Source organism: Carya illinoinensis, chromosome 11 (genome assembly GCF_018687715.1).
Source record: "Carya illinoinensis cultivar Pawnee chromosome 11, C.illinoinensisPawnee_v1, whole genome shotgun sequence".
NCBI lineage: Eukaryota > Viridiplantae > Streptophyta > Magnoliopsida > Fagales > Juglandaceae > Carya > Carya illinoinensis.
The window spans coordinates 16,228,669-16,300,757 of record NC_056762.1 but is presented as its reverse complement, the minus strand read 5'-3'; the positions used below and the strand labels follow the sequence as shown (position 1 = coordinate 16,300,757).

General features: G+C 36.8%; 1 protein-coding gene and 1 long non-coding RNA gene across 17 annotated transcripts; both read left to right on the top strand.

The window, feature by feature from the left end:
- The first annotated feature begins 20,388 nt into the window (after positions 1-20,388).
- On the top strand, positions 20,389-55,439 carry LOC122280897 (protein RRNAD1). 16 transcript variants are annotated; one of them, XR_006230084.1, is made up of 14 exons: positions 20,389-20,570; positions 20,661-20,756; positions 20,998-21,081; positions 21,685-21,759; positions 21,903-21,983; positions 25,076-25,215; positions 25,843-26,088; positions 27,673-27,847; positions 38,383-38,466; positions 50,809-50,998; positions 51,286-51,491; positions 53,756-53,992; positions 54,522-54,668; positions 55,249-55,439. XR_006230084.1 is itself a non-coding variant. In XM_043092007.1 (13 exons), exons 1-12 carry the CDS (start codon positions 20,445-20,447, stop codon positions 53,948-53,950), a joined length of 1,698 nt encoding a protein of 565 aa, XP_042947941.1. In that variant the 5' UTR covers positions 20,389-20,444; the 3' UTR covers positions 53,951-53,992; positions 55,249-55,439. The 16 variants fall into 16 exon arrangements, 11 of the variants coding, with proteins under 11 accessions (XP_042947941.1, XP_042947942.1, XP_042947940.1 ...); XR_006230083.1 differs by having other exon boundaries at positions 55,217-55,439; XR_006230080.1 differs by having other exon boundaries at positions 54,772-55,439.
- Positions 55,440-64,784: 9,345 nt separating this feature from the next.
- Positions 64,785-66,448, top strand: LOC122280376. The gene is made up of 3 exons (XR_006229891.1): positions 64,785-64,811; positions 65,275-65,310; positions 66,163-66,448. It is a non-coding gene; the product is annotated as an uncharacterized LOC122280376 (long non-coding RNA).
- The last annotated feature ends 5,641 nt before the right edge of the window (positions 66,449-72,089 follow it).

Genomic DNA, 72,089 nt, shown 5'->3' with positions numbered 1-72,089 from the left:
ATAAAACTTTAAAAGACTTTTTTTTTTTCCCCTTTTTGAAAGGTTTCATAAAACTCAATGCAAGTGACATGGATTATGAAACCTTTAGCTTTCATGAGACACATATAAATGTCGAAACTTAATCATAATCACATAGCAAATAATCATGTACATCCATGTACATTTCGTGTTATGGCTTGAAAATATAAGAACATGTGAACATGTTCTCTATCATAAATTCTAAGGCATTTGATTACAAGCAAGAAGCAAACATACACAATTCCATATACAACTTGCAATGGCTGAATCACATCAACACTAGCACGCAAGAGAATTCATTTCATGTCTTCAAAACTTTAATCAAAACATACTAACCCTTCATCTATGGTCAAGGCTGAAACCTCATAGTCTCAAAACATGTTACATCCATTCTCATGAACTTAAAATCTTCTAATGTGATTAAACAAACTTTATCCATAAATTTTCCATGTATAGCCGAAACTCACAAATGAGCATACTTAGGAAAAACAAGCATTTTTATGCATTTAATCCTTTAAAAGATTAGGTAATGAACATTCTAAAAATAAATCTTGCAAAAAGCCAAAGGAAAATAGTACTTACAAATAAATCATGAAAATCATTAGTTTCGGTTTGTATAAAACCTTAACCCATGTGTGCACGTGTAAGCTTATGGCATCTAGCCCAATGAAAACTTTCAAATATTTCAGACCTCCACTCCTTCAAACCCGAAACTTTCATCCACTCAAACCCTAGTTTTAAAAACCCTAAAACTGTGTGTAGAAGTGAGTTCATATGGAAGCTTCTCAAAACATGAACTAACTTCTTCTAGCTCAAATGTGGGTGTGTGAGCATAAGTTCATGATGAATTTGCTAAGAACTGAAACTTCCCTTCTTAAGGCCATGTGATATAAAATAGAAAGGTGGGTTTTTGGTCTTCATACCTTCTATGATTCTCTCCTTGAAAGTATCACCTAGCTTTGCTTGCCCTCAAAATGGTGTTTGGAAGAAAAGAGAGTAATGTGAATAGTGTTTGAATGGTGAGAAAGTGATGGAAAGTTGAGAGAAAGGTGGTGGTTGAAACTTCACAAGAGAATTCTCCAAATGACTAAAGAGATGAGATTTTCGGCACTCCCTCCTTTTTATAGGTACAAAAAGCTTCTTGCACAAACCAAACTCTTGTGCATGGATGCCAAGTGGCACCACACCATAAGGCCTCTTCCTCTTCCCCATCATTTGAGTGTGTTGGAAATACAATAGCACTTTTGGACAAGTGACACCTCTTTGTTTAAAACCGAAACCCCATTCCACTTTTGCCCTTCATCTCATGTCTTGGTTCAATGAACCTGATGGCCATTTGGTCTTTTCTCTAGTTAGAATTTCCTTCAATCTCCTACATGTGTGCCAAGTGGCATGTGAAAGTGTGGGTGTGTGCATGGTGGCCAAAATCTCCATCTCTTCCCAAGGAGATCTTCTTTCACCAATGTTTTGGACATTGTGTAATTGGTCACAAAATGCACCAAAATCCTATCCCTAGCCATCCATCTTAAGGAAAACTTTCCAAGATTCCTAGAAACCCTAGTAGGCGTGTAGTCCATTCTTCCCAACAAGATCTTGCCTTTTTCCAAGACAAACTCTTCACCTACTCTTTTGCATGTATGACACATGGCAAAACCAAATCATTCCACTTAGGGTAGGCGTGCATGCCCTAATTTCCATGGGCTCAAAACCCTAATTTTACTACTAGGCCGAAATCCTTATGGGCTTGGGACTTCCTCAAGGCCTCATATACCTTCTAATCCAACTAAATTCCTCAATGGACTATTTCTCCTTTCTTGGTCCAATTTAACAATACATAATAAAATGAATAAACGCTTAGCAAAATTCTTGGTCATCACAATGGGATAACCATCCACCTTCATAAAATAGTCTCATACAATCGATGAATCATTCCTTTTCCGTTCTTAGGTAATGGATAAGTACTACTAGTTGGGGCATTAGAGGGTTTTGATATTTGGGTCTCCCTCAAATCATCTCCCCAGTTAATTCGTTCATTTGAATCAACATTAATTGGAGTTGACAAAGAATCCATCTAATTAAAAGAGTCTCCTCTCGTTTTCTCTCTAAGCTTGCTATGAGAGAATTGAGGTGGTGGTGAGTTTTTTTCTTAGTTTCTTTTCATCTTTCTTGATATTATCTTTTCAAAGAGGTGGTGTGTTATAGTCTTCCCAATGGATAGTCTACATTCTATGTGGGGCAATCTCCATTTGAATGAAGAAGAAGAGGATGCTATTGTTATTGATGAGAATGTATGTTCTGAGGTGCAACGTAAAGGAGAACGCAGCTTGATTGTGAAAATATGGAGTGATAGACAGGTGGGTAAGAATGTGGTGGAGTCTACACTTGCAAAAATCTGGCGTCTTAGTAAACCTGTTGTGCTGAGGGAGGTTGCTCCTAATACTTTTATCTTGATTTTTGCCACTCATGCTGATAAAGACAGGGTTGAAGGTGGCAGGCCATGGTTTTTTGATGGCCATCTGTTTGTTATTAACCCTTTCGATGGATCCATTCCAATTTCTGAGTTGAAGTTTGATCATGCCTCGTTCTGGGTGCAGTTTCATAATCTACCTTTGTTGGGAGTGAATAAAGAATGTGGGGCTAAGTTGGGTAGTACAATCGGAGAAGTGGAGGAGGTTGAGGTTGATGAAGATGATGTGGCTTGGGGTAGGAGTCTGAGAGTAAAGATTAGGTTAGATTTTAGGAAACCTCTTGCTAGAGGAAGAACCATTGTCTTGCATGGAGTCAAAGTATGGAGTCCTGTCAAATATGAGAAAATCCCTCAGTTTTGTTTCAGGTGTGGTAGAATTATATATGGGAGTGTAGGATGCCAAGTACAAAAAGATGTATCAATACAGTTTGGATCCTGGCTACGTGCAGAGTCACCTCTGAAGAAGCGATGGGAGATAAAGAAGGAACACTCCACTGACAAAGGCAGCAGTTCAGAAGCTGGTATGGAGCAAAACACGGTTGCTGATGGTGGAGCAGCTGATCACGGTGGTCTAATTAAGTTTTCTGGTAACGCTTTATCATCATCAATGCTTAGTGATGATGGTATTAATGGTGATGGTCTGGGTGTTGATAATGACAGTATAAATGATAAAGCTGTTACTGACTGTTATAAGGAGCAAGGCTTAAATTAGGTTGTAACGGAAAATTTTGATCTCTTATCTGATGGCAATCTTGGAGGGAAGGAAATACATGCTCCTGAGGCATCTTTTGGGCCTGCTGGTGGGCCTGGTGGGCTTGGTGGGCCTACTGATTCACAAGCTGGCCTTAATGAGACTGTTTTGATTCCTGAGGGCCCTGAGGTACAACCTGCAGTCCATCAACTTCTTTTAACACAACAAGGAAGGCATACTCGAAGCTCTTGGAAGAAGAAGGCCAGAGGGAGTTTTTTACCTGCTGAACCTTTGGAGAAGTCTACAGCTAGAAAGAGATCAGGGGATGTTTTGTCAATGGATCAATCTCTTATCCCAGCATCTAAGAAAGGTAAGCTTATTACTCTTTCTACTGATCATGATTGCTATTTTAAGAATGATTCTACTAAAAAAGGTAACTCTATATTGGGATCGGCAGTGGCTGTGCAACAGCCCTGCCAGGAACAATGAGTCTTATAAGTTGGAACTCCCGTGGGCTTGGGAACCCAGTGGGAGTTCAGGCCTTTCTAACTTGGTCAGAAGTAAAGTTCCTGATATTTTGTTTCTTCAAGAAACAAAACTTAATGCAAGAGTTATGGAAAGGATGAAGTATAAGTTGGGGTTTCAAAATTGTCTTGCTGTGAGTTGTGAAGGCAAAAGTGGAGGAATTGCTCTTTTCTGGAATAACAGATTTAAGGTGGAAATTCAGACTTTTTCTAAGTTCCACATACATGCAAAAGTTACTGAGGAGGAGGAGAATGTTGAGTCATGGTGGTTAACTGGTTTTTATGGCAATCCAGATGTGAGTAAGAGGCATGAGTCCTGAAATTTGTTGAGAACATTACTGGTTCCTAGTGATAAAGGCTGGTTGATTTTGGGAGACTTTAATGAGATTCTAAGTAATGCTGAAAAGAGTGGAGGTAGAGACAAACCTGAGAGACAAATGAAGGCTTTTAGGGATGTTATTGATGAATGTCATTTACATGATTTGGGTTTTAATGGTAATCCTTTCACCTGGTGTAACAGAAGGGAAAGGGCTCATTGTATTAGTGAAAGATTGGACAGGTTCTTATCAAACTTGAAGTGGCATTCTTTTTATCCAATGGCTTCTGTTATTCATGGGGTTATAGCTTATTCTGACCATGTGCCAATAATGTTGAAGCTCACAGCTGGGAGTGTACAAGGTCCAAGAAAGAAATTGTTTAGATTTGAAGCAATGTGGGTTGATGCTACTGACTGAAAACAGGTTATTCAAGATGCTTGGAGGGGTGTTGAAGGAAGGAAAGATTTGAGCATTGTAATGAGGAAAATTCAACACTGTGGTGAGAAACTTACAGTGTGGAATAAAACTATTTTTGGTCATGTGCAAAGGAATTTAAAAAAGGCAAAAGATCAGCTATGTTTGGTACATCAGGCAGACCCTTTCTCTGATAACAGACAGAAGCTACAAGAAGCTAGAAATGAAGTCCAAAAATGGTTAACCAGAAATGAGATCATGTGGAAACAGAGGTCCAAAGCTTTGTGGTTAGCTGAGGGTGATAAAAACTCAAGGTATTTCCATCATAAGGCTACACAGAGAAAGAAGAAGAATTGGATAAAAGAAGTGAAGGATTCGAATGGAGTTTGGCAGAATAATGAAAGAAGAGATGAAATTATTCTTGATTATTTTAACTCTCTCTTTAAAGCTGTTGATGAAGTGGGAAGTATGGGCTTTTTACAAGGTCTGGCAGGTAGAATACCACCTGATATGGTTGAACAATTGGATTCTCCTTTTTCAGAAGATGAAGTAAAGAGGGCTTTAAATGAGATGCATCCAACAAAGGCACCTGGTCCAGATGGTATGAGTCCCCTTTTTTATCAAAAATACTGGTCAGTGGTGGGCAAGGATGTTACTGAATCAGTTCTTCATGCATTGAATAATGGTTGCTTTCCATCTGCCATCAACCACACTTATGTCACTCTGATTCCAAAGAGAAAAACTCCTGAGTTAGTGTCAGATTATAGACCAATAAGTCTATGTAATGTGTTATACAAATTGATTTCAAAGATTCTAGCTAATAGATTGAAGCTGTGTTTGCCTACTATCATTTCACCATCTCAAATAGCATTTGTTCCTGGAAGACTTATTACTGACAATGTGCTAGTTGCTTATGAGATGGTTCATTTTCTGAGAAGGAAGAGGAAAGGGAAGGATGGTTTTATGTCACTCAAACTAGATATGAGTAAAGCTTATGATAGGATTGAGTGGTGCTTCCTTCAGAAAGTGATGGAACAGATGGGGTTTAGTGAGAAATGGGTGAAGCTGATTATGTTTTGCGTTCAGACAGTATCTTTCTCTATTCTTGTAAATGGAGAACCAAAGGGGCCTATATATCCAACTCGTGGATTAAGACAAGGAGATCCTATCTCTCCCTATCTTTTTCTACTATGTATTGAAGGTTTAATTCTATTGTTGGATCAGGCTAACTCCCATAATCAAGTTGAAGGAATTCGAGTTTGCAGAGGGGCCCCCAAGCTAAATCATCTGTTATTTGCAGATGATGTGGTTCTGTTTAGTAGAGTTAATATGCAAACATGCTTAAACCTCCAACATCAGCTGGACATCTATGAGAAAGCCTCTGGTCAAAAGGTTAATCGTGACAAAACCTCCATGGTCTTCAGTCAGAATGTAAATCAGGCACAGATGGATGAGATTATGCAGTTTTGGGGAGTGCACCAGTTTCAACAATATGATAAATACCTTGGTTTGCCAACTATGGTTGGTAGAGGTAAGTATCAAGCTTTCTCATCTTTAAAACATAGAGTTTGGGCCAAAATGCAAGGGTGGAAAGAGAAGCTATTGTCACAAGGGGGAAAGGAGATCTTACTCAAAGCTGTGGCCTTATCTATACCAACATACACTATGAGCTGTTTTAAATTACCAAGGTCTTTATGTTCTGATTTAGAAGGGATGATGGCAAGGTTTTGGTGGGGACAGAAATCAGATGAAAGAAAAATATGTTGGTTAAGCTGGAAGAAGATGTGTGATTCAAAGCTTAGTGGTGGGTTGGGATTCAAGAATTTACAGTTGTTTAATATGGCCCTTTTAGCTAAGCAAGGATGGAGGATTATGAATCAGGAATCATCTCTTCTTCATAGAATTTTTAAAGCTAGATATTTTCCTACTTCTAGTTTTAAAGATTCAATGTTAGGTGGCACACCTTCTTTTGCTTGGAGAGGTATTTGGGAAGCTAAAACATATCTCCTTAAAGGATGTAGGTGGCGTGTTGGAAATGGTCTATCCATTAATATTTGGGAAGATTACTGGCTTCCAAATCACAAGTTAGTACCTACTCCTCCTATACCAGCAACTGATTCAGCTTCTGAGAGGGACAATTCTGTGGCTTTCTTGATGATGCAGAATCCAAGAAGATGGGACATAGAGAATGTCAGAAGCTTGATACCAGCAAGGGAGACAAATGAGGTGCTTTCTATCAGACTGTCTTCTGAGGATGTTACTGATTCATTGGTATGGGAACATGAGAAAAGTGGGTTGTATTCTGTCAAAAGTGCTTACCAGTTTTTTCAATCTATGGATACAGATAGAAACAAAGCTGAAAATTCATCTACTATAGACAACAGTCTACTATGGAAGAAGTTATGGAAGCTTAATATACCTCATCGAGTGAGAGTATTTGCATGGAGGACATGTAAACATATTCTACCTACACTGCAGAATCTTAAAGCTCGGAAAGTGATTGATAATGCTGTTTGTCAATGGTGTCACACAGAAGAGGAGGATTTAAATCATGCTCTACTTTACTGTCCTCTAATTAGAGACAGTTGGAATCAATTCTTTCCTATCATAACAGACTCATCTCCTAGAGTGGACTGTCTGCACTTAGCTCTATTAATTCTGAGAAGTAAAAAGGCAGGGAAGTTAGAGAAGTTCTTCTTAATAGCTTGGGGTTTATGGTATAGGTGAAACCAGAAGATGTTTGAAAACAACCTGCTGACAGCAGACCAAGTCATTCAGCATGCTCTCACCTTATATCAGGAACATACTGCAGTATATGAAGCACAACAGAGAAAACAGAAGTATAGTTGTAGATGGCAGCCACCTCCTGCAGGTTCATTAAAGCTTAATGTGGATGGAGCAATCTTTAGTGATCAATGTCGATCTGGTATTGGTGTGGTGTTAAGAGATGACAAGGGACAGGTGACTTTTGCTGCTAGTAAACCAGAAGTTGCTCTTGCTGACCCAATGGAGATAGAGCTCGTTGCTATCTTGAGAGGAATTCAGTTGTGTATTCCTCTAGGTATTGTTGAGCTTCAAATTGAAAGTGATGCACTTCTTGTTATTGAAGAACTAAAAAAGGATGGAAGATCTTCAACCCTATGGAGTTCTCTTATTCATGAAATCAAGACCCTTCTATCCTCCTTTCCAGCTTGGTCTATTCAATATAGAAGCCGTGAGTCTAATGGTGTAGCACATAATCTAGCTAAGTTTGTATGGCATCTTGATGATATTTCTCTATGGTGGGATGTTATTCCTAAATCTATATCCCATGCTATTTGGGTTGATTCATCATTGTAATGCTTGTTTATGAATGAAGTTTGCAGATTTCCTATCAAAAAAAAAAAAAAAGAATCCATCTAATTTATAAAACAAAACAAAATGCATAACACAAATTCTAATTACAACTTAGAATATTATAATTTAAAAATAATATATATATTTTTTTATGCAAAACATATGAAGAACTATAAGTAAGAACACATAAAGTGACAATAGAATAGATCTCGGATATTGTTCACAGCCCCAAGAATGTGCTCCAAAAATTTTATAACGTCTATACAAACACACATAATTCACAAATAATTTAGTAAATCAGGCAACTAATTCAGCAAAAATCCCATATGGCAGATTTAGACTAGATTTACATATAGAGTGACACTCACAGTGAGACTTTAATGTACACATAGATTTAATATTTACCATTTACGCTATGTTGGAAAATCTGATCAAAATAGATTAGTGATCACTGATCAGTCTTAGCAATCAAGGCATGAAAATAATCATGGATTTGGTGAACGTAAATCACTAATCACAAAGTAGAAAAATCACAACTACCAATATGGATGGACAACTAATAATTCACAACTCACAAATAATTCAACACACAAATTAGTGAATCACAATCACACATATATAATCTAGATTGGTTCAACGAGATAGACAACTACCTCCATCAAGAAAGGAGAGAGGCATGGGTCGTTGGCAGTTGGGAGATAGGAGGAGGAGAGAGGAGAGAGGCATAGGGAGTCTGAGAGAGGAGAGAGGCGTTGACCATGGGAAGTGGGGGTTTGTCAGTGGTTGAGATTGAATGAGAGTCTAACATAGGAGAGACAGAGTTTGAGAGATGGAGTTCGGCAGAAAAAGGGTGGAAGGATGAGATTCTTAACCCTAACTCAGAAACAACGAGCATCGTTTTGTATATAAATATGTTAAATATATATATTATATCGACCGGTTCAGCGGTTTGAACTAGGACTGAATCAGCCGACATTAGTTTAAGCTATTTTCTACTATCGACCGATCAGTTCTCCATAGTTCATGACTCCAGCAGTCGGTCTCCATCGATGATAGTTGGTTCTTGCTCACCTCTAATATTTTGTGTAAGAATTTAGAAAAGTTGTAAAGATGAGATAATATGACATGAAATATTTTTTGTATCCAAACTAGGCCAAAGTTGAATAGAAATTGTATATAAGTTGTCAACGCTAGTATATTGGTGGTTATTATATAAGATAAATACAGTGCTAACATGGTATAATTTGAAAAATAAAATATTAAATAGATAGATACAGCATATTAAATAAATATTTACATAACTAGTCTTCTCTCTGAGTTTTCCCAGTTGCTAGGTGAACCCAGAGGTGGAGTTGGAGTACTCGTTTGTGAGGTTGCTAAGTGAGTGTTATCATGGATGAGTTGGATCATCGTTGGAATAATCTACGGTTGTCAGAGGAGGAAGAAGTGGTCCTGGATTTCCCCTCCAAGGAGGCTGAGGATGTGCAAAGAAAGGGTCAATAGACTCTCATTGGGAGGATTTGTCTGGAACGTATGGTAGGGAAGGAGATAGTCAGTAATGACATGGGTAAAATTTGGAAGATAAGCAAGAGAGCAGAATTTCAAGAAGTAGCAAAGAATACATTTGTATTAACCTTTGCTACTCATGCAGATAAAGACAGAATCTTGAAGGGAAGACCATGGCTATTTGATAATGGCCTTTTTGCTCTTCGACCCTATGATAGTACCATACAACCCTTGATAAGTTGTGATTTACCTTTGATAAGTTCAAAGGTTCAATTAAGAACAAGAGGAGATAAACTCAACTCACAATTCATAAAATTCATAAAATTCAATAATGTCTTTTTTTTCTCAAATGAGGCTACAAATGGTTTCAATAACAATCCCCAAAACCCTAAGTGAACAGTGCCCATGCCACAGTACTTCTAAAACCCTAGTTCACTTTAATTTATAACTTTCCAAATATGCCCTTGGCCAAAATACAAGGCCTTCCCAAAAACCTAGTTCATTAGAAATAATACATATGTGTGGGCTGACATCTTCAAGCCAATTTATTCTAAACTAATAGGATAAGCTCTTTTAATGAAATAAATAAGTTCATGGCCTTCATTAACAATAGGTCCAAGTCGTGTCTTCCATAACTTGGATCAAGTGGATCAAAACTGGTTATGGCTCTTGCTAATTTTATCCCAATTGGATTGCACCAATCCTTGCTTTGCTTCTTTGATCTTCGTGGCTCTTAATCTTGTAATTTATCCTTAAGACTTGGTCCACATTGGGGCCCATCACAGTTTATTAACTCTTATGGCAGGAAGTTATGGGTGCAATTTCAGTATGAAAAACTCCCTCGATTTTGATCAATCTCACTTTTCAACTTCAGTTGGTCCTCATGGACCTGTGCTAGAGTTAAAGGAGCAAGTTTCATTCTTTTTCAATCCTTTTCAAAACTGTACATGTTTCTAAGCCCATCATAGATCATTCTCCTATCACACTGCCACGGGCTCCCCAACAAAATATGACCAGCATGCATAGGCACAACATCACAAAGTACCTCATCCTTGTACCTCCCAATTGAAAAGGAAACTAGCACTTGTTTATTTATCCTAACCTCCCCCACAATCATTCAACCACTGCAATTTATATGGTCTAGGGTGTTTCAAAGTAAGTAAATTCAATTTCTCAACTAAAGTAGTGCTAGCAACATTAGTACAACTCCCTCCATCAATAATCATACTACATACTTTGTTGTTGATGTGACATCTAGTACGAAAAATGTTCTCTCTTTGCTGCTCTATACTATCCATCTTAAATTCTGTATTGGGAGCACGCCTAACAACAAGAGACTCGTCATATTCTTCATTCTTATTGTACCTATTCTTAATACTAGGCTCACGTCTCCTCCTATCTCTCCTACTTTGCAAATTTCTAATTAATGCACCTTGTTGTTCCATCTTATCCCTCACTTTCCCCAACTTCAAATTTAACCTTTCAAACTTTTTTTGCATGGACTGCAACAAAAATAATGAATTGTCTGACATTCCCTTTGATTATGAGTCACTTTAATGAGACATCGTATGTGCTGCACAAAAAAGAATGTTAGTAGAAAAAGACCTCACAAGCTCTCCCTCACATGTTTACACTCAAATAATGGCACTTCACTCGTGTTTCACTTTTAATTGACTTTTTTCCGATAATGATCTCACACTCTCTTGCCTTTTACCTCAAGAGTTTTTCCACTCAAGTTCTTTCAAAACTAATTGAGCTAAATCAAGACAATACAACTTTGTTTTATTCCAACTAATAATTAGGTCCTAAAAATAAGAACAAGAGAAACACGGAATGAATAAAACGACAAGGAAATTAAGGAAATTATTGGAATGGAAGAGTAACTATAAGACAAGATACCAACTAGATAGATGTATTCAGCTCCTTTAAAGATAACGCTCAATCAATGCCAAACCACTCAATTTCATATGGCAAAGTATTTCAAACAACTATACCTAAAATCATTTTCTTTCTCTACTTTTTTTTCTTTTGGATTTTTTTCCTTTTTTTTTCTTTTCTTTTCCTTTTCTTTCCTTTCCTTTTTTTCTTTTCTTTTCTCAACAATTTTACCACAAACAGAAATATTCAATTGTGATAATCAAATAATTGAATTCATTCACATAAAAAATAGACAAGAAAAATAGAAGGAAATCAATGAAACCCTAGAAATTTCAAACCCTAGATGGTGCAAATTTAGGCAGCCTTCAAACAAGGAATTTAACCACCCTATGATGATGAATATGAAACCTAAATGATAGAATAAGTTGGTAGCCCTAGGAAAAACGACTTTATGCTCTTTTTTTTTTTTTTTTGGTAACCCTAGAACAATAAAGACCCAGAATTAAAGATGCGATAAACAAAAGATAGAATTAGACCTGATTAGAAACTTTGCTCTGAATACCAAATGATTTGAACCCCAATTGACTCACTTTGAGACCCAACAACAATATTGGAAAACCAACCCAAAAAAGCCAAAATCAATTCTATAGATGGAGAATCGAGACCCAATGAGAACTCGTTTCAAGAACCTAAATTATATTAAAATCTAGATCCGTTGAAAAACTCGTCTCAAGAACCCGAATTATAAGGAGGAACGCCACAAAGGTTGTGATTTACCTTTGATAAGTCCAAACGTTCAATTAAGAACAGGAGGAGATAAACTCAACTCACAAAGAATAAAATTCATAAAATTCAATAATGTCTTTTTTTCTCAAATAAGGCTACAAGTGGTTTAAATAACAATCCCTAAAATCCTAAGTGAGCCGCGGGTACTATAGAGTGAACAGTGCCCGGGCTACAGTACTTCTAAAACCCTAATTCACTTTAATTTATAACTTTCTAAATATGCCCTTGGCCAAAATACAAGGTCTTCCCAAAAACCTAGTTCATTAGAAATAAGACATATGTGTGGGCTGACATCCTCAAGCTCACTTATTCTAAACTAATAAGATAAGCTCTTTTAATGAAATAAATAAGTTCATGGCCTTCATTAACAATAGGCCCAAGTCATGTCTTCTATAGCTTGGATCAAGTTGATCAAAACTGGTTATGGCTCTTGCTAGTTTTATCTCAATTGGATTGCACCAATCCTTGCTTTGCTTCTTTGATCTTCGTGGCTCTTAATCTTGTACTTGATCCTTAAGACTTGATTCACATTGGGACCCATCACAGTTTGTTAACTCTTATGGCAGGAAGTTATGGGTGCAATTTCAATATGAAAAACTCCCTCGATTTTGATCAATCTCACTTTTCAACTTCAGTTGGTCCTCATGGACCTGTGCTGGAGTTAAAGGAGCAAGTTTCATTCTTTTTCCATCCTTTTCAAAACTGTACATGTTTCTAAACCCATCATAGATCACTCTCCTATCACACTGCCACGGGCTTCCCAACAAAATATGGCCAGCATGCATAGGCACAACATCACAAAGTACCTCATCCTTGTACCTCCCAATTGAAAAGGAAACTAGCACTTGTTTATTTATCCTAACCTCCCCACAATCATTCAACCACTGTAACTTGTATGGTCTAGGGTGTTTCAAAGTAGGTAAATTCAATTTCTCAACTAAAGTAGTGCTAGCAACATTAGTACAACTCCCTCCATCAATAAACATACTACATACCTTGTTGTTGATGTGGCATCTAGTACGAAAAATGTTCTCTCTTTGCTGCTCTATACCATCCATCTTAAATTCTGTATTGGGAGCACGCCTAACAACAAGAGACTCGTCATACTCTTCATTCTTATTGTACCTATTCTCAATACTAGGCTCACGTCTCCTCCTATCTCTCTCACTTTGCAAATTTCTAATCAATGCACCTTGTTGTTCCATCTTATCCCTCACTTTCCTCAACTTCAAACTTAACCTTTCAAACTTTTGTTGCATGGACTGCAACAAAAAGAATGAATTGTCTGACGTCCCCTTTGATTATGAGTCACTTTAATGAGACATCGTATGTGCTGCATAAAAAAGAATGTTAGTGGAAAAAGACCTCACACGCTCTCCCTCACATGTTTACACTCAAATAATGGCACTCCACCCGTGTTGCACTCTTAATTGGCTTTTTCCTTATAATACACACTCTCTTGCCTTTTACCTCAAGAGTTTTTCCACTTAAGTTTTTTCAAAACTAATTGAGCCAAGTCAAGACAATACAACTTTATTTTATCCCAACTAATAATTAGGTCTTAGAAACAAGAACAAGAGAAACACGGAAGGGATAAAACGACAAGGGAATTAAGGAAATTATTGGAATGGAAGGGTAACTATAAGACAAGATACCAACTAGATAAATGTATTCAGACCCTTTAAAGATAACGCTCAATCAATGCCAAACCACTCAATTTCATATGGCAAAGTATTTCAAACAACTATACCCAAAATCATTTTCTTTCTCTTCTTTTTTTTTTTTTGGATTTTTTTTCCTTTTTTTTCTTTTCTTTTCTTTTCTTTTCTTTTCTTTTCCTTTCGCTTTTTTTTTTTCTTTTTTTCTTTTCTTTTCTCAACAATTCAACCACAAACAAAAATATTCAATTGTGATAATCAAATAATTGAATTCAATCACATAAAAAATTGACAAGGAAAATAGAAGGAAATCAATGAAATCCTAGAAATTTCAAACCTTAGATTGTGCAAATTTAGGCAGCCCTCAAATAAGGAATTTAACCACCCTATGATAATGAACATGAAACCCAAATGATAGAATAAGTTGGTAGCCCTAGGAAAAACGAATTTCTGGTCTTTTTTTTTTTTGGTAACCCTAGAATAATAAAGCCCTAGAATTAAAGATGCGATAAATAAAAGATAGAATTAGACCTGATTGGAAACCTTGCTCTGAATACCAAATGATGTGAACCCCAATCGACTCACTTTGAGACCCAACAACAATATTGGAAAACCAACCCAAGAAAATCAAAATCAAGTCTATGGATGGAGAATCGAGATCCAATGAGAACTCGTTTCAAGAACCTAGATTATATTAAAATCTAGACCCGTTGAAAAACTCGTCTCAAGAACCCGGATTACAGGGAGGAACGCCACAAAGGTTGTGATTTACCTTTGATAAGTTCAAATGTTTAATTAAGAACAAGAAGAGATAAACTCAACTCACAATGAATAAAATTCAATAATATCTTTTTTCTCAAATAAGGCTACAAGTAGTTTAAATAACAATCCCCAAAACCCTAAGTGAGCCGCGAGTATTGTAGCGTGAACAGTGCCCGGGCTACAATACTTTTAAAACCCTAGTTCATTTTAATTTATAACTTTCCAAATATACCAATGGCCAAAATATAAGGCCTTCCCAAAAACCTAGTTCATTAGAAATAAGACATATGTGTGGGCTGACATCTTCAAGCCCACTTATTCTAAAATAATAAGACAGGCTCTTTTAATGAAATAAATAAGTTCATGGTCTTCATTAACTGTAGGCCCAAGTCGTATCTTCCATAGCTTGGATCAAGTGGATCAAAACTGGTTCTAGCTCTTGCTAGTTTTATCCCAATTGGATTGCACCAATCCTTACTTTGCTTCTTTGATCTTCATGGCTTTTGATCTTGTAATTGATCCTTAAGACTTGGTCTACCTTGGTACCCATCACGGTTTGTTAACTCTTATGGTAGGAAGTTATGGGTGCAATTTCAGTATGAAAAACTCCCTCGAATTTGCTTTAAATGTGGATGTTTGAGTCATGTAGATGTAGCCTATCAAAAAGAAGGTTTAGAGGTGGAGCTTGAAGGGGAGAAAGCCATGCACCAAAGTGCATGGCTTCGTGCTAACTCTGGGTTCAGACGGAGATTATCTTTGCCTTTAGCAATGACAGTGTAGGGGAAAAGGTGGTACGCAGGGCAGCAGTTCATCGTGAGGAGGGTTCTATGGGCAGTACTGAAGCTGGAGAACGGCTGCCGGTGCCGAAGGAAAAAGTGGCACAAAACATGGAGGAAGGTGGCAGTTGCGATAACAGTGAGATTGGAGGTTTGAATTCAAATTTTCCTGATAAGATAGAAACTGTTAAGAGTTTAAATGTGGGATTTCAAGATAATGAAAGGGAGAGAGAATCGGGGAAATTAGTTGCGAACTCTATGGAGTTTCAAAATCCATCGGTGCTGGTTGTAGATATTATTGCTGTAACAGAAAATGGTGATAGAGCTGAGGTGGTGGGCTTGAATGGGCTTGTGGGGAAATGTGGGCTATCGGTTGGGCCTACTTATGTGAATGAGGCTTTTGAGCAGGGACTTGAGCAGAGTGTGACATCGATGGCCACATGCACTTGCTCTATCTCAAGGAAGAATAAGGTGACTCCTAAGGTAGTTTATGTGCATCCTACTGCTGCTAAAGGAATTCACAAGTGGAAGAGAAGAGCACAGTCTCAGGGGAAATCTACCTCATGTTTAGATAACTTGTCTGGAAAGAAAAGGCTGGTTGATGAGGATGATGAGGTTTTAGCTGAGTTGGTGGTTTCAAAGAAATGGAAGGGTGATGCTTACCTTCTTAAAGAATTGGCAGAGGCTGGGTCCTAGCCCCACCAATCATTATGAAAATTTTAAACTGGAACTATTGGGGGCTTGGGAACCCCCGAATAGTTCAAAGTCTTGGCCTTCTAACAAAGGCAAAAGGTCCCGAGGTGTGTTCTTAATGGAAACAAAGTTGTGGTTAAAACATGCTCAAATGGTGGCGAAGAAACTTAACTACGAAGGGTGTTTTGTAGTTGAGGCTATTGGTAGAAATGGTGGCCTTCTACTGTTATGAAAGCAGGATGTTAAAGTAGAACTACTGAATCACTCCCAAAGACATATTAATGTCTTCATTACTGATGAACCAGATGGATCTCGGTGGCTTCTCACCTGTTTTTATGGGAATCCTGAGGTTAGTAAGAGAAAGGGTGGTTTTGAATTATTGAATTCTTTCAAACCTACTGAATTGGGGTGGTGTGTCATTGGGGACTATAATGAAATTCTTACTAATGATGAAAAGGTTGGAGGAAAAGTAAGGAGTGAGGGGCAGATGGACTTGTTTGGACAGGTTCTAATCAAAGGTTCTCTATTTGATTTGAGATGGAGAGGTGACAAATACACATGGTCAAATTGTCATGAAGATGCCTCTTTTACTAAAGAGAGGCTTGATAGAGTATTAGCTAATCAACAATGGATGGAGGGTTTTGCTAATTATCAGGTGGATATTCTAACTGCTAGATGTTCAGACCATAAACCTGTCTTACTTTCTTGCTTGTATGCACACAGTGAGCAGAACTTTGCACCTCGCAGTTTAAGTATGAAGCCAATTGGAGTCGAGAAGAAGGATGCAACAATATAGTGGCTATTGAATGGTTGAAGCAGATGGGGGGTGTGAACAAGTTAGCAAGTGTACAGACCAAGTTAGAAGCATGCAGTAAGAAACTAAGGCAATGGAGTAGGCATATGGACCAGGACAGATCAAAGGCAATTAAGGAGAAAACAAGGCTCATCAATCAATTGCAAAGAGACAAGGGACCCAGCAACATACAGAGTCAGAAACAATTGCACAAGGAGTTAGAATTTCTGTTGGAACAAAAAGACCTCAAATGGAAACAAAGAACTAAAAGGCACTGACTTGAGAAAGGGGATAGGAATACAAAATTCTATCAGCGTGTGTTAATCAAAAAAGGAAGAAAAACACCATAAAATAGATCAGAGGCGAAGATGAGGTGATACTAACAAAGAGTAGTGACATTGCACATGGTTTTTGGCTGCATTTCTCGAAAGTGTTTCTTTCGACTTCTCCCACAAGAGAGAAGATTGATCAAGTTATTAGTGGGTTAGAACAAAGAATATCAGATGATATGCTACTAAGCTTGAACAGGGAATTTCTAAGGGAGGAAGTTGGTGTGGCTTTGAAGCAAATGTCACCTTTTAAGGCACCTGGTCCTGATGATTTTAGTGCTGGTTTCTACCAAGATCATTGGGAGATTGTTGGAGCTGAAGTGTCTCAAGCTGTTCTTGACTTTCTAAGCAATGGCATTTTGCCTTCTGGTCTTAATCACACACACATTGCTTTAGTTCCTAAGGTAACTTCTCCTATTTCTTTGCATGATTTTAGACCTATAAGCTTGTGTAACTTTATCTACAAGTTGATTTCTAAAGTCTTAGCAAACAGATTGAAAGGGGTGATCTCTAAGATTATTTCCTAGAACCAAAGTGCTTTTCTACCAGGAAGACTTATTACTGATAACATTATGGTTGCATATGAGATGTTGCATACTATGCAATCAAGGCAAAAGAGTAAGGTGGGCAGTATGGCTATCAAATTAGATATGTCTAAGACTTACGATAGGGTAGAGTGGGACTATTTGGAGGCTATGTTACTCAAGCTGGGGTTTGGTGAAAGATGGACTGGCTTACTTATGGCTTGTGTCAAATCAGTGAGTTACTTAGTCAAAGTTAATGGAGCTGCAGGGGACATCTTTTATCCTTCAAGAGGGCTACGACAAGGTGATCCATTATCACCATATTTGTTTCTTATCCGTGCTGAGTGATTGAGTTCCTTACTACAGCAAGCAGATAGAAATGGTGTCCTAAGAGGGGTAGCTACTTCTAGAGGAGGTTTGAGGATTAACCACCTTCTATTTGCTGATGATTGTATCATTTTTTGCAAAGCAAAACAAGAAGAATGGTTCAATGTGGAACAGATATTGTGGAAGTATGAATGTGCAACTGGTCAGTTTCTTAATAAACAGAAAACTTCATTATTATTCAGCAGTAACACAAATCCTCTAGCTAAAGCTTTAATTACCTAGTCTACTAATGGAGTGGTTTGTGGGAATTACAACAAGTACTTGGGCTTACCAACTGTGATTGGTAGGTCTAAATACAATACTTTTTGTGGAATTAAGGAGAAGATATGGAGAAGAATATGCGGTTGGAAATATGTCCTTTTGTCTACAGCAGGGAAAGAGATTTTAATCAAAAGTGTGCTACAAGCAATTCCTGCCTATATTATGAGTGTGTTTAAATTTTCCTTGTATGTTGTGGAAGGAGATAGAGGCAATGTTTTCTTGGTTCTGGTGGGACCATAATAAAGCTGGGAAGGGTATCCATTGGAGGAGTTGGGAAAAGTTAGGCCTAGTGAAAGGCAACGGAGGCTTGGGGTTCAGAAATTTAGTAAGTTTTAATAAAGCTTTGTTAGCAAAGCAAGTTTGGAAGTTTATGCAGGTTCCCACCTCTTTAGTCTCTCAAGTTTTCAAGCATAAATATTTTCCTCATTGTCATCTATTAGAGTCTAAGATTGGATCCTCTCATTCTTACATTTGGAGGAGTTTATGGTCTGCTCTAGTTCTAGTAAAGGCAGATTCTATTTGGAGAGTTGGGAATGGGGAAAACATCAGAATTTGGCATGATAGGTGGTTGCCTAAACCTACAACTTATATGGTACAAACTCCTATCAATATGTTAGATTCTGAAGCTAGAGTGATAGAATTAATTAATGTGGAGAACTGAGTATGGAAGAAAGATTTGATAGAGGCTGTGTTTAATAAAGAAGATGCTGAGTTGATTTCTAGTTTGCCTGTCAGTATGAGAGGAGTAACTGATAAGCTTATGTGGGTGAATTCTTGTAATGAGAGGTTTTCTATTAAGAGTGCTTATTTCTTGGATTCTGATATGAGAATACACTCTCATGGGCAGCCTTCCAATGATGGGGTTTGGGATGGTCAATGTAAGACAGTTTGGCATTTGCATGTTCTTGGGAAGGTGAAGCAGTTTATATGGAGGGCTCTCAATGATATCCTACCTACGAAGGGGACACTAGCCAGAAAAAAGATTGTGAATGAGGGGTTTTACCCTGTCTGTACCAAGGAGGTGGAGACTATTTTGCATGCTCTTTGGTCTTGTCCTGCTTCAACATATGTTTGGGGTGAAGTAACTAGCCCTGTGAGGAACAGATTGCTGCAGTGCTATATTAGTTATGGAAAAGAAGGAATAGGTGGGTCTTTGATCAAAAATTCCAAAGTCCATCTATGCTATACAAAACTGCTACAGATGATCTTGAAGTGTTCAAGCAGGTGGATCAGATGCAAAAGTAGCAAATTAATGAGACAGAAGTTCAGTTGCAAGCACGAGTCAGGGTGTTATGGGAACCAGCTGTGGAAACTTTTTACAAGTTCAACTTTGATGCAGCTTATATACAAAATGATAGAACTATGGGAATTGGTGGAGTGTTGAGAGACCATAGGGGTGATGCAGAGATGGTGTTATATGCTCCTAAGGCACATGTTCCTTCTACTTTTTATGCAGAATGTTATGCACTTATTCGGGCCATGTAATTGTGTCATGAGTTGAGGATCTCTAATGTAATCTTTGAGGGTGATTCAAAGCAGGTGATTGATAGTATCAATAGTAATTGTGTAGATTGTTCGTGGAAAGGACAACTGATTGAAGATATTCAGTTCCTACTAGCAAGCAGGCTAACTGGAGGGTACTGTTTGTAAAGAGAGAGGGAAATCAAGCAGCTCATGCTGCTGCACAATATGCCAAGTTTTTAAATTCAGAAGTAGTTTGGATGGAAGAAGGACAATGGGAGATTATGTCTATTATTTTGAGAGATAAAGATTGTATTGTTTCTTGATGATTAATGAATTTTCAGTTTCAAAAAATAAAATAAAATAAATATTTACATGATATAATTTAATTTAAATATAAATATTAAAATTTAAATTATACAATTAAATCTTAGCATTTACACTATATTAATGCCAAAAAATAGAATAACTGGTTATATAATACAGTAGTGCTACTATACTGTCCATATATATATATATATATTTTTTTTTAATATTGAAGAATTTGAGGAGGGGGATTGAACCCAAAATCTCACTTGTGGAAGCCGAATTTCATGACATGTGAGCCATTTGTTCTTGGCGATACCGTCCATATTGGATCATTGGGTGTTCATCTAATGCAAATTATACTTTTTTTTTTTAATATTTTTAAAAAATAAAAAAATAATTACATTTTTTAAAGTACTGTAACTAAACCATACCAACAGTGAGATTGAGAGATAAAGCGAGGCGACGTACTCTCATTTTTACCTATATAATAATCCAACTCACAATAATTAGGACGCAGTATCTTCGGCTCCTCATCTCAATCGTCGGTAACGACAATGAGCGGGACTTGCAAGTACTCGTGTGACACTGCCACACACACCCTGCAATGGATCAACGCCATCATCGACTTCCTCAGACCCTATGCCTTCTTGATACACACTCACGTGGTCAATTTCTTCAAGGTCCGAAAGTTTCCTTTTCATTTTCTGGGCGGCCGAACGGGGAGTCGGAGTCATTACCTATAATTGTGACAAAATTGATGATGTTGCCAGGATAGACAGTGGGAAGCTGTTGATAAAGAATGGATGGATTGCCTGAGGAAGGACCCTGTTGAAAATCTTCTGCTTATTCCTTCTGGAGTGGTCCAGGTCTGCTCTTCTTAATCGCAAATTTTCTTTTAATCAAATCTTGACTGGGTGGCTTCCATAGGAACTATACCCATAGCCTATGCCATTGGTTCTTCTGTGTAGGTCTGATATATTTGCATGCATTCTTAGTTGTCTTCAATGATACGGATTAATTTATTGCCGTTGGTATACGCTGTTGGTTACAGCTAGTATCTCTGTTAATATGATAGTGTCATTTGATCATAACCCACATTGATGGTAGGATCACTGGCCTGTTTCGCTGAAGGATTTTGTACTAAACTTGAGGTCTCTTGTGTTTCCAAGAGAGCCGGCGGACTTGCACATGGTATGGTGTTTTCAACCTGCTGTTGACATCTTACTTTGTGTAAACTTGTATGTATCTCTTTTCTGTATTTGCATTTATTGGAGTTCGTGCTGTTTGATAGTCAGAGTCTAGTTGTGCTTCCCGTGACAAAGGGTCAAGAACTACATTCAAAGATAAAAATCAACAACAATCATGAACAATCAGTTGAAAATGGAAAATGATTTGTAGATGGTGAGAGTTTGACCATTTTGCTAACATTGTTAAGTTTTTTTTTTTTCCAATGGTCACTAGTTTGAGTCCCCTCAGGGCCACTGGAGGTTTACCTGACCGTTAACTTCAGGGTCCCGTGAGATTAGTCGAGGTGCGCATAAGCTGGCCCAGACACCCAAGGATATCAAAAAAAAAAAAAAAAAAAAACATTGTTAAGCTTTTGATATGCTTCTGTTTGTCATTACCTTTTTTTTTTTTTTTTTGTCGGTAATAAATTTATCCTGGAAAGTGCAGTTACACACGAAATTTGAGGGTTATGCTTAATTCTTCAATTTATTGTTGTTCTTTTGCATATTTGTTGTTCCCTTTCATTGTCTTGACACATAACCTAGATAAGCTCTTGATTTCTGGCAGTCATTACCTGACCTGCACATGGTTTCAGTGAATAGCGTTCTTGCTCAGGGCATGAATATGAAGAAAAAACATGAAGTAGGCCGCTGATTTACTCAGTTTCTTAATTTCATGTTTCATATTTTATAATTATTCTCAATTTATCTCTGAATGTGGGTCCTTATATTATTCATGAAATCAACTTTGTTTTTTGATAAGTATGAAATCAACTTTGTTAACAGGTGGAAGTTCTTTCTGCTATTGTTAGTTCAATTGCTGACAGTGTAAGAGCTCATACCATTGTCGATGTTGGTGCTGGCCAGGTGTGCCCTCAATTTCTTCTCTGCCTTTTCCTCTAGAAATTATATATGAGACTATCGTTATCTCCATGTCATCGTCACTTGTCTACTAGCTGTTTACTTGCATCTTAGTCTATAAAAGAGAAGAAAATGGGTTTCTTTGCAATCGTATGGTCATCTATTCTTTTACCCGTTAAATGTTGATCCTGCATGTTCAACTCATATATACTTCTGACGAAACTTTGTATGTGTATGCGTATATGCATGCTTTGTGCCTCTGTGGATAAATCATAAAAATATACTTTTATAAAATTCTGTGGAAGCATTTAGAAAAATTCTCAACTCTTTTTTTTATCAAAAGTATAAAATAAAATACAATGTGATGGTATATTGGTATTTCTAGGGCACACAGCCTCATGTAAAAGACTCCTGGGAGCTTAATGCTTCCTTTGGGCAACCCTTATTCTCTCTTACTTTGTGCACTTATTTTCCCCCACACGATGTGGTTTTACTGATTTCTTAAAACCAATGAACAAATCACTAGGAATCTATTGACATCCACATCAGAAAATTACGTTCTAAAATACTGGACCCTAGTTTGCCAAAATAAAAGCCCTAGGGTTTCCCAGTGTGATGACAATACAAGTTAATTTTCGTGAAACTAGCATGGTTTATCTGCTTACCTTGTGATGTGGGTTACCAACTATGGCATCCAACTCCTACACCGTTGCTGTTTATCTTTTAAATATGAATTATCCTTTAGGTTAATAACAAATGCATATCATGCAAACCCTAATGGCTAATTTCAAGAATTTTAGATTAGAGTTACGAACTTCATCAATGTTTGGGTACAATCAAATAACAAAACGCGGGAACTGAAGTAATCAAAACACCATACAGATGGTATACTATCAGAAGCTAAGAAAAAATCAAGGGTTAGCTAAGCCCAAAACATTTAAATATATTAGAAACTGGTCAACATAACAATCTGTGTATTGGAGACAATTTTCTAGTTTAACAGAAGACTTGCTTGACTGTTACTGGACACTCACAGTCCACTTGATGAAATTCAGACAGAGGTTGCTTGGCCTTCATTTGAATGAACACAGTATTTTCAGAAATTTTCATAAACGTCGCAACATTGATTTTAACCCTAAAAAACTTCTAACACAATCCTGCTTAAAAATTCTCACGCTAGAGGTTATTAACATATCACTTTAGTATTTTTCAAACCATGAGCATTGAAAGTAAAAATTGGGCAATTTCATCAACCAACTTGCATGCTATAGTTATACTCAACATCAGTGAACTTGAATACGTTACAATACTATGAATATCTGTCCATGATCATAGAATGCCATAAATAAGCATGTACTTGGATCAAATAATTACAACTCAATGGAAACTGTCTAATCCAATTATACCACCACATCTCATATCCTAATAAAATATTTGAACACGGATTTTCAAATTCATGCTACAATTCCCTTTTTCCATTTGACATGTAAATTTCAAGCATAGACTCAAGCATAGACTCAAGGTTGTTCCACATAAGGATTAACACATGCTGTCCAATGTCAACTTCAAATTTCATCAAGCTATAGGTCACCGTTATACATACTTCTCAATCTCAGATTTGCTCAATTGACTTGTGATGCTTAGCATACATTATAATCTCTACTTGCTATAAACTTATCATTCACCAGGCATGCATGTAGCTCACTTATTTCAAGATAGAGGTTTATAATACCTCATTATTGACATATCTAAAATTTCATAACTTTTAAGTCCACAATTCAAAGTTACAATGTTTTACAAGTATCCAATGATTTGTGGCTTCCTATAATAATTATATCCATACGTAAGAGGTAGGATTGATTGGGATCAAGATTTGAAATTCTTGGGTCTTACTTGGCATTTGCTTGACTCTTACTTGTGTGATCATGTGACATGTCCAATGGAAACTTCAGGTTGATTAGTTGTGTGACAAGCATTCATAATGCTATCACAGAAACTTCACATGGCACTCATGCGACATTAGCTTGAGCAAATTGGTTGAATGCTTTCAAGTTAAAAACCTCTCACAACTTTTCCTTTGACTCTTTCTCAAGTAAACCAGTTAATCACTTTTGAGGTCCATCGAATGCCTAATTATCAAGACCACACTTCATAGTTTGAAAAGTATTAACTTTTGGCTAGCACATCTTTAATATTGTTCAAATTCAACCCCCTAGGGGTGGCTTAAGTGGTAAAAGCCTTAGTCTTGGTGGTATGCTCCCTCAAGATCTAAGGTCCAAACCATTTAGTGCAAACAATTTCTAGGGGCTATTGGACTGGGGGAATTCCTCCTTGCATTACTGGAGGTGCATTTGGGAGAAACTCCTTGCGAAGCACCTATGCACCCCCAGGGTTAGTCAAGACTTCGTTCCGGACACCCAATGCCAATAAAAAAATATTGTTCAAACTCTCGCACTTTGAAAACCTTGTCCATTGTACGATTCATGCTTTTCCTGTTTAGAATATGTTTTTAATTTATTATTTTCATGTGGATTTTCATCTTCACCATAGCTTCAGTTCTTATACATGAGTGATGCTTGGTCTCATCCTTCATATATGAATGTGCAAGGAGAAGAGAGCTTTTGTGAAGAGGTAATACATAAGAATATGAATCTGTGGGGTAGAAAGAGCCAGTTGCATGCAAGTGGCCACAGCGCTAGATACACATGATGGTATTTGGGAGGGATGTGCAAAGAATTGTGGTGTGGGATTCCAGTATATAATGTCTGACTTTGCTCAACTGTAGCTAACTTATTTTTGCTGTATTACTTGCTCATGAAGCCTATATAGATTGGCTGATGTAAGAAGTTGATATATAGACCATATTCTTTTCTGATGATTTGTTTGTATGAGAGTTCTGCTGAGGTTTTAAAGCTGTTGTAGAATTTTTTTATGAACCTTAACATCTTCCCAACAAGGCTCAAGAGAGTTTAGATATCTCATAAATATAAGAAAAGTCAAGTCAATCATATGCCGGGTTCAATCATAATCTCATCAATCATATGGTTCTTTTTCATTAATCCTGTATTTCAGCATCCGTGATTATAATCTTCTTGTAGGGTTATCTTGCACAAGTATTATCCTTTCAGTATCAACACTCTGTGATTGCGATTGATGCATGTTCTCACCATGGAAGGGTCACAGATGCACGTGCAGAACGAATAAAGAAGCATTATGCAGCTCAAATGCGTAAATCTAAGTATGGGATAGACAAATCTTTTCCTTTGAATTCCCTTGTCTTTATTTATGCTATTGCTTTATCTATTTTGTTTTCTTATTTGCTTTTATTTGTATTTTATTTGATTTTTTGCTTCTTGCAATCGGTAAGTCTATGGTACCTTCCAGGTAGTACAGAGGCCTCAACGCATGTCTCATGTTAAGAAATTGAAACTTCAGTTGATGTCTCCTACTGTGGATTTTGTGCTCTGATGAACTAGTAATTCAGTCTATGGACTTGCATATTTAGCAGTTAGCAGTATTTCTTCTACCATAAATGAGAAAGAATTGCTACTGCTTTGTTATATAATGCCATCTGTCAATCATTGAGTGTTGTTAAAAAGCTAGCAGGTGTAAAAAAAATTCTTTGGCTTATTAATTTACCCCCACTTATTGTCTCTTTGACCATGAAAGTAGGTTGTAATTTAGGAAATGCTATCATTTGTTAATGGAAGTTGGCAATCTCTCTCTCTTTTTCTTTTAACTTATTGCACAAAGTCTCTAAGATGTCTAGCTTGGTGATGCTAATTTGCTATCGTAATTGGGATGTTAGTTTGCTTGCCTTTCACTTCCTGACAAGCCCCCCTATCTTATAAAACTTGTTTGTTAGATCAGGAAACTGGAGCTTCAATGTGCCCAAGACAATCACCTGTCGTGTAATTTCCATTGATATGTTGAAAACATTGATAGGCATGTCTCTTCATAAAGGTGATGCTGAGCACCTTGGATTGTTCAAAGAAGATAACGCAAAACTTATAGACGAAGAACCAAAATCTCAATGTGTTGCAAACAGTGGTACTTCATTGGTACTTGCAGGACTTCATGCTTGCGGTGATCTTTCAGTAACAATGCTTAAGTGAGTGTCAAAATATGTTTTATACTCTATCCTTTTACATTTTGAGTTAATTGCACATTGTGTTTGCTCCATGTTTCTATAGGCGGGCTCCAGTAAACTTGGGGGATTATGAACTTCTTCTTCTTCTTTAGAAAAATATGCTAGGAAATCTTGACAACTTAGCCAGCTGAAAGGGCAGGTAATAGCTGACTTTATATCTGAATTCACTGGAAGTGAGTGTGAACAACTAGTACCTGTAGAGGAAGTAGATAATTGGGTGATCTATGTAGATGGGTCATCAAATCTGGCAATCCCCAGCGCAGTAGGTCACAATGGATGAAACTAGAGTTTTCGGTGAGGTCAGCTATATGGGAGGTGGCCTTTAGGCTCTTTACCAGCACATCATCTACGTACAATTTCATATTATTGCCAATCTGCTCCATGAACATCAAATTCACCAGCCTTTGATAAGTGGCTCTGTCGTTCTTAAGTCAAAATGGAATAGGCCATTTCAAGTTCTAACGTGCAGAGGACCCATAGCTTGAGATGACAAGTTACAAAAATGAGTCTTTATATAAAAGCAAATTTAATCGGAGCTTGAAAAAATGGTTCGATTCAAGCCAATTCAAATTGAATTGGTCAAAAACTGAATCGATTTTTGTGAAATTTTTTAATCGTTCACCAAAACACTTCAATTGGCCTATTTAGGCCAATTTGGACTAATTCTATCTGATTTCAAACCGATTTGAGCATATTCCATCTGATTGAAACTGTATTTATTTTTTAAGTTGTGTCTGATCATTGTGGTTTTTTTCTTGTACAAAAAAATGATAGAACTTAACTTATATTATTATTATTATTATTATTATTATTATTATTATTATTATTATTATTTATCATTGTGCTCATTAAGAATGGTTGAAAAATTGAAATATAAAACATGTAGTTCTTTATTTTCTTTAGTTGAACAGAAAAAGTTAGGAAATGAATGAGCATTTTGTATTAAATTTGTGATTGTGCATAAAATACTACATTTTCCATGTGCTTATAACTTAATAGTCTTTATCTTTTTCGTATATGAGGCAAAAAAAAGTGTACAATTGAGATTAAATACATGAATTACATGTTTATTGTAACTATTTGGGTTCATATCATATTTTTTATTGAAACTAGTCAATAAATTTATATTTTATATTCTTTTATACATTAAATGCTTGAATTGCATTATATATGATTTTTAATGTTTTTATCAAGAATGAAATAGCCAATTCAACATTCTCATGAATAGTGCGATTCGGTTTGTGGAATCACCCAATAAATTGAATTGGTTTGTACCTTATTTCAAACCTGATTCCGATTATTCAAGTCTTGATATTAATGGCGTAGATATGTGTCAGGATTGAAGTACTACATCATCCATACTCCTAAAGTGCCATATTCCGATTAGTTTTCCTCTAGCAAGTGTAAAATAAAATTGGATAAACCATGAAAATGTAAATTAGTCAAGGAACTGCAATACATAATGTCAAAACACTAAAACTTCAACTAAAATAAATTACTTTTCAGGGTCTGATAAGAAGGAATGTTTTGTCTTTTTTGTATCAGGGCGTTTTTGGAGTGCAAAGATGTTAAAGCTGTTGTTAGCATTGGGTGTTGTTACAACTTATTGTCCGAAGAAGGTGCTGACAATATTGAAACCCACTGTGGGTTTCCTATGAGTAGTGGTGTTAAGTCAGCTGGCTTTCCACTTGGAAAGAGTTCTCGTGATCTTGCTTGCCAGGTATAAGCATATCTTGCTTTTCTTGTTTTTGCTCAATACTAGAGCAACATCATACGAATTTTATACACATGAATCCATTTTTCTTTTGTAAAACTAACTTGAATCACTTTTGTGTTACATTTGTGGATGGTCATTCCTATCTAACATGATTATCAAACCCAATGTATAAGTGATAAATTGGGGTTTATCAGGACCAATGTTGCAGTTTCCAGAATATAATGGGATCTTCATAAAGTTGGTCATTATGAGTGTTATGACAATTGGGAAGTCCAAAGGCAAAAAGAAGGGGAATCATTTGCTCATTATGAGTTAAAACCCAATTGGGCAACGAAATTTCAAGTTATGATAATGCCAAAGAGTATGGGTCTCTTTATTCAACCTATATGTATGAGAAAGACTCTTCATCAAACATCTCATGTTCACACACCACAACAAAATGGTTTTGCTGAACTGAAGTATTGCGATTGAACTTTGATATTTCAAATGCATGTCCCAAACATTTGTTAAGTGTGGTATGAAGTTGTTACTGCATTTTTTTTAATTAATCAGATGCCTTCCTCTGTACTTGATGGAGAATTTTTTCACTCTTACTTCCTACCACTTCAATCTTCTCTATACACTAATCTTTTTAGATGTATCTGCTTTGTGCATGATCTTGGTCCCGGATTGACAAGCTCAATCCTCATTCTATTAAATGCTTCTACCTTGGTTACTCTTGCACTCGAAATGGTGTTGCTACTACAGTTTTTCTTTGGATGATATTTCTTTAGTGCGGATGCCACATTTTTTATTCCACACCATATTTTTCCGCCATTTGCTGGAATGATTGCAATATTGACTCCATTCAATTTCCTCTTTTGAATTCATTTCGATCTCAAAGCATTGGTGCTCTAAAACTGTAAACGTCCGTCCTACAGTAGGGGTGAACAAAAAACCCGCTAACCCAACCCGACCTGTTTTCCCGATCTTTTCCGACCTGAAAACCCGACCCGTTTATGTTTGAAATCGGAAATGCAATTGTTGCACCCATTGAGCTTTTTATCGGATATTACCCGTTACCCGAGAAAATCTAGAATGAGTCAAGCCTTTCTTTCTTAGACACCAAGCTAGAAGAAGTAGTTGCGATCAAAGAGCTATTGTGTATCGCCACCACATCAGTGTCCTTGGAAATGTCTTCCATGCTGTAAAGAAACACATTCTTGATCATGTCGTGCTCTATGCTCCCTTCTCCAACAGCCGCCAACCCATCCAGTGCAAACAAACTTTGAGATGTCGGATGAGGAGATGTAGGAGTCGATTCTTGGGTTACGGACGCTGCATCGGATATTTCATCATCATCTATACTCCTAGAGATTTAGCTTTCTATGTCAATTATTTCCTCCATTGATTCTCTCTTCTTTATCTTAATAAAGCAAAAGTTTTTGTGTGGAAAATGGTTCCAATCTGTGTTATGTGGTGCATATGGCGAGAGCGCAATGAGCGGATATTCGAGGACAAGGAGCGGACACTAGTGGAGCTTTGCTCTCTTTTTTTCTCTTATTTAGTCCTCTGGGCCATCGCTGTAAACTTTAATGGCCAAAATATGCACGATTTTCTTTTGTCTTCTTTAGCATCTTAGATAGGTTTTATCTCTTGTATAACTTCTTGTTTTACTTGGGCTATGCCTATTCATATTAATACTATCGTTTACCTATCAAAAAAAATAAAGCAAAAGTTTCTCTCTCTTCTAATTTGGGAAGCAATTGCTGAAATTAAGAAAGAATCACGGAGAAGAGAAAGGAAATTTGAATTAAACAACATAGAATATTCAGGAATTACAACTGAGCACCCATGAGCTAGAATTGGGATGGGAGAGAAGATAGATGGATCGAGGTTGAATTAAAACCAATAAGACAACATGAAAAAGAAAAAAAAAAGTGAAATGGGGTTAAAAAAAAATGGAAAACCCGAAAATAATTGGATTGGATAATCGGGTAATAGAAAAGGTTACGAAACTGTTGTTTCAGTAGTGGACTCATTCGGGGTCGAGCCAGGATATAGGAAATTCGGGTCTGGCCGGACGGATGGATAGCCCTAACTGGTAGTGATACAGTCAATTATTTTAGAAATGTGAGGGACTGGATGATACTAACTTGTTAAAACATTTCTTACTTTTTCTCGTGCACCAGGTATAGAAGATTCCATAAATAAAACTAATACATACTTTAAAATTAAAAGAGAGTGTGCGCAAGCATTTGTTAAAAACTTAATTAACAAAATAATTATTTTACAAATTTATGAAAGTGTGCCTAAGCCTCTGTCCCTTCTCCCTTGGCCAAGTCCTGTACTGCAACTTTGTCTACAATTCTAACTTGGGACATTCACACATTAAAAAAAAAATGAGTTGAATACTTAGTAAGTATTACTTCATATCGTAAACATATAAACATAGCTTTTCTAGTTTTACAATTTCATTCATAGTCTCCTTCTGTCACGTTTTTCACTTCAGTCTTCTTAGTGCATATAAATCCTTTTTCACTTCAAATAATTCATTTCTTTATAAAAGGAAATTCAATTCTTCAACATTCATTTACATATACATTAATTATAAAAAAAAATTCATTTACATATTCATTAAAAGTTTTGCTTTTTATTGGCAGTACACACTGCTACGTCCTGTGTGTTAGGTTAGCAATCCTTGAGTCCACAATTCCACCTAGGACTGACTGATGCAATTCAACCCATTGAGATGGTCATCATTAGGTGCAACTAATAAGCCAACTGGCAATTTGCCCATTTAGTTGGTACCATAGCATCATAACGTTCATGTGGCCCCTCATTTAAGCTTTAATGCTTTTAATCCTTCATTTCTTGCATGTTTGGGATTGTGGTGGGTAATATAGCTTTTAGCTTTAGGTCTTTTAGTTTTAGAGCTTAAGTAATATGCTCTAGCATTAAAAAACTATATACTGTTTGGTAACCATATGTCTAAAGTACTTTCAAATATGTTACATTTGTTTAGAAACAATATAAAAAAGTGTTTTTTGATGTAACAATGGTAGAGAAAGTCATTTGATTTTTTAAAGATTATGACCATATCCTTAATAGAAATCTAATTGTATAATCAAATAACAATGAAAATAGTCTAATATAATTTTCAGTAAGTATAATGAAAAAGAATTCTTTCAATGCTTCATAAGTGAAATAGTAATACAATTACGCTCAATATTCATAAGGCAAAGAGCAAAGTTGTAATTATCTGAAAGTTGTATGGGTATTTTCGTCCATTGACAGTCTTTTTTTAAAATAGGAACAACGTTCTGAATTATCCCCAAAAAAACACGTTTGATGAAAATCATCAAATTGATGTTTTCTTGAAATGTACTTTTTAGTTTTTTTAGATTAGAAAGTACTTTAACATGTAACAACCAAATAACCTAATTTTATCATTAAAGAGCTTTTGAATCTATTTAAACACTTTTTACGACGTCTAACGCAACCCCAAACAAGCCCTTCATTTCATTCCTTTCCGCATCTTTGATTGCATTTTCTTCATCTTTCATTTCATTAATTTTATAGCAATTCTATATAACCTTGTGATAACAGCCAAGAAACATTCAGTCCATTGTACTCATGCATCACACTTATTATTGGGATTTGACGGGTAATAGTGACGTCGATATATGCAACATTGGTTACACATCCCATGCATTTGACAATAAAGATGCATCTGCCTAGCATGAAACTAACTTTATGAAATAATTCGCAATGGAAAGGTAGATGTATTAACAATTTTGTACCAGATAAAATGCATCCCAAATTTAAACTTTATATTACATAATGAACATATGTCATGAGGCATGCAAGTCTGTCACGTTTTTTAGTCAAACATGAAATGTTGAGTTTGATCATGACCCCAAATGTTAGGACGGAGGATTTAGTGGAACTCCCTTGTTTACTTTGGAGTGAATAAAATTGAGTGAAATCCCCTGGGTTGACAAAAAACAGTCAATGGATTTCGAATGGGACCAAAAGGTTTCGGAAGTGAAGTAAAAAAGGCACCTAACGCTAGTGGGTGCCACCCATGACTCATGGTAAGTAATTACCATGAGGTAAGACTCTAATTACGTACTCATAGATAGTGGACGGACTTGTGATATGATACGGTAACTAGCATGTAACACCCTGTTTCCCTAGGGTTAATAATAAAGTCATTTTTAGAAATCTCGGGAAAACGGTGTGCCACTAAACTTGACTTAAAAATTTTCTTCTTAACGAAGCACCAAATTCAAAAGATTCCAAAAAATAAATAAAGTTAATGTTTATTAAAATACTTAAAATCCAAAAGAGTCTGCAAAAGCACTTATTTAAAATCAATCAAGTCCCTTGTGCTTAATAAAATTGCTTATTAAAATTAAAAATCATAACACTAAGCATGTCATAAACTGTCTAGGCCTTTGCCTCGCCTCCTTGGGCCAAGTCTTGTCCTGCAGCTCCATCATTATAAAGATCCTCACCTTGGGTGGTTAAAACATAAAAATATACAAAAATGAATCGAATACTCAATAAGCAACACATCATATAAGAAACATAACAAAACATAAGGTTTCTTGAGAAACATGCATACTCATAGTGACATACATAATAACATGAACATGAACCTTATATGTGCATGAAATGCATTAACTTGTCTTTCACTTGTCATAGGCCAATACCGACTGTTGACCCACATGAGTTAGGGTTAGCAAATCTAAGTAGATTTTGATTCTAGCCTTGGCCACAGATTGTGGAATCCATACATAAAGAAGACACACTGGGTGCACTACCAGCACGTACAACCTGGCAATGCAATATGTCCATAACATATGTTACCGTTTTCATATCATAACATAAGCTACTACATATCTTAACATTCATACTTCATCATAATCATACATGCATATCTTCTTGTCATATCTTGTCTTATCATATCATAGATTTCAAGTGAGATCGTGCCTTATCATATCATAGATTTCAAATGAAATGGTAATCTTTCATAAAATGTCATAATACATATTTCCTCACCTAAAATCATGACTTTTCATAAATATCTTCATGCATAAACCATCACCTAAAGTCATGGATTTTGATAAATATTTTAATGCATAACTCTCACATAAAATCATGACTTTTTATAAATATCTTGATGCATAAACCATCACATAAAGTCATTGATTTTCATAAATATTTTGATGCATAACTCTCACAAAAAATTATGATTTTTCATAAATATCTTGATGCATAAACCTTCACATAAAATCATGGATTTTCATAAATATTTTGATGCATGAGTCTTCACATAAAATTATGGATTTTCATAATATATCTTGATGCATATGTCATGTAACTAACATGAAACCAAAAAATTGTAAAAGACAAATCGTTTACCATGCATACGTGTATGGGCATGCTCATGCTACTTACCTTGTAGTGTTAATCCAATATTTCCAGGGCATGACTGATTTCCTATAAAATAGGCAAGTAACTTACATAAATTTCTAATTAAATATGTACTTCATAATTAAAACATAAAATACTAAAATAACCAATATTTCCATAAATCTAAAATCCTCGTAACCATAAAATTAACCTTTCATGGGTTCGAACTCTCATAAATCGATATTCCTCATTAAACCCATAAAAATATTTCATGTCCAAACGTATATTTTCCCTTGATTTTTATCGTAAAAATATCATAAAATATAAATCCTAGTATCAACAATTATTGGGCAAGGGTATTTTTGTAATTTAGAACCCAAGTGCTTGGAGGGTTGCAGCTTGCTAGTTTGTAGTGCTTGGAGGAAAGTGTCGTGCTCTATTTTTCTTGCTTAAAACAAGGGTTATGTCGATCTCACAAGGAGGTGGTTTCGGTTTTCATACAGAGGGTGGTGCAAGGTGGCAATCTGGAGGTTGGATCTCAGACATGTGCTGCAAATGGTTTGGCTGTGGGCTGTGAGGAATAACCAGGCAGACTGAGTGTGTGGTGGTGGTGTAGAGCTTACTGGTGGCTTCCTATGGCTCGGGGTTGCTGGACGTAGAAGAGCATCATGCGGTGGAGGTACCAAGATGGTCAAGGGTGTTGCCCTGGGAAAGGGAGGCTCTACCATGGGCCATGGTGATTGCCTTTGGTTTCAACACGGTGGGGAGAAAACTGTTGAGAGCTTGAGGTTGGTTGTGGCTGGTGGAAGCGTGAGGCAGGCATGCGCTTGTGGCTGTTTACATGGTGGAGAGGAGGGCTACGGCGAAAGGGATGTGAGGTTGCTGTTTCCATGCGTGAAGGGAGAAGCTCTTGATGTTTGCTGCAACCCTAGGTCTTGGTTGAAGATGATCAATACGTGCTTGAGAATGTTATGAAGTATGAAAACTCTGATGGCGATACATGCCATGTTTATTATCATGCATGCTTTATAAACTAATGGTAGCTTAGAGGTTAACTTGCTGAGATTGAAAAATCTCACAATGGTAGTCTTAACTACTGTTCCCACCTGGAATGATAGAAGTCATGACAGGTCCGCATGGAGCACAGCATCCCCATTTGGATGAGGTTGAATAGGACGGGAATGAGTGCGGAGGAGAGCTCCAGGAGATCATACTCAAGTTTCTGAATGTCATTCTGACATTGATAGCCGAGCTGCACAAGTGGCTTGGCGTGTAGTTAAGAATTCTAGGATATCTGTAGTTAAGGAGTTCTTACTCTAGTACAATGTCTCTTTTGTGTTAATGACATGTTGAATTAATGATGAACTTGTTAAAGTATAAATATTATGAAAGTTATTTTGGGATTTAGTTATTTTGGTGCAACTTATGTTTGAACAAAAAAAAATTCCGCTGCGATTATTGCATATTGCTAGAAGCATGTTTGGTGCATTGCATACTATCTGTCATGAGCGGAGATATGTAACCTTGTGTTGTATGTCTCAATGCTTTGATCTCATTCAAATCCAAAGCGGGGGTTGGGGGATTCACAGATCTGTTAAGGGAGAAGAGGCTTACTGTTTTTTCATGGTTCTACAGCAGAGGAGCAGCAGGAGTCGGGCTTCACTTTGTTGCTGTTTCTCATGGATCATGCGATGGCAGTGCTGTGGCTGATTTCAGTTCGCAGTGGTTGGTTTCTTGTTGCTATAGCTTGAAGAACTAGAGTGATCAAAGTAGAAGCTGAAGAAACAAAGGAAGAAATAGAAACAGCAGGCAAAACTGAGAGGTGTAGGGTCTGAAGTTGCTGCATTTTACAGGTCTGGACAGTTGCTACTGCCATGAGCTGAGCCTCTTGCTGCTTGTTCTTCACAGTGGGCCCTCTGTTTGTGGCTCTCCGTGCACTAGACCAAGCTTAAGGGGCAGAGAATTAAAGAGAGAACGAGGGACTTGAGAAGAGGAAAAGAGAGGAGAATGGAGCAAACCAATTCAGGCTGTGTGCTTCGGCTGTTTCACTGCTGCAAGGCTTGGCCACAATGAAGAGAGAGAAACAGTGGGAGGAGAGGCTGAGTTTCGTGCTGCCATGGTGGTGGAAGGTGGCATTGCTGTGGCTTGAGGAAGGAGAAACCAGAGGAGCTGCTGTCGTGTGGGAAAGGAGCTCACTTAAGCTGTCTGTGAACTTTCCTCGAGCTGCTGCTGCCGATCAATGGAAGGGAGAAAAGAAAGAGAGCTGGCTGAAGCATTTGTCTGCAGTGAGAGAAGTGAAAAGAAGAGAAGATGGAGGAGAAAAGAGAAACCGAGAGAGAGCTGTTGTGTGTGTTGGCAGAGAGAAGATGGAGAGAAGAAGAAAGGGATAAGGGAGAAGGTGATTCAAGGGAGGCACTGGTTGACTTTGTGTGGTTGAGAATAGAAGTGGGGAAATAAGGAAAAACAAAGAAAAGAAAGAGAAAGGGAAGAAGGAAATAGAGTAATATGCAAAAACTCTAATTTTTTAAAAAGTATCTAAAATAAATAAAATCAATTTTCTTAAGAATGTTTTAGTGAAAATTATTTTATTTTCAGGGCTTTAAAATTGAATAGGCTCGATTTAGGGCATGCTTGGGTAATGAGATGAGATGAGAATTCTATGAGTAGTAGTGAAATGGTTTGAGTTAATATGCTTTATTGGGTTTGGGAAAAGAGAGAATTTTGAATAAAATATTACAAAGTTCAAATAATGTTTGAATATAATTTTTTAATTATTTTTGTTTGAAATTTGAAAAAGTTGTATCGTTTTTTGTGTTTTGCTTAGAAGTTTGGGAAAATTGTAATGATTAGGTAATGATCAGATGAAAAAGTTGAAGATTTGAAATTGAAAAATATTTTGTGTTTGAGTGATGTTTGGGAAGGAAATTATGAAAACTTTTGAGATTGAGATGAGGTGCCCAAACATAACCTTAATGTAGTTTTGGTTTAATAAAAATTAGAAGGCCCCACTAAATATAAATTTTGGGCTTTAAAATTTTTATGAAAAAATTATATTGCTTGGGCCATGGAAATATCTACTAAAATCAAAATGGGGCTTAGGATATGTGGCTTGAAATAGAATACTTGACCAACCCTAAAGAAGTCGGGTCAGTTGGTCACAAAAACGCTTCACAAAGACATGAAATCATATTTAGCACAAAGGTGCTCTAATGCTTATGGGAGTTACTTGGTGATGGTAGAATATGGTGAGGTGGACAACTGGGTCTTATGGTAATACAAAAGGATGGGAGGGAAGTGGGTGGAAAAGCTTTGCAGCAAAGCTAAGGCAAGCCTTGTCTTTGCATACTACCTTGACTGGTATGGCTTTATACAAGGGCAAGCATGAATCTCAAGCCTTGTCTCTACTTAAACATGGGCCAGAAGGGGTAGCCTCTGCAGCAATAGGGAAGCTGGGGGTGCGATGGAAGGAGTAGGTCATGCATCCATGATACAGCAAAAGAGTAGGGGTAGAAAGGGAAGATGGGCAGGGGAGTGTTACCATTGAAGAGAGGTATAGGCTAAGGAGCTCTGACATGCATGAAGTCTTCAATCCTTGAGTTTACACAACAGGGTATGGTGGTGGTGCATCCAAGGTCGGCTCAGCAGAAAGTGAGGAGCAGAGTGCCTTAAAATGTTTGAAAGAGGAGCTGAAATCACTGAAGAAGGCTGTAGAGAGTCTAATAGACAAAGTCAATACGGGTATGGGCTAGGGAAGGGAAGGGAGAAAAGTTAAAGGGTTGAAGCCCAACAAGCTTGATAGAGGAAAGGAACAAAAATTGGAATAGCCCAATCACTCTCAATCCTATCTTTCAGAAAGAAATTGGTCTTGAAATGGGTTTGGTTCTCAACGAACAAAACGGGCTCTACAATTGTGAATGCAAAAGTGATTTGGAAGTGTGGAACTGCCGGGGGTCCGGGGTGGCACAGAAACCTTTGCTGGAGGCGTATGGGCCAATGGCTGGCATCATTGCCGCTGTGTCGATGGTACCGATGCTGGCAACAGATGGTTTAGCCCAGAAAAAGTAGTCTGATGCTGAGAAGTGTATTAGAGGCCTAAACAAGATAGAGGAAGTGCAGATGGGGGTGCCACAGATAGACGAAGATCAAATTAATCAAGAAGATCTAGAGGCAGGAAGCTAAATCACAGTGAACGAAGGTGCTCTGCTGGACAGAGGCCAGATAGAGCCAACAAAAGTTGAGGTGGACGGGGCTACGCTTTTATATGATCAAAACTGTGATGAATAGAAGGAAACCTTGGGGGAAGCTTAGAGTAGTGCAATGAATGCTGAAATTCAAGGAGCATTGGTGTTGTTTGATTCAAATAGAGATGGGGATAGGCAAGATGCATCTGCAGTGGAGGGGGAAGGGAGGAAGCATGATGGGTCAGTAAATTCAATAGGCAGGGTAGTAGACAAAGGGGGAGAGCCACTCCCACTGAACTTGTTTCACCCGAATGTGTCTGATTGGGTAATATAGAAAGCAATGGAGACTAAGCATTGTGTAGTGGTCTCATGTGAGGGTTTGGAAGACGAATTTATGGCTTTACTCACCGCCATTGAGGTAGGATGTTCCTATCCAATATCATACCCTATTTTTAATTTGGCCTAAAAAAGAGAGAGAACTGAAGAGGCTTACTTGGGCAATGAATTATGTTCCCATGGCATTTGGTATTAGCTTTGTTTTATATTCAATATATTTTATATTCAGTTTATTTTATATCAATGTAAATATACTTTTTTGCTGTCTATTATTGTTTCCAATTTAATATTAGATGTGTATTTTTATGTTGGTACTTGTTACTTGTTAAAGCATTATGATAATTGCACCAAAAACCCGTATTAATTAACTATTTAATGACATAGATTCTACCCTGTTTTTTTCAAGAATTGCCATATCACTGTTTCCACATCAAAATTTACCATATCTGGTTGTATTGGTCGTTAAACGATATGGAGCTCTTGCCTCGATGTGTGCCCTTCAGCCAGTTGAAAAGCAGAATTGACTTGAGGATTTTTTGAATTATGTCTATGGGTGCTGCTCATAGCAATATTATTTTTTCCATGTAAAGATAAACTCATGACCCTGCTTTATCTTTTTAGAGTGCTGAGCGATGGAAAAGCCTGGAAAAAGATGACGGCCTTCATAATTTTGAGTTGCATTCTTTTCGTGCTGCTTTCCAGTTGGTACGCAATTTTTTCCATTTTCTTTTATTGTTGGATTATTGTTATTATTATTATTATTATTATATGATTTTACAATACTTAATATTGAATCTGTGGGATGCTACATTTAATGCTTTTTTTTTTTTTTTTGTGCTGCCTGGGATCCCTGTATGTGTGCACTTGCATGTGTGAAAATCTGTCTTTTTGACATTTCCCGTGGTTCTATTTTGTAGGCAGTTTTGTAATCGAAGTGTTGCTCTAGGTCTGTTGCTGTGAACATGTGTGATGTAGTCACATTTCTGCTTGGCCATGCATCATTTTGCACGTGTTTGTAATTTATTATGTTTGTTATCAAAATACTGTGGAGTGCCGAATGTTTTTATTGTTTCATTCTAGTTTACAAGAAAAATTGCTTGAGATTTTAGCATTTTAAATCGCTGTCTATTTGGGATGGAGTGTTGGAAAAAATGGAGCGTAAACTGGCGAGTTGGAAGAGGATTTATTTGTCTAAAGGTGGTAGAGTTACATTGATAAAAAGTACTCTATCCACCTGCCAACTTACTTATCTTTATTTCCAATACTATGCAAAGTGGCTCACCAGATACAAAAATTGCAAAGAGAATTCCAATTTTGTTTTTTTTTGCCCCGCGGGCCCCGGGGGGGGGGGGGGGGCTCTAATAGATAGAGAATTCAAGTTTCATTTTTTTGAATTGGGCTATGGTTTGTACCGCCCTATACAAGAAGGCTGGCTGGGAATTCGGAACTTGTTGGTTTTTAGTAAGGCTTTATTGGGTAAATGATTGTGGAGATACCATGATGAGAGGGGAGCTTTATAGAGGGTGATTATAGAGTTAAAATATGGTGGACTGTGGGGAGGATTGTGCTCGAATGACGTGCAGATCACATGGGGAGCTTTGGAAACAAATACGAAGAGGCTGGACCAATCTTCATCGATACACGCATTTCGTAGCTGGGGATGGTTCCAGATTTAAATTCTAGAATGACCTATAGTGTGGAGATCGAATCCTCAAAGAAGCCTACCCAACACTATACAGCATTGCCCGTAGAAAGGAGGCTTCCGTAGCATAGCTCATGGATCTCTCTAGTGGCTCTCATTAGTGGAATATCACTTTCCTTAGAGCTGCCCTAGATTGGAAAATTGACACATTTACAGATTTCTTCAACTTTGTGTATACTTGTAGAGTGACAGGAGGAGTGGATAAGATTATGTGGTCACAATCCAAGAAGGGAAATTTTACTGTTACAGTCATACTACAAGTCCCTCATGACACACTCTACAAGAACATTCCCATGGAAGAACATATGGGACTAAGGCCCCTGTAAAACCTTCTTTTGTTGTATGGACAGCTTCACTAGGGAAGATTCTTACCTTAGATAAAATCTAAGAAAACTCTGATTGATTGTATTGGATTAGTGCTATATGTGTAACAAAATTGGGGAGTCTGTGGATCACCTATTATTGCATTGTGATGTAGCCATGAGCTTATGGAATATCTTTGCTAGAGTGGGACTTGTTTGGATAATGCCAAGAAGAGTTGTTGACTTTTGGCCAGGTGGCAAGGCATTCTAGGTAATTCTCAAGCTGCAGCGATATCAATGTGGAAAATAATACAGATTTGCCTATGGTGGTGCATATGGATGGAGAGGAATGGTTGGAGTTTTGAGGATCGTGAACAGACAATGAATGAGATTAGAACTTTTTTTCTTCATACATTATTCCATTGGTTGATTGTAATAGACTTTAATGGCATGAATGTACATGATTTTCTGGTATCTTTAGACAGTCATGCATAGGTTTGGTGCTTGTATATGTCCCATATACTTGACTTTGCCTAATTTTAATAAAATTCCTATTTACTGATAAAAAAAAATTGAATGGACAATAGCTAAGTTAAATATAGGATTAAGGGTGTGTCTTTGCTCAGGATTTGGTCTAAACATGGCTGTTACACCCTCCATTCACACACCACCACCTTATGATTGTACCAAATCTACAATTAACTAAACCACACCAAATTAATTTTTTAAAATGAAAATTATAAACCCTAAAATATGAATCCTAAAATTTTAAAAACCGTAATGCTAATTATTTTTAAGAGCTTTTTTAGTCACTATTCCGGCCATCACTTAGGTTGGTGGCCGCGAGCTTGAGAGGTTGCCAGAGTTGGCTGAAATATGGCCACTGGAGTCCAGCAGCTGGCAGCCACCATTAGCTTTTGTTAAAAATAAATAAATTTATAAGTTTTCATTGTGTGTGGGCAAGTGTATTTTAGTTATGATGAAAAAGCTGATGTAACGACTTCTACTTGAAATGTGTATAAGCCACTTTGACGCCGTATCTTGATTTTAGATTTTTCCTTGGATTAATGCCAATGAAGGCCTTCACTATACGATATTTTGGATTATATCTAAAGAATATTGTATCATGGTTTTCCATTTGTTACTCTTTTGTGGTGTATGTTGTGTTCAGTGGTCTTATCTTTGGATGTCTTATCTTAAGCTTGGGAAGCAATTAATGTGAAACCACTTTTGTGTAAATTTACAAAATTGTTGAAGTGTTGATATGTCTATTGGTGTAATGTACGTTGTGTCATCCACTTCGCAACAAATTAAGCTTTTAGAATTAATGCTTTGGTGGTTTATGCACTGAGTTATAGAGGCCAGGCAACAAGGTCCTTGGTTCAACTCAGTTTCTTCTACCCTAATTGTGTAAGCCTTGCAGTTGGATCAATATCTTTAGTTGAATCTGCAATACAAGAGGCCGGCGGAGTGTTGTAGTAATTCCTGAAGGGTATGAAGGACAAGGTTGGAAGAAGTTTGCTGCGGAATTACGCAGAGCCTTGGATTTGCTCTTTGATGATTTGGTCAAGGAAGGAAAACCAAAAGAAGAATGAGAACATCAATTTGGAGGTGAATCATAAAGACCCAAGCACATCCATGGTGGCGAGGTGATGGAAATTTAAAAGATAGATACCAAAAAGGAGCGGAAGTGAGAACAGAAAGGGCAGAAGCAGAAGAAACTGGAAATTTAAACGTGAGCAGAGTTATGAGGCGGCAGAGCCGACTGATGCCTGTATGCAATACTGAAATATAAATATGATTGCAAAAAATATAAATATGATTGCAGAAAATAAATGGGCGATAGAACCTGCCCGTATGAATGCAAGAAATAATAATGAAAATAAACAAGTAATGAATATAAACAAGTTTAAACAAGATTACAGAAGAACAAATGGGAGGTTAGGGATGAAGAAGAAGAGAAGGAAGGTGAGAGAGAAGAGAGGTTCTGGGAGTGATACCTAGAGTCGTGGAGTAAGCTCTAAAAATGATTCTGCCTAATGCTGAAGCCAGGCATTCCTTTTATAGAGCAAGGAAGCATTGTATACAATCATTAAAGTAGAGATGCAGTGAAAGTAAAAGTAAATGGTATTGTACACAATCATAAGTAGAGGTACAATGAATATGTGGTCCGTGATTGAACAGTATATTCAATTCCGTAAATCAAGGCAGCTGTCTATCAGCCTAATATTGCTGGATCAGTCATCAGATAATCTTCGGGTGTCTTCTGAATCAAGTCCAAATGTATTACTGTAGGAGGCTTCGGAGGATGCTTCTGATTCTGAGTCATAACTATCTTCCTTCACCGATTGTTGGAGTAGATGGAGCAAATCCTTCTTTGTAAGTCCTTTGAGAACATCCTTCTTCTTGGACTTGGAAGATTTAACAGACTTCTCGGAAGAAGTAATATTTGCTTTCTTCTTTGAAGTAGTTGAACTGGTTGGTGCCTGGATTAATGGATATTCAGGCATTGATCGGTTAATAGCAGGAAAATTTTCAGAGTTTTTCAGATTTGGGGCAATCTGAGCAAACTCTTTAGAAATAGTATTAATCATATTTGCCATATGAGGGAATCTATCCCACCATTTAACAAAGGCAAACTTATGTCATAAATCACCATTTTTCTTGTAGGACCATTTTAGGATCCATGGAGGTTTGAATCTTTTACTAAAATGAATAATTGCTTGAATGAAACTTTTATAGGATTTTTGGAGTTCCTCTGGGAAAATATCAAGAATGAGTCGAAATTGATGCCACCATTTATTGAACCAGAGTGGAATTTTTCCTCCGAAATTTTTATCAAAGTTAAAAAACCATGAATGTGAAATATCTGGTGTCTGGAAGAGCATGAATTTGAACCAGGCATCGATGCAGTCATAATAATTGTAAACAATTTCTGAATCACGGAGTTTTTTGGAAGTAGAAGGGTGTGTACCCAATCTTCTTTAGTGATGAATCTAAGAATATAGGCACTATGATAAATCAGTTTTGAATCATCTGTTTTATCATAAATGAGTTTAATAGTTAAAGAATTAGTGTGGATCAGAATACTGGAATAATATTGGAGATTTTTGGTTGGATTCTCTGGGATCTAGTAAAAATTGGGGGCAAAATAATGGGTAGCTATTTTGTAGGGATTAGTGTCAATAGATCGGTTAGATTCAATGTAGAATAGATTCTAGGAATACATTTTTTTAATGTACTGGGTTTTTGAAGCAGGGAGGAATAATTGACTAAACCTTGCTGTTGCTGAAGCAATAGGTTTGGCATATGGATCATATGGAGTTGAAACAGTTGAAGCAAAGGAAGCAGGTTGTGATATACTACCCAAGGTAGTAAATCGATTGGCAATGTCCAAAGGAGATACCTGTTTGGTTGAGATAGGGTTTGGGGAAGCAAGAACTATCTATTTTCTTTTGTCTCGTTTTTTGCTCATGGTTGCTGCAAGAATTCACGAGTAAGGAAATCAAGGATAGAATTATCATATCCTTTAATATATTCAATATCAAAATAAAAAACACTTAAAATGGCTTGCCATCTGGCGAAAATCTGTTTAGATGCAATGTTTTGAACATTTTGTTCTAATATATATTTAGCACTTACGCAATCAATGCGTAATAAGAATTTTTTGTTTAGCAAATCACTTTGAAATTTTGAGATGCATGGTACTATAGCAAGTATCTCTTTCTTGATAGTACTATAATTATACTGTGCATGATTCCAGACCCCAGAATGGAAGCGAACAATTTGTTTAGAAGAGTCTGTTGAAACCTTTTGTTTTAGAATGCCACCATAACCAATGTCTAAGGCGTCTGTTTGAACTATTTTGAATGAATCAGAAGTGGAGATACCAAGGCATGGAAGAGTTTTGACATGTGCCTTGATCTACTTAATAAGATTAGTGTGAGTGTCTGTCCAAACAGGAGGATTATTGTGTAATCAATCAGAGGTTTGCACTATTTTCTCATATTTTGGTAGAATTCAGCAACATAATTGAGGGAATCAATGAATCTTTGTAATTGATTTTTTTCAATTATGACGTCTGGAAATTTGTCAGCAAATTTATAGCCCGATTGATGGGTCTAATTTTGCTTTCTAAAATGTCATAACCAAGGAATCGAATTTTGGTTTGGAATAATTTGATTTTCTTTGCAGAAACAACAAGGCCATTTAATCTAATGATGTCAAGAAACGAATGTAAATGTTTCCAATGTTTATCAATAGATTTGGAGAATATGAGAACATCATCAATGTAAACAATGGTAAAATGGGTGTTTATCCCACCAGTTACTGGTATGATCCGTAATTGGTGGGATAAACACCTATTGCCAGAAACCAGAGAAGGAATCCAAAACGCTGTCAAAAAAGATGACAATAGATTACCTCAACACTTGAGAAGTGTTGAGGCATTCTCAACACCCAAACATAGCCTAAGATAGGCCTGAATCCTTTAAATTTAGATAAAGGAAACGGAAAATCAGATTCGACCCTGTCCTTATAACCAGATCTAGGAGAGCATGGCTGGTCAAAAAGAAATCTAGGTTATTTGAAGTGGGTTCTATGTTGGGTGTTGGTGTAGAGAATGCAGTAATGGAATGCCATTCACCTTAGGTAACACAGGATAAACCGATAGGCAGTGTTACACCCTTGCCCAAAGAAACTGTGGCTCCCATGTCAAAGTTGGAAGGAAAATGGTTAAGGAGATGTAGGATCCGCTGAACTTGCATGTATAGGGTCGCCAGAGGTGAAGGGACTTCTTGTCACCCCAGAAGCTCCAATGGGGATGGAAAGAACCAATGGAGTTGCTAAGGAGGTACGGGACTTGTCGTTGGTGCCTTGTGTGGAGAAAAGTCTAGAATCGGGAATGCAGTTGGATAATGTGTCTGGGGATAATGTTGCTCCCCTGGTCTCTCTATCCGATAGCAGATTGGATTCTACCTAAAGTTAACGAGATTCTATCTTTCGTGGGGATTTCACATGGAGGATGCGAAGACCAATTCAAAGAACTAATCACCGCGATCGAGTCAAGCCACACACTTGAAACCAAAAGTTTCAAGAAAAATAGGGAGTTACAGCGTATTTATTGGGCAATCAATTATGATGCTAAGGGTGGTAGCTCAAGTAGAGGGAAGTCTAAAGGGAGGGTAGTGTGAAGACTGGAAACACAAGGGGTTGGGGCTGGGGTTGGGGTTGGGGTTGGGATTTGGCTTGGGTATTAGTTTTACAGGAAACAAGGGGTTGAGGTTCAGTGTACTTTTTTGGGTATTTTGAGTTGTTTTGGGATTAGTGTATTTTGGGTTGTTTTTCACGGGCATTTTTTTGGGTCATTAGGGGCTTTTTAATATGGGCTAGGTGTTTTCTTGTGTACGATTAGTGTACTTGCTTACTCCTTTTGATATATATAATATTTTTACTTATAAAAAAAAATTAACCTCATGTAGCCCCTTAATTATGTTCTCATGCATATATTTATTCATTTCATTTTTCTTTCCTCATCTTTCTTTCCCAGAAGGTTTTTTATTACTTTTTTTTCTATCATTCGACTTTTTCAAATAAAAAAATATTTGATAAAACATTATCATAACTAAAGAGTGCATAAACATTGACATTATAGGCGAAGCATAAATAACAAACATCACACATGCATTTCATGACTAATATGGTATGTTCAACAGGGGCTATCACAATAACAATACATGATGTATCTTGAACAATTTCTTACATGTATAAAATATGTAAAGATAACATTTTTATCATAAAATATGGTGCAACAGCATGGTCTTAGTTACTTACCTCGTGGCTCTATTCAACAACTATTGGACCTCAAGGACTACCTATTCCAACTAAATGTAACAACACGTCAATTTTGGATTAATCCCGTAATACTGAATTACAAAGTGAAACCTCGCTACTCAACATCCAATTGACCCAATAAACTGCCCATGACATCTTCTCAAATTAGTCATCAACCCAAGTCACGTTAATAACTATAATCAATCAAATTATCTTTCCATATTAGCAACTCTTATCATTTAAGCACCCGTCGCCTATAACCTCCACTCTTGAAATACCTGAACACTCCACAATAACGACACACTTTAACCCGTCCATGATGGCGCATAACATTTATCCTGTACAATTCTTTTAAATCCAACACCTGACATATATATTTATATATCCAAAAGGATATTATACATTTACACAAAATGAGTAAAATCATTGGTTATCAACTTCAGTAAGTAGACAATGGAAAGAACTGTGCTGCATAAAAATGAAAGAGAGGAACCTGTGAGCTGCATGAGTGCAAATATGTACTGAAACGAAGAAGGGAATAAAATTTTCATTATGTACTGAAACGAAGAAGGGAATAAAATTTTCTGAAAGGGTTAATCGCTATGGTGCTTGCATACCTAAACAGAGCATATGGAGAGAAGAATAAGAAGAAATGAGTCACAAACGTCACTTAGCTTTCACTGGGCAGTGGCTGGAGGAGCAGCAAATTGAGTTTCCAAATGGTGATACTGCCCTGTTTGAGAACAGGGTTTAGAGAGAACTAGATGGATAAAGGAAGAGAAAAACAGAGTTTGAACATGTAATTAATGCTTCAGTTGATGCTTAGGAGCAGTGAGGTGTAAAAGTTTTGGTGGATGCTTGCAGAACTGATCATAATGAGAAACTGAACTGGAGAAATGCAGTGGTTGGACCGGCGGACTGGGGCACTGGTTGGTTTTCCGACCGGTTCTAGCTTCACAGGACAGAGAGAAAAACATGAGAAACAGTGAGAGAGCTGATGAAGAACCTGCTGAACAGAGGAGATGAAGAGAAGAGAGAGAGAACTTCAGTTATGTGTTTGTGAAAGAGAGAGAGAGAGAGAGACAGAGACAGAGACAGAGACAGAGAAGAGACAGAGGCATTGAAAAGGGATCTAAATTCCCATTGATGGTGTTGGCAACTCCAGTTGTAGAGGGGAAAATTAGCTTGAGAGAGAAAATCTGAGCTTGCAAATGAGGAAGAGAGAAAACAAGATAGAGAAGGAAGAGAAGTGCTACCTGTCAGCTATGGTGGGACTGAGCTCCTGGGCGGTGCACACAGGCAGTGCTTGTGTGCTTTTTGTGGTGGTCTGAACCGAGACACAACTGGGAAAGGAGAGGAAACAAAGATGAGAGAGAGAGAGAGAGAGAGAGAGAGATGAAAAGGGAAGGAGATACGGGAGACTAGTCAAAGTGGGGTGATCTGTGGTGGCAAATATAAGTACGAAAAAAATGAAAAGAAGGGAAAATTTGTGGAAGCTGATTTCTGTCTTCTATTTCTTTCCTTATTTTTTTTTTCTAATTTAACCACAATAAAATCCTAATTTAGAAAAATAAAAATAAAATTTAAGATTACTGAAATTCATAGTGTGTTAGGGGCTCTAAGATGTAATGGGCTTGGCCCAAATCAAATAAGCGTGAATTCAAATTATGGCCGTGGGCCCAAAATAATAATGTGGGCCGTTTATTTATTTATTTATTTTTATAGGTAAGAGAAAATATTATTGAAATGAATGAAAAAGGCATAAGCCATGTACACTGGAAGTGTACAGAAGAACACCTAAATACATTCTAGCTCAGCTGAATTAAAGACAAATTCATGAGCATTATCCCCATTTAGTACAATAGCCGAAAACCAAGACAATAGAGTGTGCAGAAAAAAATTCTTCAGCTCCACTCTTGTTCGTTCCTTATCCTCAAAACAACGTGCATTCCTCTCTAACCAAAGACACCACATGATACATAGCGGAATGATCTTCCACGCCGCAACCACCTGATGACAACCTTGCAACTTCCTCCAGCAACCCAACAGATCCACAACCCTCAGGGGCATCACCCAAGGAACATCAATCCTTTGAAAGATCTCATCCCACAACCCCCTTGCTACCTCACAATGCAATAGCAAGTGGTCCACCGATTCACCATTCTTTTTGCACATATAGCACCAATCTACCATGACACAACCCCTCTTCCTCAAGTTGTCCGTAGTCAAGATCTTCCCAAGAGCAGCACTCCATACGAAAAAAGCAACTTTGGAAGGAAGGGCCGTTTATTTTGTTCGGCTGTCATAGTTTATGTGCTCAATATGCAGCATTTGCACACTTTCAACCGCAGAAGTTTTTGAAACTGATTGTTTAATTACAAATATGATCCTAGATTATGAAACATAAATGAAAGGCTCATGTATCCAATCCCAAGTAGAGTTGCTTAAGCAGTTTTTGAATTTAGCACTGCTTATCAAGTTTGCCATTTTAGAATATTGTGAATGCTGTGTCCTAAACGCTTCATCATTATGCCATGTCTTATGTATATACATATAATCACAATGTGACTTCAATAGTTTTTTTATTTTTTTTAAGAATAACAAGTAGCAAGTGACTTTCGGTGGCCACAGGGTAGAGCCACCTTTCAGTGGGGGAAGGGAGAGGAAGGAGGGTGAGCCCCCCCCCCCCCCCCCCCCCCCCCGGCTCCCCTTCCTTCCCCAAGGGACGGAGGAGCCCACAGAGTAAAGCCACCTTGTGGTGGCTGTGTGATTTTTTTTTTTTTTTTTAAAAAAAAACTTTTTATGGTGGTGCGATGTGGCATAGGGACACATGGCATGAGTTTTTTAAATTGTGGGGATCTATTTTGCCATGGGTACTTACCCAACAATTGCAGTAATTACCGCTCCCCCCCCCCCCCCCCCCCTCCTCCCTTCGGTTCCCAAAAAACCAATGGGTTATGTTTAATCAAGTGACTTATGTCAAGAACAATGGGTTATATTCATATTTGTCTGAAGTGAGGAGCAATTCTTATGTTATTTGGGTTTCATTTTTTCAAAAATTGTGATGCGCCATAATGATTGATGAGTATAGGTGTATGGGATCGCACATTGCTTGAGAGGGAGGAATTTTTTCTCTTTATTATAATCACAATGGGGCTCCAATCTACCATTTTCTAGTCCTTTTGAAGTGGGGCCTAGATGTGACTTGGGCCCTGGAGTGTTACAAATAGTATTAGAGTCTATTCCAAACATAAATGTGGGACTTGGAAATCTGACACCTATGATGGAAGGGTTCGACGGGCACATTGAGAATTTAAAAAAAGGGGGGGGGGGGGGGGGGGGGGGGGAGGTTGTGATACCCATGCCCGACTGATCGGTGTAGGTGGTGTATGGGATTGCACATTGCTTGGAGTGAGAAGTTTGTGCTCTTTATAATTATTTCAAAGCGACTCTAATTGTACCATTGACTAGTCCTTTTGGAATACCACCCAAATGTGCTTGGGCCGCTCTTTGGGCGATACAATAATGTAGAAATTACAGATGATGTGTTTGTTATATCTACCCATTTGGGGACTCATATTTATGATGTTCTTTCCAAATGTTGTGTTTAAGAAGAACATGATAAAACTTCCATTGATAGCCCTTTCAATGTACCCCTTATCATTAAAGTATGTGTATGTAAAAGAAACTGTATGTATGCTTCTGCAATATGATGATACGTATAAATTTAGTGGTGACTATCTATTGATGATGAATTAGAGAGAAGGTAAAGAAAGGAAAAGAAAAGAAAAGCAAAGCAAAGGAATGAGACAGTGGGCAGGTTACACATTCCACTTCTTGGCTCCTTGATCGTGGTTAATCTAAATGTGAAGTTTAATTGGGATGTTCAATACATACAAGAGAGAAGGAGAAATTTTCTCTGAGTTATGTTTTTTTCTAGGATGTTAGCAGCTTTTCCTTGAACTTCTTGAGAAAGACTTGTCAAGCAATTTTCAAGAAAGTGAGGATGCTGTGCTGTTCTCCTTGGTATGCAAGGGCTAAGACTATAAAGGAAAGGGAGAATTTCAGATCTTACCTTATCTTAGGGCTGGCAGTGCAAAGCTGAGCTGTAGGGTTTGGTTCTTGAAGATTTTCCTGATTGAAGGGAGTTGAAATTTTTACAGTTATGCAAGAGGAGGATGTGGCAGCTTTGTGGGGCTGTTTCCCAGAAGTCTTTCTAGTTTTTTCATAATGAGAGGGGTGGCAGACTGTGTTTGTAGGGTTTGGATCTTAGGGTTTGTTAGGGATTAGAATTCTAGGATGATGGGTGTGGCAGGGAGGTAATTTGGTTTGATCATAATACTATGGCATCTAGCATCTTTTTCTAAAATCTGAAACTGTAGCTTTTGAAACTGGAGGTGCTTTTGATCCTTCAGGTTTTATAGAGGCAGAAGGGGTGGCAGAGGTGCTGGCAATACATGATCTTGATGGCTTGAGTGCTTTGTGAGGATTTCTTCTCCTAATCCACCTAAATGTATTGTCCAGGTTGGGCTTCTAGCTTTCCTACCATGATTAGAAGTCCTCAGTGTGGCTGCCGAGACTTTGCTAGGAAGAATGGCTTGGAGTTCTAGTGCCCTTGGATTCTTGCTAGTACTATGATTCCTCATAGGGTGGGAGTTTCAGCCAGTGCATTTGTTAGGGTTCTTGGGCTTCGAAAACAAGATTTTTGCAAGATTCTAATTTAGTCATTATGCCGGCAGCCTACATTCAAGATTGGGCCAAGTATTAGCCCAATATACATGGAAGTCACTCAGTCAATGGTGCAAGAGATCATAGACCAGTGGCCAAAGATATAATATTTCATCCCAGCCCTTGGGGACTAGGGTTGGGTGTTAAATTTCAAGTTATTTGGAGTAACTGTCTTGTTAACTTGATCTTTCCATTTGTACTTCTTGTGTTGCACTAGGAAACCTTTAGCAGTCTTTATTTTTTATGATCCATATTGTATTTCTTGGCATTTAAGTGAATGCCCTTATTTTGTTGGCAGAAGTCGCCTATTATGTGGAATTTTTATAATAATATATTTTTAAAATGGTGCCACAAGCTTTCATTAAAAAAGAGTAAGGCAAATCCATCTGCTGCTTTATTTATGGGACTCTTATTTTCTGAACAGTAAGGCAAATCCATACCATCATACTGAAAATTATATTTTGTCAATCTTTTCTCCTGAAGGTTCTTTCTAAATATTATCCAGAAGTCATGGAAACAAGCCCTTCTATTGGTCGTCAAGGAAAGGCTTTGCGTCGCAGACAGCAGAGGAAAGTGGAAGCTCCATTGCATCATAAAGAAGTTGCATGTCCACATTTGCATCCAAACCAGAAAGGACGTTTCCCTAACATAGACCCCAATGAACCTGAAACAGGTAAATGAAAGTTCAGTGTGGTTAATATAGGTCTACCAGAAATCCAGTAGAAATAGATCTCCCTCCCATGCTCTCTGTTTCATATAAAATAAAATTATATGATAAGAATAGAAGCTTGAACTGATTAGCTTAGCACAAACCTTATCAGCAGCATAGTTATATGAGAAATGAATTCTCAAACAGCTTGGTTGCAATTTATGGGTGTGTCATGCTTGAAATGCTTATAGCTCAGGTTATTTACTGTGTTGATGGGTAGCATCTACATACTCACTTAAAATATGCTGCAGATGAAACATCACGCTTGGCAATAGACACAGATGCCTTATTGACTGGAATTTCATCCTGTGAGAGTACGAGATGTGAAGGGCCTAAAACTGTTGACAAATATAAACATTTTGAGAAGTTCACCCAGTCTGGATTATGTCGTCTTGGTCTCAAACCTTTGGAGAGGATCAATTTCCATGAAATATGGAAGGAAGCAGAGCCATTCACTGTACCTTACTAATCCCTAGTACTTGCTATTGCATTTATGTAACATTCTGACAACTGATCTAAAAATTGGGATTCATCTATCTTGGAAAGTATATAATTTCAGTCTTGTTTGTAACATTTGTATGCATTCTGTAGATTGGTATATCACTTTCAAAATTGTACTGATATGCATCAAAGTTTTAAATACCGCTTTGGTGGCCATTTTGGTTAAGGTACTAGAACGAAATATTTCAGTATTGGTACCGTTTCGGGATAGTTTATATATAATAAATTAATCATGTGTAGTCGAGACAAGAGAGAGAAAATACTTTTTGTTGTTATTCATTGATGTCTATACCGAATATACATATATTGTGATATACATACAATGACCATTATACCCTCATAACATACACTAATTACAACTATGTACTCTAACAATATGTAGAAATTATATTTCAAAATAACATCAATGCAAGTCTTAAAAAGTTAAAATACATGTTTATAAAACTCATTGATACTTCTAAGTTCTCAATCCAACTATTTAAAAAAATAATCACTCATCTTCATCACGAAAAGTGAGTAGGGATTTGATTTTCAGTCCTCAAGAAAAGGGGATTAAAAAAAGTTAAGAAAATAGTCTTTAGATGTGAGAATTGGAATGAAAATTATGAAAAAGTCAGAATTTTTAGATTAATTACAAAAATCCACTAATTTCGGCCGATACACTGAAAACCAGTCGGTATTGACCGAAATGCACCAGTATGGCTGGTATTTGACTCAATACGAAACGCATACATTCTCTATACCAGTCACTATCCCGGCACTGTAAATACTGGCCGTACCGGCTAGTATGGCACGATATTTAAAACTATGTAGTCTTATTTTTATTACTCTCTTGTCTTTTAATTTTTTGGGGAGATTGGGTTATGCCTAGGATGGTGCTTGAGCTCTTGGCTTGTTGGAAGGAACACATTGGAAATCAAGCAAGTGGATAGATTTAGAAGGAGATTATAAGGTGGTTCCTTACATTATTTGTTGCATTTGGAGAGAGAGGGGATGCTCAAAACTTTTGAGGGTTGTGAGTTACCTTCATTGAGGTTGAAGCACCTTTCTTTTACCTTAATTTTTGTGTGCATACTTATCTAAAAACAATTATGTGCATAACATAAAATAATTCATTGGAAGGGCCATGAGAAATCTTGGGAAATCTATTTGACCTCCATGCTTCAGTATCTTGCTGCTTGTTTTGCTTCTGATGCAGTATCTCTACATCTCTCTAGTACAGCTGTTACTAATCGTTTCCCTTTGTACTTTCCTTGAGTTTCTTGAACACTTCAATTCTTATAGTTAAGAGTATTCTTTTATTTATAATTTTTTTTTTCTTTTTTTTTTTTCCTTACTTTTGAGTGTATGCTGCTCTTGTAGGGCATCCATGTACACGGGTTTACCCCTTGTTGTTTCAGTTTTTTTTTAATACATGTCTACTTTTATATATATATATATAATATTGAAACAGAAGCTCTTCCATCATTCTAGAGGGAGAAAAAAGAGGAAAGGAAAGAAAAAAACTCAGAAAAAAGTGGGGGGAAGGAACCTCCAAAATGAATGGATGTAAAATTTTCTTATAAGTTTGTGAAACTTTTGAGAAGACTTCTAAAGATGGGTTTTATGAAGATTTATAAAAGTGATGGGACCCATTAAAAATATATTTGGATGGAGGAAGATTTTATAGATGTTTTATCGGGATTTAAAAGGTGGTGGGCCCATTAATTTGGGGCACTTTTTTTAGTTTTGTGGAAGATTTTTTAAATGGAGGTAAGATGTTTTGATAATTGATATTGTTTTGGCGTAAAGATCTTTGGATTGCAAGTTGGGAAATTTTGAGAAACGCTTTGTTTCCATACCTGACCATGCATCTTGCATTAGATTTTCTAGATAAATATTCAATAGAATAATTGTTTTATAACTTTTGAGGTTTGTGTTAGAAATACTCTCACAATTTGTAGTCTATGCTTTGCCATATTTTCGAAAACCTTATATGCTTGGAACTGATGTCAACTATCAAAACATGAATAGGATATTACATTCTCTTATAAATTGCAAATCTTTGTGTAAGATTTGATTGTTCAAAATCATTGCACTTTGATTTCTTGGATTGTAGGATCCGGTTGCACAACAGTCATTAGGCTACTCTGTTTAAAGGTTTCATTACATTAATTGGGTGAAACTGCCTTATTGAGTCTATTCTGGGCAAGCACTGATTTATTTACCAATGGCATACAGGAACTTATAGGACCTTACTGGTCCCTTAGAGCTGCTTTGGGGCCTCTTTTGGAAACTTTTCTTCTGCTTGATCGATTATTGTTCCTCCAGGAGCAAGGCCATTCAGTTGAGGTCATGATGTTACCTATTTTTGATCCAGATGTATCTCCAAGGAATGTTGCTATAATTGCAAGAAAGAATTTGCCACAAATATGATAACTTAGCCAAGAGAGGGGAAAAAATCTGCAATATCAACAGGTAACATTTAAGCACAACCACCGCACGCCCCCCGAACCCCCCCCAAAAATACCCATCTCTCTTGTTTGTTTGTGTATTTCTCAGAAATGTTTTTGTTCTCCTGTCTTCCTTAATTCCTCAGCTGGCTGACCTTTTGTCACACCCCAAGCCCTATATATTAGGGTTAGGACTGCAATTTTAGATTTAGGACGTCAGGCCTGTAATTTTGTTCCAGTCTCTTTGATGTACGTGGTATATTGGGATATTTCAGCAACAGGATCTGTACCATTCGGTGTTAAGTCCTAAATACTTGCCTACTCTTCCCTAGCACACTGCCTTCTAGGCATTTGGAACCTCAACAACCTAGGAAACCGCCTTCAACTCTCTCCCGCTATGATCAAGCCCTCCACTCTGCTTATCTGATGCCAAGCGTCCCTTCCTCCCCTATAAAAACAACCCGTCATGCACAAAAGCTCTCCACCTGTTCCTCTCTCTCTCTCTCTGAAGCTTTTGTTGTCTCTCCCTCTAACCTCTGTCGTATTCATTCTAGCTGTGAGCAAAGGTCAGGTCTCAAGCTTACGTCCAACCCTCTGCATATGAAAACCGTCTTGCCCATTGCTGCATTGCCAATAACAAACTCACTGATGCGACCAGCGCAATCTCGAACGCATGACATACTTTGAACTGATAAACCCAGGTGAGTTTTCTTCCTCAAGCTTTCCCGCTCTCTTGCTCTCTCTGTGTTTCTCTGTCTCACGGCCTTCTCTCTGTGCAATGCTGATGACGAGGCCGTTGACCAGCCACCAGTTGCACAGGCCAGCTAGCATACAACCTGTCTCCAACCATTCTCCATCTCGTCGTACATAGCTCCCGTGCCACCAAGCCACTCCCCACCACACTTGGACACCGCCCATGCCAATAAACCTCGCTAATTTTTTCTTGGTGCCTAGGCTGATATCGGCCAGTGGTAAAACAGACCTATTCCTCCATTCTCTCTTATTTCCCTTCCCATTTATCAACCTCTACGTGAAGAAATTTATCCAGCTGCTTCGGTTGACCATCACAGCACCTCTTATTTCGGCCATAAACTTTCAAACGGTACAACCTTTCCTCACCAGATTATATATGTATGAATGACAAATTCTGTATGAACATGTTCTTTTCTAAACAAAAGGCGTATGTTGTTTTGATGCTTACTGTTCGAAGTGGTTACTTACCATTGTTTTATATGTTAATCGTCCCAAGTGAACAATATTAATGATGAGAAGGGGCTGCAGGATCAGGCGTAGCTTTTGTAGACGAGGCTGGATCTTAGAGCTTTACAGTTTTCCAAGAGATTTTCAGTTTATGCTTTCGTAATTAGTGGTAATTAGTGAGGAAATTTTGTGAATTAACACAAGACTTAAACAATTTGAAATTTTGAATTGTTTGTACACTTTATTTAATAAAATTTGCATTGTTTCGGTTTTATGGAATGTTTTATACCTGGCTACTGGAGGTGTTACACCTCCCAACTTGTTCAAAGTAACAAAGTGCACAACATAATTATAGATTGTCCAGAACTAGATCAAAAACAAATTTCAAGTCATTTTCTGGTTTGAACTTCAGACTCTTGGACCTTAATGGTGATTCCAATCCCTCATGTTAAATCTTAAAACCTTTATTATCAAAAAAAGGTAAATACAATTTATACACAAATTGCAATTGCGAAGTCACTTTGCTGAAGTGCTTATTACAATTCAATTCAACGCTTATTATCGAGAAAAAAACACACCAAAACTGAAAAGCCAATGAAATTACTCTTTTCGTCACAAAGCCTGTGTAACTTGTAATCTGTCAATAAATTTACTGATTCGAGTCGCTATCCAAACTAATAGATAAATATAATATATGTGTGTGTGTGTGTATATATATAGAGAGAGAGAGATTTCTTTCTCGAAACATTGGACCCTCTTACAGTCTCGTTCTAAACCACCGAGTCTAAAACTCTTAATAGACTAATTACACTACAATTACAAAGAAGCTCACGTTGCCCGAGAACCATGAACCCCATCTGCTATTTACATACCCACGGGCCACGCTACTAGTAGTCTAGTATTACAAAATGCCACTGTTTTGTCCCTAGCTTCGTTGTAATTTGTTGCTTGACGGAACACCGAACTCATCTATCTCACTTACTCCTCTTCGACACAACTTCATGGACGAGAAAGTAATCCACAAACAAGAAGTTAGGAATGAGTGTCATCCTACAAGCAATAGCTAAATCCATTCGTTAGATGAAATAAATGATGAGACAACAATACGAGTTGTTTCAGAGGCAAATGCAGTAACAACAAGCCCTAGGACATGACCAAAGAGAGCTAAGACAAGAAGTTGTTCGTATGAAAAGCTCCTAATCTACGGATACCCTAGTTTCATGGGTACTTGTAAAACCTCTTCCGGTAGGTCAGGAATATTACGAACATTCATAGCATAAAGCTTAATAAAGAGATTCGATGTCATAAAAATTCCTCATTTATTGAATCATCAAACTCACTTAACATAACAGTCTTTGATAACGTAAAGCTAAAAACATAATGAAATGGTATTACAAAATCATCATCTGGGACATTAAAACTTCAAAACAGAGAAACAAACAAATGAGTCGAAGACTCAGTAATAGCACATCATACTATAAACGTAACTTAATGTAATATTAGGCTTAATTTTGAAAACTTGCATATATCGTCACACATTCACATAACATATATATATATATCATTCATTAGTAACATAAGCAGAATCATACATAATCATGGCAATACATGTTACGTGGATGCATGAATGACTGACTCCATGCATTTCCTATTATTCGTATGTATCTTATTCATCTTGTCATTCATTGAGTCAGTCATTCATGCATCCATGTAACAGAGGCATTCATGTGTTTTCTTATCAGCTTTCATAATGCATGTGAACATGTTTGATTCCATGAAATTACATGGCATGACATACTCTTGTGTATGGCATAACATTGAATATGGCATATCAACATGAGTCTTACACAACATAACATAACAGAGGCATGGCATAACATGTGATTTTCATAACGTCTCATCCATATCAGCATAGCATACATAGGCTCATTTACAAATGCATCATCATAATTCATAGAGGTTCGTGAAAAGGGGACTAACCTTGAATTGGCTCATAGCGTAACGTAGGTAAACATCACATTTTTCATGCAAATTTGAGTATTTACAACACACATAAATATATGATCATACTACTTATCTCTTAGCGTTGCTTCTTTGTTCTTGCCTTGTAGCTCATTATCTATACGAGGTACTAGACATTACTAACTATCTAGAAAACGTATCGTAGCATTCTACCCACTTGAACACATATCACAAACTTTAATTTAATAAAATATTCATCGGTATATTGAATTCAACAAATACTAATAGCATATAGTTGTTAAAACAATATTATCATATCTAGTCCTTTAAACATAATGTAGTAGGGAATATATATAGCATCTATTATATAAAAATAACCATGGAAGTATAGAAAATAGACTTAATAATACTATAAGTTAATCGTAATTTAATACCTAGCAACCCATGTTTAAATCTCTTAATATCACTAAAACAATTTATGTAAGAATACAACAGCCCAGCCCAACAGAAATCGCGACCAACAAGATTCAGCTTAGTTAAAAGGGCATTTTGGGACATACTCAATGTCAATGACAAGCATGGGCTTCTCGGGTAGGTTGGAAAATATTTTCAATTGAAAGGGACATTTGAGAAAAAAGGGCAGCCAAGTAAATTTGTAATCATGAAGTCTGAGACTCTAAACATGTACAGAGGCTACGAGATTTTTTCTTAAAAGGATTACCATCAAAAGTTGATAATTGATAGTGGGCTACAAATTGCCACATGCATGGGTTGATGGGTCTTTTTGAAATACTTTAAATCACTAGGCAGAAATCAAAAGCAAACTTAAACGAACTTAACCCATGAAATACAAAGTGATCATTTGAGAGGAAGGCCATGTGACGAACTCACCGAGTGAGAAGAAGGGTGCAAAGACAGTGGATCTGATTGACAGAGAGTAACCGGCGGCACAAGCTAGAGAGAGAGAGTAAGTTTAGAGAGAAATTATCAATCAGTAAGGAGAGGTGGAGATGTAACAACCCGCTAGAAATTCAAGGTGGAATTTTTATAGATTTTAGGAATCTCGTGAAAATATCATAAGTTTTCACAAATTAACTAATCGCATAGGTTTTAGTCTGTTAATATAATTAATTTTATCACTCATTATGGTGCCAGAAGTGTGGTTTTATTTATTTGAAGTAGTTAAAAGTATTAGAATGCATTAAGGTTTGCGACATTATACTCAATTGATTATTTAGGATTTTATGGCGCAATAACCTCATTTTCAATTTTCGAACGATACGTTTTTTCGAAAACGGGTTTAGCTTTTTTTGAGGCATTTCAGGGTAGAATTTTGATAAATGAATAGCACAGTTAGGTTTGTATGAATATTTAAGATTTTTTAGTTCAAAGTTTATTTTTTAGTTTCCTAGAGTAAATAGTAACCTCAATTGTAATACCTAGCGTAATGTTTTCATAATCACAGTGTAAAATATCCAAATTATGTTAAAAAAGTTTTATTTGGATACTTGGTAAGATTTTATTCACACTTGATAAATTGTTTTGGACACTTCACACAAAGAGAAACATGAGATAGATTGTGAAGGAATTAGGGTGTGAGATCAAGCCACCTAAGCAAAATCCTATCATTTCATCTGATCAACCAAATTGTGCAAGACCAAATAGGGTTTCAACCCTAGTGAAATCCTAAATGGTTGTAATCCAATTGAAACTCCAAAAACTTGGTTGAAACCGAAACCCTAAATGGTTTCCCTAAACCCTAAAGTTGGCCTGCAAATCCTTTTTTATCTGATTCTAGTATTGTGTTTAATCACTTGATTAGATCACTTCCACATGCTATTAACTTATCAAATTCTTGTTATGACATCATTATCCAAACTTTTAAATCTTGAAAATTTGATTGAGATAATAAAAATTAGATTTGGGCATGATAGCATCTCAAACCCTAACCAAACCCCCTTTATACCTCAAATTGAAACCCACTTGGTTGAGGCCCACCAAGGCCCACGAATTTGGCCACTTTGGCAAAACTTCTTGAAGAAGTTTCCTCCCCCACATGGCAGGTCATCCACTACCCTTGACTGCATCCAATAGTGCTTTGTTGTGAAGGAGAAATCTACCTCATTACTCATTCATACCTCACAGCTACGGGAGGCAATCCTTGCCCCTCAGTATTCTCCACTTCATGTGACATAGCCACCTTCAATAAAGGGTCATTTAGGTCCATTCCTTCTCCTTCCAGAGGTCTAAAGTCGTGCAAGACACATTTCACTCCCTTTCATCACTTCTTTTTTTAGAGAAAAATCCAAAAGAGTTTTCTAGGACAGATTTCTAGGTCCTTTTGCAGGGATATTTTCAACCTTTGTATGTATTTTCTCATGATTAATCCTTCATAAAAATTGTTTGTCTTTTAGTGTAGTTTCCGTGGATATCTTATTCATCTCATTCCATGGTTATTCAGTTCAGAAAAAAGTATTTTTAACTATGGAAAGGTCATTTAAGGCGTGAAACTGGAGATGATGTTATGTTTTGAAATTTTTGACCAAACTAATAGACATATCTTGGTCCGAAAATTTTATAGAGTATTTTTTGCATGTGTTTATGTATTTTCATTGAGGTTTGTTGCATGACTAAAACTTTTGATGATAGATTTCCTTAAATCTAGAAACTTGAAAACTGGAAGTGGAAAAACAGTTTTTGTTTTGAGAAAATTTGAATATTTGTTATTTAATCTTACTCCAAATGCTTTGATATTTTTATGTGATGATTATAAGCCTCTTATATGCATGTTAATGTTATTTTGAAGATATTTAGTTTTAGTTTCAAAGATATGATTTTCTATGCAAGAGGATTTCGATTAGGCTTAAGATTTGAGTTTTTGAATTAGATCCACGTTTTATTTATTTTTAGCCATGTGATTTTAAGTTTAATAGTTGGATCTTATTTAGGATACATTTTTAAACCATGTGATGTTTAGTTTGAAGATAAAATCTTTTTAAGTCATGGATCAAGAGAATGATCAAAGTTAGTTGAGAAAAAAGTTTCTGTTTTTGGAACAAGTATAAAACCAAAAACTCCAAGTGTTGTTTTGTGATTTTTGGTGACTTTTGTTTGATGATTTAAAGTATAGTTGATCATAGGATGATGTTATGAATATGTTAGAAGTAAGATTTTATTTTTTGAAATTCTTGGAGATATTTTGATTAAAGTCAAAACTTGTGATTCAAGAGTTTGTTTTTTGTTAAAAAGTTTGAGTCTTTTTACAAAAAGTTTGGTGCTGATGATTAGGATTTTCTTCATGGATGTCTTAAGTATGGTTTTAAACTTAGGATATGAAGATCTTTGTTGTAAAATTTTAGTTTAATCATGAGTTTTGAAGTTGGAAGGAATTGCAACAAAAATCAAGAGAAATTACCTATGAATGTTTTGGCTATAGTAAGTTTTTCATAGTTTTGAATTGTTTTAAATTTTTCTGAGTTAATATTTGAATTTAAGACAAAACTTACATGAGAAATATAAATTTTGATAATTTTTTGAGTTAGAATGTGAAATCCTTAAGTTAGGGGTAAGTTGTCTCTTTTGCACGTTTTAAATTGTTAGTAATTAAATTTCTAACTTTTAAAATACCCTCTTACAGTTTCTCGTGTTTCGCTTTCTATTCTCATAGAATACAACAATCGAGGTAAGTTAACTCTTAACTTACTATCAGTTTACTGTGTATGTGTGATAGGTTAGGGAACTACAGTTTATGTTCGTATGTTGTCCTATATGCCATGTCATGCCAAGTCATTACATGTTTATCTGTTACACAAAGTATTCAGTCATGAAATACTTATCTATTACACAATATATGCAGTCACGTATTACTATCTATTGTAAGTATGTTATGTTACATATGACATCTGTTAGATGTATGTCATGTCACATAATATTCACTATTACATGTTATGCTATGTTACAAAATATTGTCTGTTATATGTTATGTCATATTACAAAATGTTTTCTATTACATGTTATGCCATATTATGAAATATTGTCTGTTATATGTTATGTCATGTTACGAAATATTTCTATCTCAAGTAAGTCATGTCTCTCGAGTTACGTTCAAGTCATATTATGTGACGTTAGGACTTTTGTCATTTTGTATTCCAATCATGTTTCATCTCGAATATAGTTGTGTATTTCAAGAACAATTAAGTTTTAGTTATCAATTAATTTGTACTATGGCCAAGGATAGTCGTTGTCTGGTATTGCGGTCAAAGCTATGCACTATCGAGTAGTAAGTGAATGAGTATAATTTGTTGTACTACAGATGGATAAATCAGTTAAGTTATACTACGGTCAAGGATAATACGTGTTGCCTGGTACTGCAATCAAGGCTATGCGCTGTCGAGTACTACGGTGAAGGAGTATAATCTGTCATTATGTTCTGTTATGTTCACGTTCACGTTTATGTCATGTTAGGCTCAGGTTTATATATGTTCAAGTTTATATTCATGTTATGTTATGTTCATATTCATGTTATGTTTCAAGTTTACGTTTATGTTATGTTATGTTATGCTAAAGTTTATGTTATGTTCAAGTTTACATTCACGTCATATTATGTTCACGTTCACGTTATGTTTTAAGTTCACGTTCATGTCAGGTTATGATCACGTTTATATTATGTTCAAGTTCACGTTCATGTCATGTTATGTTTATTTTCACATTATGTTTTAAGTTTACGTTCATATCATGTTATGTTCACGTTCATGTCAAGTCAAATTTAGTTCACATTTTAGTTCAAGTTATGTCAGTTATGCCATACTATATGTCAAGTTATGCTATGCTTACTTACAACTTTAATTATGCATTTATGTTGTTACTGTTATGCATGCATCATTAACCTGTGTGAAAGTTTCATATTAACTTGCTAAGATTTATAATCAAATCTCACCATGGTAGTCTTAACTACCATTCTTCCCAAATGGTAGGCAATGTGTCAGGATCAAAGCAAGGAGCGGACACTAGCATACTGGAGAAGGTTAACTAGATTGTGTAGATGCGACATAGAGCTTCCAGCTTCCATAGTTAGGTTTTCTTACAGTATTCTAACCTCGGTGGTCAAGTTACGCGAGTTACTCGACGAACTAGCTCAATAGTGTATTTTGGTAATGTAAATATGGAGTCTGGTCTCCCACATTTTGAGATTACAATCTTCTGAGACTCGTACTGTAATCGTAGATGTTTATTTTATTAAGTATGCATGGATTACACTTTAACTATTTGGGATATTATAAGTCTAGTGCATAGTATTGCTAAAAAAAATTATCTACTGCGAATATTGCATAATGCTAGATGCATGTTAGGAACATTGCATTTTATATTTCACGAACAAGGATAGGTAATCTTGTGGTGCATGTCCCGACATTTCAGATGTTTGTATAATCTCAAGTAGAATCTGGTTGCTTCATAGGAGGATTTCAACGTGGGCTTACCAGGAAGGTGTGGGTTCGATGGGAATTGACTAGCCGACAAGTTCTAGGTTGCCTAAAGGGTGACCCTACGTCCTCTAAGGTGTTCGGCAACGGTAGCATGAAAAACACAGGCCAATAAGCCACTGCTGATAGAGAGAAAAAGCATAAGCAATGGGGAAAAGAATGGGGCTTACTGTCAGTGTACTCTGTGGTGGAATTCGACAAGGTGGCTGCTTGGTTGCTAAGAGGAAGGCTACGATGGGTTGTGAGGGCTGGCTTGGTGTAGAAAAATCTAATTTCACTAGTTTGGCCATGAGTATAGTGGGTTTGCTGAAGGGAATATTGTGTGGAAAAGAGAGGATTTATGGTAGGGTTTTGACGTGAGAGTTGGTTTCCAATTAGGAAACCATTCAAACTAGAAAAACAAATGGGAGGGACATATGGGCGTGAATAAAGGAAAATCCCAATCAAAATCACTACAAAAAATAAAACACGGATTTTACTAAATTACTATAAATACTAAAACTACTAATTTACTAATAATAATAATAATAATAATAATAATAATAATAATAATCATAATCCTAAGCCCTAATTTAGGACCCGTATGTTACAATGCTGAATGGCCCATTAGGGCTAACAAATGGCTAATCAATTTTGACAAGAAGTTTGAGGTTATTGGATGTACAGAGGAGCATAAAGTTCAATATGCTTGGCATTTGTTACATGGATTGGCGAGAATCTGGTGGGATACAAGGCGACAATTGTTGATAAGTTAGTTGCGAAGCATAGTAGCATTGCGTCGTTGACGTGTGAAAGGTTTAAGGAAGAATTTGATAATCCGTTCTTCCAAAATTGATTAAATAGCAGGCACAAGAGTTTGCAACACTTGTGTGCAAGGAAACATGTTCATGAAACAATATGCTGCTTGTTTCGTGAAACGTGAGAGATTTGCCCAACCTAATTGCCACTAAGAAAATGCAAGCCTAGAAGTTCTAAAAATTTGTGCAACCAAAAATTCATCATAGCCATTTTGCTAGTTTGCATTTTGAGAATTTCTAAGAATTGGTGGATGCTGGCACTAGCCGAGACTGAGCAAAGTAGTTTGATTGCACGTATAAATCTGAAAAGAAAGAGAGCTTTTCCTTCTTCTTCTGCTGGAGGGAATGGTGGTAAGAGAATGATGGTGGTTAGTTGATGCAGGGTGATCTGAGACAGATGATGCTGAGTTGTCAGATTGCACCTTGATGGCGCTGAGATACCATGAGTTGGCAGATCAGTGCAAAGGCGGGAATTGATTGTGATATGTTCCTAATTGGGGCCGTTTTGAGTGCATTTCAGTCTTTTGGCCATAACTTTGGCTACGGGCGTCGGAATCGCGCATAAGACCCCAATTCAGAAAGCTCTTTTTAGCGCGCACGCTGTCCACATTGAGTATAGCTCCGTGTGCGCTTTTTTTGACCTCACACGTAATACCCTAGTCTTACTATGTGAGTTTTTACGTCATTTTATTTTATTCCTTAAGTTAAATATGTTCATGTAAAGATTTTTATTATTTTATTTAGATGGGTTGTTAAAATAAATTACTTTTATGTGGGTTGTTAAAATAAATTAAGTACATGATTTTAAGGCCTTGTAGTATTTTCTCCTTAAATCCTAAAATTTTATGATTTATGAAAGAGCACAAATGATTCCCACCATTGGATTGGTAATTGGAATAGTTATCTTCCTAAATCTAATCCTAACCCTCCATTTCCTTAGGCTTTTAATGACCAAAATTTAACTAAGCCTTCTTCTCTTATGAACCATTGGTCTACACATAATAGATGAAGGATTTTATCTTCAAACCCATCGGTCTACACCTAATAGATGAAGGATTTTATCTTCAAACCCATCGGTCTACACCTAATAGATGAATGATTTTCTCTTCAAACCCATCGGTCTACACCTAATAGATGAAGGATTTTATCTTCAAACCCATCGGTCTACACCTAATAGATGAATGATTTTATCTTGAAACCCATCAGTCTACACCTAACAAATGAACCCCTTCAAACTCATCGGTCTACACCTAACAAATGAAGAACAAGTCTTCTTCATCTCTCTTTCTATGCTAGCCAACGCCACTTCCCTCTTTTCTTCTCCTCTTCAAGAAATCAAACTCCTCTCATTTTCTTCAAGCTTTGGACCTTCACTTCACCTCTTGAAAGAATCTAGGAGCTTAAGGTAAATTGTTTAATGTGATTTAATGCGATTTTGGAAGCTAACTAAATTGTTTAGTTTATGTTTTGATGTTATGTTTTATTTATATACATATATGCTCTGTTTTAAGGGATTAAGTATTTATATGGGGATGTTTTGATGTTTTGTTTTGTATATCTACATATATGCTCTGTTTTAAGGGATTAATTATATATATAAGGCTGTTTTAATGTTCTGTTTTGTGTATATATATAATTATGTTCTGTTTTAAGTGATTAAATGCATATATGGAGTTGTTTTGATGTTATGTTAACTAAATTAATTATTTTCTTATGTTACTCTTGTAAGGATTTGTCGAGAGGGTAGTTAATTGAGGTAACATTAAGGGTAGAAAACGATGTTAGATTTTTAATATTTTAGCCATCGTTAAAAGGGGATCTAAAGGATGTTGGATGAGTTTTAACACACTTGTTATTTATTGGATTAGGATTTTCTGAAGTTAAAGGGATTGCAGCGGATCGAGGTAAGTAGCTATGACCATGCGCCCACGTCAAGTTCTCTTGTGGAAGAATATTTCTCTATCTCTTTCCAAACGTTCCTCTAATTAAAGAATAAATGAGTTTATATTATGTACAAGCCTTTCTTGGTAGCCCCTGTTAAGTATCCTATTGATTATAATTGATTGTATGTATATATGGTAATGCATGCATGTAGTCCCTAAGTCATGAAATTTTTATACATGCTTCTTGAAATAACTAAGATTTTATTTATATGTAAGCATGACATAAAATGCTATTTTCCAAAATAAAAGCATATTCATCGGACTAAGGAAGATATTGAAAATGTTGATTTCAAAGAAAGAAAATGAATGAATTAATGTATGAAAATATGTAATGGCCACATGAAAGAAAATGATATCAAAGAAATGGGCAGATTGCAATGCCGGGTAAGTAGTATTGGTAGTGCACCCAGTGCTGCTCCCTGACAGAAAGGGGTTCCTAACCTGTGGCCACGGGTGGAATCCAGGTCCAATAGGACCGCTAACCCCAACACATGGGGCATAATAGTGTGTTGGCCACAAGAAAGTGAAAGATTAAATGAAGTGTATGCATGAAGATATGATATATAAGTATGTATGAAAATAAGAAATAAAGATTTTGATGAAAGTATGAAGTGAGTATATGCATGATAGTAAGAAGTAAGTGTATGCATGATGTTATAAAGAAAGTATATGTATGGAAGTATTGTCAGAATTAGTATTGGTTTATGGATGCATGTTTTCAAAAGAAAGTACTATATGCTTATTAAGTTAACAGCATGGTGTACTGCTTATTAAGTATTAGACTCACTTTGTGTTTATGTTTTAAACATCCAGGTACAGATGAATCTACTGAGGAGCTGAGTATTTTTTAGGAGGGAGGGGCCAATGTTTAGTAGTCCCTTGGTAGTTTGGTTTCCTTTTATGAAAATATATGTTTCTTATGTTTTAATACTGGATCCCACACGGGGATATTTTATTGCGTTAACTTCTAGACAAGATACCTTCGGGTATAAAGTATATAGTGGGGTAATGGAAACCCCTCCTGCTTTAAGTTAGTTTCCTTTTGTAAAGACTGAAGGGACTGAGTCCCTTTTTGTTTAAAGTAGTTATGTTAAATAAATAGATGACCGACTCTGAGAGTCCTTTGTAAATGAATGTAAAGGTATGTCTATTAGATGTTTCTTTCAGTTAGAAATTAGAATTTATGCGTGATGCGTTCGAATCGTCTCGCATTATCTTTTAAAAAAAATTAATAAAATAATAATAATAATAATACTAATAACAATATGGGAATTCATATATAAATAAATTTACTGTTATAATAGGAAAAAGAATAGGTACGGGATCACGGTCTCCCTCTTGATAGGGTGGGGTTGTGACATCACATTCTCCTATTTTTTCCTCTGAAGCACTAGTTTTAGTTATTTTTTACTATTTATGGTAATATTTCGTTTGTCAATTAGGAAGTCATTTTAAACCCGATTTGGGCTGAATTTTTTTTAGATTGCTTATTTTATTTTGAATTTCAATTTGGAGTGACTTTTTAGATTTTGTTATTTTTGGAAAAATTCGGATAAACACGATTTTTGGCTATAACAGTCCGGTTTGTGGACTGACTTTGGATATTGCTTGATTTGATAATATTCAGTTAAACTCTAGAGATTTTTCTCTCTATGTTTTTGGGCGATTTTCTCCTGTTCTTCCCTGTGAATCATCTGCTGGAACTAGCCTGCAGGATAATCGATATTATGTCCGGCGTCATTAGTGCTGATAAAGGAAAGGTAGGGGTGTCAAATCGTGTTTTTGGGTCGTTTTTGTTTCATGTCAAGTCATAAACATTCGACTATATGGGTCAACCCGAACCCAATATGTTAAGTTAAACATGTCAAACTTCCAAACCCTAACCCAACCCATTTAGATAATGGATCGTGTCATATAACTCATTTTGACTCGTTTAATAATTAATTAGAAATATGATAACATAATATGACTCATTTAAACCTGTTTATTTCTTGTAAATGGGTTGAACCAAAATGCATAACTTATTTGATTGTTTAACATAATTTCACATAAAGTTAAAATCTATATGTAACGTCCGTCCTTATGGTGAGACTTTAGAAAATAATTTAAGAAAATAAGATAGGAATTACTGAACCTTTTCAGACTTTTTCCTTCCCTTCCCAGGAAATAAAAGATTCCATAGTTAAAAATTGAAATCTGCTGTATAAATCTAAAAGTGTGTTTTTCAGCAGAATTCATTTAATTAAAATACAACTCCTTTTACAAAATATGATTTTCATACGTGACATAAAATGACTAGGCTTCTGTCACATTTTTCCTTTGGTTGTGTTTGTCCTGATGCTTCGTCCTCATTTCATTCCTGGGTGGGGTACACATAAAAATAAAATGTGTCAAATACTCAATAAGAATTACTTCATATTGTAAAAATATACTAACATAAGTTTTATTCATGCATTTCTCATTCATATACATACTTTACATAAGACATTTTTTTTTCTCTGAAAACTTTACAAGGTGGGGTTTTTATTTTAAAAAAATTTTCATTCCTCAAAACATTTCCCACCTTGTATATTCCTTCATAAAACTAAAACATTTCATAAATCCAATTCTTCTTATCACCTTTTCTCTAGCCGGCACACATTGTTACTCCCCGTGTGTTGGGGTTAGCAGTCTTTTGGACCCGATTCTACCCGTGACAGCAGGTTGGGAATCTCTCAATCAGGGAGCAGCACTGGGTACACTACTAGTATTACGTACCTAGCATTGCAATCTGTCTAGTCCATTGGTACCATCATTCATTCATTCAATCATGGCCATTACGTAGCTTCATATATTAAAATATTCATTCCTTTCCAGTCATTTCCTTTCCTTTTCTTTCATTCATTCCTTCATTCCTTTCCTTTTCATTCATTTTATTCATCAATCCATTTCATAACATAAAGCATAAAACCTCATCATTTCATTTCATGGAATATTAATACAATACATACTTATAAATATAATACCCATTCACATGCAACTATCCTTTGGGTGCATAAAAAGGGGCTCCCAAAGAAGGTCATTACATACATATACTTGACATTAATATATTAGCATAGATTCATAAAGTGCCATTTCATTCTAAGAAAACATTTCCTTTTCTTTCATTTCTAGAAAACCATTTCTTTTTCCTTCATTTCATAAAAGAACATTTTTCTCATAAAAGCATTTAGTTTTTTTTTCATAAATAAAACATTCATTTTCATTTTCATATCTTTAGAAAACTCTAAAAGAGTATGAACATAATACTTACCTAGACTCCATGCCATTTCATTTCATGCAGTCTATTCATGTACGTGTCAGATGTTAACCCACATGCATTCATAACCTTACGTCATTTCCTTTTCATGTACAAGAACATAAAACATAGAACTTGCACAGTAAAACTATTCCTAACTCTTAGTCTATTCTCTTCCGCATGGCTTTAACCTCTAATTGGTTCTTTACCTAAACTTCCTCTATGTAGACTAGTGATCTTCCAAAAATCTCCTTCAACTATTTGCTTGCACACTTCTTTATAATATTCTTAATTGTGCAAACTTACACATCTAGGTATTCATAATATCCATTTTATGTCACTTATACAAGTCATCATTCAATCCTTAAAGCATAACTATTTTCATAAATCATAAACATATACTATGAACCTAAAAGCCTAAATTCATTTCTAACTAATAAAGTGAGCTCCTATGCATCACTTTAACCTCCAAACCATCACTCAATAAGCTTTTCAAATTAGTCCCACCTCACCATTAGATCCAAACTACAAATACAATACCCATCCTTCATACACATACACTCCAATCCAACATCAACTTAAGTTCTCATTCGCTTCCTCACCTACAAACATATTACACAATCCAAACCAAGTATACATACATAATCCACCAAAGATACACGTGTGTCATACCTCTCTTATCACGTAAGATCAACATATAATACATCTAAGTATCCACTTGTTCTTACAAATGCCATCTATACATAATACATACAAAGTACATAAATATGTCCAATATATGCAATCATTCAATGTTCTATCATTTTTGTCACCTAAGATCAACATACAATTCATTTAAAGCACAAATTTGTTTTAACAAACTTCTTCCATACTCAATACATTTAATATATACAAATTTGTCCAAATGCATATTGTTAAGGGGTTTTTTCCCTGAGCCAAAGGTCCAAAATCTAAGCACAATACCATGAGAGGCACAGGCCGACCGAACAATCATTGGCCCAATTAAAGGGTTACTGGCCCTAGAGCAGAAGTCGGTATACAACTTGGAAGCCCTGGAAGTCCACCTTGGCGAGAAGGAGGGAGGAGCACGCCACCTTGAAGGAACTGAATCTCAGATAACCTTGAGTGGACATGTGGGCACGATTGCAGGAAGCCCTTGATCCTCTAACGGGAGGAGAAGGAATAGCCTTACGGCATGCATCTCCTGGGAGAACAAGGCAGAGAGCCACGCCACATTAAACGCACCCCCCAGAGAGCCATGTCACATTAAAGGAGCATAGCAGAAGGAACTGCGGAGGGAACACCTCCCCCTGACACAACGGATGGGCATTTGATCCTAGGGATTAGGTATAAAAGGTGTGACGCCCCCAACTCCCACGTACGGACATGTGAAAATCGAAGCGTCGGGATGATGACAACACGGGTCACCATTCTATCACAAAGTGCCAAGTGTGTGTCTACTTACAACAAGTATACAATAAAAACACGCAACGGATAATAAAAGTCTTATAACTAAGTACCAGAATTTTTGTTCGAATACAAACTCGTTTAAACCATACATAATAAAATATTACAAGTCTCAAATATTGTTTCAAAACGATAATACAAGACATAAAAACTAGTAGAGATATTTTTTGACATAGTCAACTCCAAATCAAAACTCTGACGGAGCCGCCTCCTCAGGCTCAGCCTCCTCCTCCTCCTCCTCAACATCTACGTCAAAGTCTACGGTACCAAAATGGTGCCGCAGGTAAGTAATAATCCAAACGCCACAGGATAAAAATATATCAAACTCAACAATATGCATAAAAATGATGCCATATGCATATATCCCAAAAGTCCACATTTTCCACACACACCAAAAATCCCATTTTGGCCCAAAACATTTCCTTTAAACATAACCTCGCCATTATTCCGAATAATGGCCCCAAAAACCAAACCTTCAGAGCACTATAAGCGGGAATCGCAGGCGGGACTCTACCACCATCCTTGCTCACCACCATCCCTACGCGTGCATCGTAGGCTGGAATCACAGGCAGGATTCTACTGCCATCCCTGCTTACCACCATCCCTACGCCGCGTGCACCGTAGGCGGGAATCGCAGGCAGGACTCTACCACCATCCCTATGGGTGCACCGTAGGTGGGAATCACAGGCGGGATTCTACCGCCGTCCCTGCTTACCACCATCCCTATGCCGCGTGCACCGTAGGCAGGAATCGCAAGCGGGACTCTACCACCATCCCTACACGTGCCTCTGACTCAAACCAGTCAATCCAATCGTTCGCATATACCAAAAAATCATTTCTCGCTTAATAGCCCAGTTTTCATTTTTACAACCACATGTACATGCATGCAATTACACAAAAACTCAGTTTTCCCTTTTTTTTAAACATGAACATGCATGCACTATGCAATGCAAATATCAAGGCACAAAATCTCCAACAAATATCAACATCAACCAAACATTACTAGCTCCATCCTCAAATCTATCCGACCCCCGACTCTTTGGACTCAGTCCGGAATAACCAACCAGTCAATGAATTTATTGTAAAAGTAATAATATATTTAAATCTAAAATAGGGTTTGAAAAATAATTACAACGCTATATAATAATTTTTGAAGGATCAAGGAGCTGCAAACGACGGAGAAAAAGCAACATAACAGTGTAAAATACACTGTGGTCGTGGGTTGTAAAATACCCACTTCTAAACAGGGACAAACCAAGACTTGAGATTGATAGGAAATGGCCTAGAGGTATTTATGAAGCTAGTGGAAGAGAGAGTTGGCCGTGGGTGGCAGAAGAAATGGCAGTGGAAGAGAAAAACGGCCAAAACGAAGATGAGCTCGTGGTGGCTGCTCCGGCAATGGATCGGAGCTAGAAATAGGTGGTTTAGGACGGCAAGAGGTAGGTGATGAAGCTGTGAAGAGATGGTGGTCTGAGATGGAACGACGGCAGCGCTGGAGCACAAAAACGCCGCGGCTTGGAGGAGCTCGTGGCGGCTAATGGTGGATCGGATGGAGGTGAAATTTGGTGGGGAGGTGCGCGGGCCGGAGGGGAAGATTTCTGGGTGGGTGGTGTCATACACGTCGCCGGCGAGCGGCCGTTCTGGGCGATGGAACGAAAACGGCAAAAATGGGGGGAAAAAGAGAGAGAAACGCGCGCGGGGGAGGGGCAAACCAGAGGAGAAAAAGAAGAAAGAAAAGAAAGAAAAGAAAAAGAAAAAGAAAAGAGAAAAGGAAAAAGAGAAAAAGAAAAGATGGGGAAAAGAAATGAGCTACAGTCCTCACCTCTGGAGTTCAGAAACTGATCCGATGAAAACGACTATAAAAGCTATAAAACGAATAAAATAATTTAAACACCACATCAAGCTAAAATATAATAAATAACTAGTAAAAACAACAACATAATTTTAAATCAAAAAATAAACTAAAATAAATTACACAGCAATTTAAACTCAAAAC

Coding starts and splice junctions, on each gene's coding strand:
- LOC122280897 (XM_043092007.1), top strand. CDS start 20,445: ATGAGCGGGACTTGCAAGTACTCGTGTGACACTGCCACACACACCCTG. Junction 21,984..25,075: donor TCGATGTTGGTGCTGGCCAG/GTGTGCCCTCAA, acceptor ATCTTCTTGTAG/GGTTATCTTGCACAAGTATT. Junction 26,089..27,672: donor CTTTCAGTAACAATGCTTAA/GTGAGTGTCAAA, acceptor TTTTTGTATCAG/GGCGTTTTTGGAGTGCAAAG.